The sequence below is a fragment of the Bufo gargarizans genome, chromosome 1 (genome assembly GCF_014858855.1).
Source record: "Bufo gargarizans isolate SCDJY-AF-19 chromosome 1, ASM1485885v1, whole genome shotgun sequence".
NCBI classification, from domain to species: domain Eukaryota; kingdom Metazoa; phylum Chordata; class Amphibia; order Anura; family Bufonidae; genus Bufo; species Bufo gargarizans.
Genome location: NC_058080.1, coordinates 615,571,231 through 615,643,319, shown reverse-complemented (window position 1 = coordinate 615,643,319; position 72,089 = coordinate 615,571,231). Strand labels below are relative to the sequence as shown.

Here is a 72,089-nt window from a genome sequence, read left to right as displayed (position 1 = left end):
CAATTCGAAGAACCAGAGAGGCGGGGAGCAGGTAAGTATAACTTTTCAGTTTCAGGGGCCATGCTGCAGCAGGATATTGGGGACAATTACTGGGAAAAAGTGTTCATAGAAGCGCTTATATCTTATATCTGGCCAGTATAATCGTGCAGCTGATCAGTCGATAAACAAGGAATTGCTCATTTGTCGGCTGATTTGCATTATTTATCAGGATGAAAGATGTCCGATTATCTGCAGCACGACTGTGGCAGCGATCACTCCTCCCCAATCACTTTGCACTGGCTTGTGTAATAGGCAGATGAGCGCCAATCAACATTTTTTTATTTGCGGCCCCTTGAAATAGAACGATGTGACAATGCGGCCCCCAGACCAAAAAAGGTTGTGCACCCCTGCTCTAATGCAACCTCACACCATCAGATATGCAGAGCTGTGAACTGTTCGCTAATAACACGGTCCCTCTACTCTTGAGTCCGCAGAACATGGTGTCCATGGTTCCCAAAGAGAAGTTCAGATTTTGATTTATCTGACTGTAGAACAGTTTTCAATTTTGCTTCAGTCCATTTTAAATGTACTTTGACCCAGAGAAGATGGTGGTGTTTCTGGTTCGTGTTGACATATGGCTTCTTCTTTGCATGAAACAGCTGCATTTGTGGATAACATCTATTACTATTTGGCTGCCGATTTGGTTAATTCCGAGAGCGTGCGCTGAAAAGGCGCTATATAAATACTAGTTATTATTATTATTGCACAGCGAACTGTGTTCACAGATAATTTCTGCAAGTGTTAATGCAGTGCTGCCTGAGGGGTCATAGATAATGAGCATTAGGGTCCATCCATACAACGGTAGGTCATCCGTGCCCTTATTGCAGACCGCAAACACAAACCCATTGACTTGAATGGGTACACAATCCTTAAGATACGGCATGGTGCGGAGCAGAAACACATATCAGAACTACCCATGCAAGTGCTTCCTGGGCTTTTTGTTCCGTGCCTCTGCACCGCAAAAAATGGGACATGTCCTATCTTTTTCCATATATTCAAGTGAACGGATCTGTGCCACAATACGGGATTCACACAGCCAGTGCCTGTGCATTGCGGACCGCAATTTGCAGTCCACATCACAGGCAGGGGGCACGCACGGTCCCATGCCCAGGTCAGTCTTGTCCCTTGCGCACATAAATTTTTCTAGATTCTCTGAATCTTTTGATCATATTATGTACTGTAGATGTTGGGATAGTCAAAGTCTTAGTGATTTTACGTTGGGGAACATTTTTCTGAAATGTTTAGACACGGTTTTTGTAGATCGGTGAACCTATGCTCATATTTGCTTCTGAGAGACTCTGCCTCTCTAACATTTTTTAACTAGTCATGTGACCTGGTTGCAAATTGATCCTCCAGCAGTTTTTTATTAGCACCACTTACTTTTCCAACCTTTTGTTTCCACTGTCCCAACTTTTTTGAGATATGTTGCTGCTAGTGATGAGCGAAGCAAGCTTAGGATGTTACATCCGAGGTCACTTCATTCATAACTTTGGAGTAATATCCGAAGCTCGCTTCGCGCATCTCTAGTTGCTGCCATCAAGTTTGATATTTTTTCCATAAAATTGTAAAATGTCTCACTTTTAACATAGGATATTAATTCTATTTTGAATAAAATATGGGGCTATGAGATTTGCAAATCACTGCATACTGTTTTTATTTACATATTACACAGTATCTCAACTTTTTTGGATTTGTACTTGCCAATAAAAAAAATATAATATTGGGTCCTCACTGGAAGCAGGAATGGAGCATTCAAGTAGAGTTATCACTTATCACACTTTGCCAAACAATATCATACTGCACATTTTTAGACAAGGAGTAGGTGACATCTCGAAACCATGCTCTTATTGCATGCAAGGAGGAGGGCCGACTGGAGAGCCACGGTAAAGGAAAAAACACCTTGTAGGGTACATGAAGATGTCAGAGGTAGAGGATTAAGACATAGTGTACTCAGACGTGAACTTTCCGTTTTGGATATTAATCTAACTGTTCCTTTCACATAAGTCGTTAAACAGTGGTTTACAAGACTGTAGGGAGAAATCTGCATAGGTCAATCCCATTCTGCATCTAAAAAACAAACCAGTTAATCCTCATTTAATTGCAGTGGGTGGAAGCAGTGCTAGAAATTCTTACATTCCTGTTTAATCAGATTAGGTGAGTGTTTCTTCGCTATGGACATGCAATACCTTTATACTAAAAGTGTCAATCCAGGGGAATAATTTTATTTTAAAAACAGGGTTTGAATGGGTTAAAAAGACACAATAATCAATACCTCAATGATCCCTTGCCTCTGCTGTGGCCAGTGATTGACTAAGTGGGTAGTCCAAGCTAATTTCTGTGTGTCGAGCTTGGGACCAGGAAGTAAAGAGCAGTGGGAGACACAGCAGTATAAGAATGACAGTGGCAAGGGAACAGCAAGGGTATTTTTTTTATTTTTTAAACCTATTCTGACTCCATTTTTACACAAAATAATTCCACTAGAAAACCCCTTTAAGGCCTCTTTCACACGGGTGTTGCGGGTGACGTGCGGGAAATGATGCGGGTGCGTTGTGGGAAAATGCGTGATTTTTCCCCGCGAATGCAAAGAGTTTTAATGCGTTTTGCATGCACAGAAAAGAAAAATCTGCATGTTTGGTACCCAGTCCCGAACCCGGACTTCTTTACAAAAGAAAATTTTTAATTCACTATATCACCAAATATTACATTTTAGTTCATCAGCTGTCTGATCATTTTTAGTGATTTTAACGTCATTCACTCAATTTTCTAATTATCTAGTATTTATTTTTCATTTAATATCCACTTGTTTTAGTCCAAAACCTTGTCCCTTTAACAGGCCTCCTATCAACATTATTTAATATCATCCATCTAATATTCAATACGTTTTAGCCGAGAATCATGTTCCCCCAATAGAATTCCTATGTTCAGTAAGTATACACTGCTAGTTCGCATCGCGCATAGCCAGTGTAGCACCAATGCACTGAACCTTTAAACCGGTCCGGCCGGACACTCCCCTACCCTGACGCAACTCTAGCGTCCTGTTACCTAGACAGGCGTGACGTCTCCCAACACGTGACCGGCGGCTTCTGCATGTGACCGCCCATCGCACCAAGTGGCCTGCAACTCGTTCCCAGACGCCTGCGGTCTCCTACTGACGGCGGTCACATGGTACAGTCATGTGACCGCATCAGAAGACACAATCAAGGTCCTGCACTTCCACTGATTATATCTGCACTATAATAAATATTAGAAATCGCATCATTGTGTAAGATCCCTCTTTGGTTAGGGACACTAAAGGCACATATTAGAAATAAGTTCATTAAGCAGCTGAGTTTTTTAACCTCCGTCCATTTAGCTCTGATAGCTCAATCAGTACCGCCCACTGACCCGCCTCTACCCCGCCCCCTGTGTTCTTTTGGCGTTTTTTTTACTGTATTTAAATGTATGTATTTTTATTTGCATGTATGCAAGACAATTGTACCTGAAGAAGGGGTTAAACCCCGAAACGCGTTGTACCACTTGCCTAAATAAACAAGAATCTTCTATATTACTCTAACTACTGGGTGATTTTGCGCCGTGGGATACCTTTTCCTCTACTTGAATCACTGGCTCTCTGCGGGATTCCAGGCATCCCTGAACAGAAGCATCCATCCCGGGCTGCATATCATCCGTCGCAAGGAGTACTTGGCAATTCGCTATATGTCCTCATTAGAGTTGTGCCTAAACTAGCACAACTCCATCAGGTGAGCCTCCCCAGTGGAGATACGTATCTTATTCATCTTTTAACGTTATTACCCTATGGTGCGCCATTCTTTTTTGTTCTATAGTGAACGACGCCTGTTTCTGATACTTCTTTACAAAAGTTCAGGTTTGGGATTGATGTGTAGATTTTATTATTTTCCCTTATAACATGGTTATAAGGGAAAATAATAGCATTCTTAATACAGAATACTTAGTAAAATAGGGTTGTAAGGGTTAAAAAAATAAAATAAAAAATTAAACTCACCTCATCCACTTGTTTGCGCAGCCCGGCTTCTTTTCTTTCTTCTTCTTTGATGACCTGGGAGAAAAAGGACCTTTGGTGACATCACTGCGCTCATCACATGGTGATGTCACCAAAGGTCCTTTTCCTCCCAGGTCATCAAAGAAGAAGAAAGAAGACGAGCCGGGCTGCACGAACAAGAGGATAAGGTGAGTGTAATTATTTAATTTTTTTAACCCCTCCAACCCTAATTTACTCAGAATTCGGTATTAAGAATGCTATTATTTTCCCCTATAACCATGTTGTAAGGGAAAATAATAATGATCGGGTCCCCATCATCTCCTAGCAACCATGCGTGAAAATCGCTTGCGGATGCTTGCAATTTTCACGCAGCTCCATTCACTTCTATGCGGCCTGTGTTGCATGAAAAACGCACAAAATAGAGCATGCTGCGATTTTCACACAATGCACAAGTGATGCGTGAAAATAACAGCTCATGTGCACAGCCCCATAGAAATGAATAGGTTCGGATTCAGTGCGGGTGCAATGCGTTCACCTCACGCATTGCACCCGCGTGGAAAACTCGCTTGTGTGAAAGAGGCCTAACTGTTTAATTTATTATATATTGTATCAGTACTGAACTACAGTACATGAATCTGTGTATTGTACATAAAAAAAGGAAGATCGCCTGTTCCCTTTATATAATAATAAAAAATTAAAAAAATTGAGGAAAACATTTCAATGAACCAGTTTTACTGCCTGCCCATGTATTACACCAGAAATGACTTGTATCTAAGCAACAGTCTATCTTAGTACTTCGTGTTAATAGATTAAAGTGCATACAACCTCTGCTTTAGTATGCCATTGTGCTAATCATTTCAATGCTATTGTTACCATGGAAAGGTAATTTCTCTTGATCTTTATTGTAATGGACTTGATATACTGTAGTACGCATTCTGCATCTACTCTTGTTTTACTTAGGACCAACTGATATCTCAAAAGACATTTGTAAGATGGCAATTAAAAGTTCATAAAGTGAGATTAACCGGGTCCAGGATCAAAGGTTTTGTTCTGCACATCAGGTGATGCTTTCATTAGGATGAGAATTTAAGTGGGTCTTCATCTTCATTGAGGATAGAGAACCGTCGACCTTGCTCTCAAGCTCTTACAACATCTCAGATGTTAAGTTTCACTGCAAAATCAATTTAAAGGGGTTGTCCCATGAAAAATATTCGACAGTTTTCAAATCAGCACCTGGATCTGAATACTCTTGTAATTGCATGTAATTAAAAATTTTGCATAGCCACTGAGTTATTCAATAAAATCTATCTGTATAGCACCACCTGCTGTTTGTTTGTTTTTCTTATTTCTTTGACCTGCTCACTGAGAAGGCTGCACATGCTCAGTTTCATCCTCCAATTGCCTCCTGAGCTGTGATAGGGAGAGCTGAGACACGCCCCCTGAGCTACAGCAGAAAAGACCCTCCCCTTGAGCTGTCAGCTTGATATAAATCTAGCAGAGCAATGAATGTGGAGATCTCTGGATCCATGAGTGGTACATGGCTGGTTCTAGCTTTCTTAGAAAGAGATTGTCATGGAATGTATGATGTCTGATTTTCATTTTTTACATTATTCATGGAATAACTCCTTTAAGATCAGGCATAGTTTTTTTCTTCATATATTGTTGAAAGAGGGGCACAGCTTGTTGTAGAGTCATCTAAAATGTAATCAAAAGCAATGCAGAGTTTATCAGTTACAAGCTATACTGTGGCCCCCAATACAGTTCTCAATCATTGAGCTTACAGGACAAGTTTAATAGGCTAACATGGTAGTAGAGGCTCTGATATTTCCATTTCTTTCCTCCCAGGCTCCCTCTAAAATGACGCCATAAAAATTCTTACCAAGAAATACTAAATCCGATGCTGGATCCTCACTAGAATCTATGTAAAAAGTGAAAGGGTCCAGCTTCTGATAAAACCATATCCTTTATTCGATGCGGTAAAATCCATACAAAACAAGTCAGATACAAAATCGCCGGGTTTTGGATCTCAAGTTAACGATCCTTACTCATGATACCAATCCTTACTCATATATTATGAGTAAGGATCGTTAACTTGAGATCCAAAACCTGGCGATTTTGTATCTGTCTTGTTTTGTATGGATTTTACCGCATTGAATAAAAGATATTGTTTTATCAGAAGCTGGACCCTTCCACTTTTTACACAGTTTAGACTGGCTTTGTCCTGGCCACATCTGTGCCTCTGATACCATACGCAGGTGAGCGCTGCAATTTGACTTTCTATATCACTAGAATCTATACATAACACCAGAAGTTAAATAGCACCAGATTGGATATTAAATGGATTCCTTGTATGAATTATTCAAATAAAAAAATGGACACACATTGGCCCAGATTTACTAATGTGTCTGCACCTAGAATCTATATAAAAAGTGGTGAAAAATGGCACAAATAGGGTTATTCCAATTTTTTTCCCAGCTCCCTTGAAAAGGTGTAGGACTTGGTGGGAAGGGATGTGGCTTCACGAAAAAGGGAGTGTGGCCTAAGATGCATTGATTTGTGACAAAATTGCACAACATTTCTGGCTTAACAGTTTGTCTCAAAGTAAGTGAACCGATAGAGTCAGAGAATAGGGTCTATCCCTGCACCATATATTTTATCCAGTCTGAGCCCCTGTGATAAATCTGGTGCATGACCAGACAGCCTGTCTATAGGACTAGTAAATCTGTCCCATTCTAAATTCACAGTGATCACTTCTCAGAAAATCCTACCAAAAGGTAGAAGGGAACTGTATCGCCACACTATGCTTCAGTTTTTAGGTGTCAGAACATTGCCTGTTATATCTTCACTTCAGTGGGCAAGGAATGAACAAGCTGTACCAGATGATATCAACACATTGTACAGAACAGGACAGAGTATTAGGGTACAGCACACATGGGTATGCTGTGCAGTTTCTGCAGCAGATCTGGGATAAATCTGCACCGTATGATATGTGTGGATTCTGGTGCAGACACTTTATGCATCGTGTGGATGACACTCCATTACACAGTAAATTCTGCAGATTTTCCCCACTAAAATCCGCAGCACTTACTCTAAGTGTGGCTGTACCCTATGCATACTGCCACAAGGTCCAGTCATGCTGCAGTTAGGAACTGCAGCATCTCATATGCCAATAGCCCCTTAATGTATAATGCCGTATATGTATGGAATTATGCGCCCGCAATTGTATGGAGTGGGCTGCTGTGGTGAGCCTGCTCCGTACACGGCCGGTGCCGGCATCTTGAGGTAAGGCAGAAGAATGCAGCTCCTTCTGTCTTCCGATTGGAGCCCCAACAGTAAAATTGCGGGACTCCGATTGGTTACCATGACAGCCTGAGGCCTGCTGAGGCTTCCCAGGGCTATCATAGTAACTTCCCTGCTAAACTGTACACGAGGCACAGCTCAACAGGGAGAATCCTATTAACCCTAATAGATCTCTAGGCTCATAGTTATTAAATAAAATTAGGAAAAAAGTTAAAAGAAAAAACAAAATATTAAAAGTTTAAATCCCCCCTTTCCTAATTTTACATATAACAATATATAAACAATCTAAAAAAAAAAAAATACTAGGTAAAATGTCTGAAATTGTCAAATATAAAAAACTAATTCCTGTGCAGCCGTAAAGGAAAAAATGAACAACACACGATTCTCCATTTTTTTTTATCACCTTCTCCCCTCCATAAAATTGAATAACAGTGATCAAAAATAGTTGTACATACCACAAAAATAGTACCAATAAAAATTACAATTCATTCCTCAAAAAAACAAGCCATCATACAGCTCTGTAGACTGAAATGTAAAAAAGTTATGGCTGTCAGACTTCTCCATTTGGCTTCTTACAGCGAAGTGCGCATGCGCCGGCACTTCGCTCAACCGCTGTACGCGCGGAATCTTACAGCAGGAGGAGGGTGGAGGGAGGGAGAGCGAGAGGCGGCACAGAGGGTTAGGAGGCAGCGCAGAAGTCTGGAAAGGCAGCGCTGGGCACGAACGGCGGCTTGGATCCCTTGACATCCCCTTGGGCACCTTATTTCTTTGAATGACAGGTTAGCAAAAGCAGTTTTTTTAGCAAAATAAGGCTACAGATCACATTTAGAAGCCCACATTAGGAATCGTGATGAGGCCCTGAACATCAGCATATGTTTAGCTGACAGGGGTGAAACCTGGTGACAGAATCCCTTTAAGCCTCATTCACACGTCAGTGTTTCACAGATGTGTGCTGTACGTGTTCTCCATGGACAGCAGACGTCCCCATTAATTTTAATGTGTGTATTCACACATCAGTGTTTTTAGCACAAAAGCATTCTCTATTTTATCCGTGTTCATGGATCCATCATGTCCATTATAGTCTACGGGTCCGTGAAAACCACGGATGCAATACAGATGCCATCCGTGTTGCATCCATGTTTCAGGGATCATTAAGAAGAGATGCTTTGAAAATTATTTTTCAGCTGTTCAGTGTCAGTGAAAAACGGATGCAACACGGACCCAACATGGATCCTTCACGGACAGCTTCACGGATGTATCACTGACCACCTGCACACGGATTTGAGCATGAATGTGTGAATGAGGCTTTAATTCGTCACAAATCGCTATATTAAAACCCCATTAAGCCTATCAATCAATGGCAGGGGCGTAGCTATAGGGGTGCAGAGGTAGCAGTCGCTACCGGACCCAGGAGCCTGAAGGGGCCCAAAAACCCTTGTGCCACATAAGACACTGGCATTATAGAAAGTGCATGCTGGTCTATTTACACCTCTGGCTGGAGGGAAGGGGTTAGGTCAAGAATTTGGCATGAGGGGGTGCCCTTTCAATGTTTGCCTCTGGCAGCAGGATGGCTATGTGCTACCCTGCCCCTTGCCAACAAGCACTAAGGAATGGGGCCCCTAGCTGAACTCTTGCACCAGGGCCCGTGAGCCTTTAGCTACGCCCCTGATCAATGGAAATCCTTTTTAACAGCCGCTTAGACAGTAGTGCACCCATCTAACAACCGTTAAAAATGGTAGTTCGTAATAGTGCAATATTGTCTTTTGGGTTTAAAAAAATATATATATAAAAAATATATATATAAAAAAATCACTCACCTCAACCACTCCTCTCTTGATTGAAAAATACCTGCCGAAAGACCAGTGATGCCACCGCGCACTCCCAGCCATGTCATTGTCACCACGTGGGTCCTTCAGCAGATATTTTTCATTCAAGAGAGGAGCGGACTTGCTGTGCGTGAGCAAGTGAATGAGGTAAGTATTTTTTTCCCCCGTTCTTTCTAAGAAAACTCCAGCCGCCATTTTAGGAAGAACGATTTGTTACCACGAAGCAGGAGGAAATTCAGCTTAATTTAGTATCACATTTTTCCTTAAATTCAGACTGAATTCCATTTCGGATGCTTAGCTTCGCTCAACACTAGTGGGGAGGAAAAATCTAAAACGAAAAAGAAAAAAAAGAAAGTAGATTTGTGATACAGGCCTGGACCTTTCAAAGTTGTGATGACTACACCTGATGTAAGTGTGGTTGACCGCACGTGGAAGACGTCCTGTTGCTTGTGGCTGCTGACTGCATGGGGTATACAGCTGTCGCTTGTGGTATATGTTTAACATATTTTACCATTTGTTACTCTGAATGCTAAAAAACCAGGAAATTCACAACAGTGCAGACAACAGTCCGTAAAAGATTGTGGACAAAAAAAAAAACACATCCTAAATGGATGATTATGCAGTAACCGCACGCGTTCCCTAACCACATCATGACCATGTCGTGTGGTTGTACCCTTGGAGATAAATATGGATTAGGTCAGGCTACACAGAGTCATTCTGTAGAGTTACTAACATAACCGCTGCAGAAAATTGTTTGAACACCTCTCATAGCTGGCCTAGATTTGCCACAAAATGCGCCAAATTCATTAAGAGGCCTCTTAATGAATTTGGTGCATCTTACTCCAACAGACTTTTCCCTACGTTAGGCATATGAAATGCCAGTCTTAGGCAATATCACCAAGTTTATTGCTCTGGCATATGAGTCTGTAGATAAAGTAGGTAAGCTCTCAAGAGCCAAAGTTTATTTAGACATCCCTGCTAAAAACACTGAGTGCGCATCCAAAGAAAAAAAAATGTCCAAACATGTAAGTGTGTACATTTTTCCCTTGGGTGAGCATCCTACGCCTTTAGCATAGCTAAAAAAATGTATTACCTTTAAAATCATGCAGTGATTAACACTCTATATGAAAACTTTGCCTACAGCATGTGGGCGTTTATTCGGCATCGTCGTGAAAACCCTGCCAAAAACCACTGACAGAAGTTTACATCTGTCAAGGGGTGGAACATATTAGGCAGCAAGAGCAAGTGAACAGCGTGTTCTTGAAGTTGAGGTGTTAGGATGCTTTCACATGTGCTGAAATGGGTCAAAAACACAGGGGAAGTATATAAAGGTTCTACTCTTTTTCTTTTTTTGTCACTCCTAGTTTTGTCTTCAAAAACTGCATCAAAATATATAGTTTCACTGCTATTATTATCTTGCCTACTTTACTTGTTTATTTACTTATTATTTATTTTGCTTACTACAATAATATAATAAAAGTTACCTTGTGCCACGTCTGAAGTCCATTGGGTCACCAATTAATCAACAGGACGACAAGGGGAACCTACATTCTACAGGCGATCTCTGAGAGGGGGGGGGGGGTTGGATATCAAGTGTCTTGAGTTTATCTTGCGCCCCCCCCCCCCCCCCGGTGAAGTGAGTAAACACAAATGTGTGTATATAGTTTACTAAATAATATAGTGAATGTACTCACTTTGTTCATTGCTTTTACTCGCAAGTGTAAGAACACTTTTTATTTCTAATTGGCTATACACCATTGGGTCTCCTTTATTTTTAGGAAGGCACTGTAAGCCTCTATAAGTCTTATTCATTTCCTTTCAATACCTGGCGCTCCGCCAGTTTTCCTTTATTTTCCATGTATCCCCTTTTGCTTACTATGTATTTCCAACCTTTAAGAATTTGCAACCAAAACAATTTTTAAGAAAAGTGCATAAGCATATGGATCAGAGTAAGTTTGACATAGACTAAATTGTGATGACTGGATAAGAGCATCTCCAAAACAGCAAGTCTTATGAGATATTCCTAGTATGTAGTAGTACCTACCACAAGGGGTCCGTGGAAGAACAACAGGTGAACCAGCGACAGGACCATGGCCACCTAAGGCTCACTGATGAACGGCTGGTCTAGTGTAGATCATAGACAGAACGTAGAATGTGGGTAGGGTGGTAGATACCCACAAAATGTTAGGGATACTTGGCTTTTGGGTGAAATTTATGGAAAACCTAAAACGTTCACACTACAGGGATATTATATCATGAAAAATAGGGCATTTAAGTAGAAGCATGCAATGGTGATTTCCTAATCTCAAACAATTTATTGAAACAAAAGCAAACACCAGTGGTGGGTATCCCCCCCTCAAAAAATGTTAATGTCTCAAAAAGATATTACATAGGCCATGTGATAACACCAGACCACTGTTACCTCTTTATTCATGTATGTATTTGCCATTGTTGTGACTGATTTTTAATATTTATTACTGTGATATTAAATTAATAAAGATATTGTTACCCAGCATCTGGATATATTTCTGTGGGGGATTTTGTATTTTCGGTGTATCCGATTGTGTTTCGCTCCACACCACTCCACCAACGGCCATTGGTTGGTGGTTTAAACCTTTTTTTTGGTTTGTACATTGAAGCGCTGCAGAATATGATGTTGCTGTACAAAGATCATTATTATTGCCTGGTCTTATTCCACAGAGCAGCTACAGTAGAACAAAGGGCAGAAAAAGCTAATGCTATAATAGAAAGGTGTCAGGTCACACCGTGCGTCACAATTTGCTGTGCATGTGGCTGCCTAGATGCAGACCCACCAGAGTGCTCATGCTAACCTCTGTCCACAACTAAAAGACTACAATTGGCACAAGAGCATCAGAACTAGATCATAGAGCAATGAGAGAAGGCGGGCTTGTCTGATGAATCACATTTTCCGTTTACATCACTTGGATGGCTGGGTATAGGTGTTACTTATCTGGGAAACAGATGATATCAGAATGCACTCTGAGAAGAAGGCAAGCCGGCAGAGTAGGTGTGGTGCTCAGGGCAATGTTGTGCCGAGAAACCTCGGATTCTGGCATTTATGTAGAGGTTAATTGGACATACACAACCTACCTGGGGCTAGGCAATATTGTCTAAAGTCTTGATATATGCCAGTTTAGGATTGTCCAGGATTTTACCATCAATGGCCTATTCTCATTTACTACAGTGGGAGCAGTGCTGCAGTAACTAGCTCTATCTCTGTGGCATCCGAGCTACTGCAGAACAGCTGATCAGCAGGGGTGCAGGGCTGAAGACCCCTGCTATCAGATACAGTGGTCCCTCAAGATACAATATTAATTGGTTCCAGAAGGACCATTGTATGTTGAAACCATTGTAAGTTGACTAATCGGTTCCAAAGCCCCAAAATGTCATCCAAGAGAAGAGAAAATGGAGATTTAAGAAAAATAAGCAGATAACTAAGAGAGAAAAAACAAGTCCTTACATATAAGGGTCCATTCACACATCCGTAGTGTATTGGGGATCCGCAGTAATACACCAAGCCGGCAGCCCCATAGAACGGCCTATTCTTGTCCGCAATTGCAGCCAAGAATAGAACATGTTCTATTTTTTTTGGGAAGCCGCAGACTGGAAGATCGGGGCTGCGCTCCGGAAATGTGGATGCGGACAGCACACTGTGTGCTGTCCGCATCTCTTCCGACCCCATAGAGAATGAATGGGTCCGGACTCGTTCCGCAACATTGTGGAACGGATCCGGACCCATTCTACGGACGTGTGAATGGACCGTTACAGTCAGGAATAGCTGCTAACTAGCAACTATTCCAGCTATTTTACCAGAGAAGTGTCCTCGATTGGTTGGATCAGAGTCTGAAACATTGTATGTGGAGTCTTGTTTCAACTTACGATGGGTCAGAAAAGACCATTGTAGGTTGAAAATATTGTATCCTGAGGCCATTGTATCTTGAGGGATCACTGTACTGATAACAGATTCTAAAGGTCCCTGTACAAGGGTCAACATATGAGCAAATTGCTGGGAAGGAAGCATTCTTTCCCTACAATCGCATGCTCATCAGTGAAGGAGACAGCTGCTATTAAACGCAGTGGTCTCCTCCATAGTATGGGGAGGAGTGATCTCTAATGCCATCTCTCGTCCCCATACTGACTCATTGTTTGCCAGCAGCAGATCGTTATTACACAGCACTGCTGCCAATAAACAATCATTTTTGTCTATGCACAATCGATTTACCCGATCAACAAGCGTTTTGGGAGTTCATCGGGTAATCAGCAGTACATTTACACTGCCAGATAATCTATACGTTACTATGAACACTTGTTAGCAATTATCTTTGGGATTCATGTAAAGTCTCTTAAGAACAGGATATCTATAGTAAAATCCTGGATAACACTCGATTTTAATCTCAAATGTTCTTGTTTTTTTTCTGCTCTTCAGCAATCCCATAGATGCTGCTTCAGTAGGACAGTTGAAACAGGACCCTCAATCTTTGGATCAGTGGGGGCCCCAGCTGTTGAAATGCCCCACATTCAGATAGTTATCCCCTACTGTCTCTATAGAAATCACTTTAAAGAGGACCTTTCATGGGTTTGTAGAAAGGGAGATAAATATCTTTACCTGCAGGTTACCCCCTGCTGATGCTGCCACCCTGCCTGTTTTTTTAAAATAGCGGTCCTGCGCCCCGTTATGGCCCCCTGCAAATTTTGCGCTCAGGAACCTCAAGAATGATTTACAATGACTGTGCAGACGCTTATCGTTGGTAACATTCTAGTGCGCCTGGTAGCCTGTGTAACATGACCTGCTATAGGTGGGGCTCGCAGCCTCCTCCCATTGTATTAGTGATCTTACTTTGGAGGTATGTGGGAGGTTGGCTGTGAGTCGGACCTTGGCACCTATCGGACAGTATTCACACACTATATAGTAGGTTAGCGGTAGGTCATGCACTACACTGAGATACCTTTGCGGGGTGCGCGGGTTTCGATATGTTCCTGACAGGAATATATTGGCTAAAATCTAATTTTTTAACATCAGTGTGAGGGTTTAGCCTTGTATTGTCCGTTGCATATTAGTGTGGTGCAGCACTTGCAGTGATCTAAACTGCTGACAGCATTAGGTTACTAGGTTAGGCTAGTAACTGAGGAGAGCAGTACAAACATCTTTTGTGGTGCTTGTCTCAGCAGTAGTATGAAGTTTTATTCTGCTCCTGCAAGGACCAGCGTGGGGCTACATAGCCCCTCCTCTCTGCCCTGGAGCACCAACCAGGAGACCAGTACGTGTCAATCAGAGTAGAGGGGCGGGGCTGTTACAGTTAATCCCCGTCTTGGACATTTGAAACAGCAGAATAAAAACTTCTCATTCACACTACTACTGATGAGAAAAGCCCAGCAAAAGGTATGTTTGTGCAGTCCTCCCAGCCCCTACCTAGTGCTGACTGCAATCTAGCAAGTTCAGAACTGCACACAGTCCTTTTAAAGCCACAGGATTTTTTTCATTTTTGCGCTATTGCATTTAGACAACTAAAAAATTTTCTGTTGATATAGTCGTATGAGGGCTTGTGTTTTTTGCGGGATGAATTGTAGTTTCATTGACATCATTTTTGGGTACATATAAGTTACTGATTAATAATGGAAAAAAAACAGCAAGTCCTCCATTCTTTTTCTACTTTAAATTAAAAACGTTCACTGTACAGCATAACTAGCATGTTACTTTTAATATATGGGTCAATATGATTACAGCCATATCATAATATATAGTTTTTTTTTGTTAGTTTTTTACTTCTTTTACACAATGATAGCACCTCTCATGAATGAAACGTTTTTAATGACGCAATACTCCAAGAGACAACATATTGTGTTGATGTAGCTGTATATCAGCTTGTTTTGTGCAGGATGAAAAGTTTAAATATCTTTATTATTGTATTTACAGCACCATAAGATGCACTTTTCCCCCCAAAAGTGTGTGTGTGTGTGTGTGTGTGGGGGGGGGGAATGGCAGTGCCTGTTATGAAGTGAATACTAACGAGCGCTTCTATTATGAAAACCCTCACTTGTACACAGTAGGACCGGGGAGTGGTAAATAGAGCGTTCCTGGTGCTGCACTCACGGCTCCCTGGTCTTCTGCCGGCACTACACACCGTGCTGTCACCTAACGTCAGATCACACTATGACCTGACGCTGTTCGGCATCAGTTGACAGTGCAGCATGGCACTGGCATAAGACCAGAGAGCAGTGAGTGTATAAAGGGCATTTTGGATCTGCCAGTGGCGGAACTGTCCGGAGTGGGTGATGAACACAGCATTATCATACATGTTTGTATGCGTCTTGTTTTTTTAAATAATGTTTTATTCTTTTAATACATTTTAACCTTTGTTAATTTTTGTTAGCCTCACTCAGGTACATTACACTGTTATTGCTTGATCGCTTTTATAATGCATTGGTATACCTCGCATACCAATACATTACATAGCCTGTCACCGTAACAGTGATGGTTTTTGATTGAGGCATAGGCTAATATACATACCACCATGGAGGCATGGGAGCCTGTTAGGGGTAGCATGGGGGGGAAGGGGGGGTGTCCAGATCGCACCAGGAGAGCCTCTCTACTTGCGCAGCTACTTGGAGCACCAGTGCAAGCGCGATATTGATAGGGCCAGGGGAAAATGTCCAGCCCTGTCAATCAAGCAGGAGGGAAGAGTGTCCTGAGCAGCGGGGACAGCCCGTCACTGCTTAAAAACTCAGAAAAACGAATAGCTTGACTCATGTCTAATCCTTAGTGTGCTAACTGCCTCACAGACTTCAGAAATAGGGGGGCACCTGATGGATTTTAGGGCCTTGATTTTTTTTTTTTTTTACACCCCTCAAGGAATTTAGGAGAGTAATGAGCATTATGATATTTTCTAGAAATTAATGTGTTTTGGATAGGAAAAAAAAAAGAAAATGGCATTTTTCCACAGATGTGGTACCCATCTTGTGCCACTGTAAAAAGTCAGCTCTCTATTATGCTACGTTTCCTGATTTTGGGGCCTAATTTGGTTTAGGAAACTACACCCCTCAAACAAAAAAAATGTATTTAGCTGTGCTAAGGGTAACGGTATAAGGTGGTGAAATTACAGGGTACGTACATCTAAAAGTAATAAAGCCATGGATGGGGTTTTTCAGGGCAGTTTTCACAGTGATAAGTGGTGTCCTCTCTGATACCCTTTATGGTACACACTGCATCTCTTTGGATCCTACCCTTCCTTGAGATTAGGCTACTTTCACACTTGCATTGTTAATTACGGTATTGAGATCCGGCAGAGGATCTCAATACTGGAATTAAATGGATCCGCTTTGATTTTGCACATCAGGATGAATCCGTTCCTTTAGGATGCGGTTGAGTGAAATGAAAACGGGTCACTAAATACATTTGAAGTCAATGTGTGACGGATCCGTTTTTTTTAGGCTCCTAAAAAAAAAAAAAAAAAAAAAAAAAAAAAATAATAATATCACCACCATTGATAGACCTGTTTTTTTGACCAGACAAAAAAAACGCAGCTTATGTGTGCGGTCACAAAACAGAATGCTGACGGAACAGAAGACATCCTGAACGGATCTCTTTCCTTTCAAAATGCATGAGGACTAAATGGAAACTTTTTTTTCCAGTATTGAGATCAATAAAAACAACGCAAGTGTGAAAATCTCCTTTGGAAAAATGAACTGGGAAAATGTTGCACTGGTACAATATGGATATCCTCACTTGTAGCAGCTCTTGGGCCCTAACTTTCCTGTTTTACTTCATCAGCACTTCTTGAAAATTAAGGAACGTTCCGGTCGGCCTACAGACTAAACTAACACATGAGAGTAAGGGTTCCTGACAGCATGAGAGCCAAACCAAAAGTATACAAAAAAAAAAATGCACTTTTCACTTTGCTGGGACTGTATTACACTGTGGCTTTTCTGCACGAAAATTACTGTGAAAAAAACACAAGTAACCCGCATTGTGTGCAGGTAGCCTAAAGGGCCTTTTGCAAGGACATTACCAATAATTGCCTGATCAGCACTGTATTTATATGCATCACTGACCTTCGCTGTATGGTGACAAGCAAATGCTACAGCGATCACTTGCTACCAGATACATTCTGTATTCCTGGGCAGCACATCGCCTTTTAAACAGCCTGCAGAGGAGCAATGATCTTTTACACAGGACAATTATTAGGAACCAGCATTTATACAAATGCTCATCCCCGATAATCTGCCCTTTTATCAGTAAGTGTAAAAGAACCCTGACATTGCCATCTGTAAAATGTGCAGCTTTTTGCGCTACACCTTTCTGTTTCCCACATGGCACTGTGCGGCTTCAGCACTTGTTCTAAAAGATCCATCCCTCCCATATACATTTTGTAGGCCAGGATGAAGTCTGGCACAGGGATAGTCGTACGTTGTACATGGACAATGGAGCCTAGGGAAACTACAGTACCTGTGGAAGTTAGGAACCTAAACAGTGGTATGCTGCTCTACAAGTCATTGACAAAGAGGAGGTAACTCTGGTCCAGTAGTGGGTTCACTAAAGCCCACACTATTTCCCAATAACTCCTCGGATAGGGGCACATTTTGGGGATTTTATCGAAGTGTTCTTCCCTTCATAAGCCTGGACCCTGTGGATGTACCATGAAATACTCTCGCACAGCTTATACATTTTACTGCTTAATGCTATACCTTGCTCACTTGGTGGGGAGGTATTGGAGAAATTTCAACCTCCCTTTAAAATGTATAAAGGTATGCTATAGATTTTCTGGGGTGCACACCTCAGTACATTTGGTGCTAAGCGGTCAAAGGACTGTCCCAATTTTAACCCCTTCCCGACCGCAATCTATATATATACACGTGATAGCTGCACATACCCCGTGCAGCTACCACGTATATAAACGTTCTGGCAGCTCTTTAATCCAAGCGCTGCAAAGCGCTTAGATTAAAGCTTCTGCCCCTGCCCTGTAAGCTGTCACGGACAGCATACAGTGCAGTAATGCCGGCAAGGGACCAATCAGAGTGGCCCCTTGCTGGCAATCGATCCGATTGGTTAGTCTGTGCAGACTAACCAATCTGATCGCGGCAGTGAAAAAATGCCGGTTTCCGGCTCTGATCTGCGCTCTGCAGATCAGAGCCTGAAAGCAGATAGTGTTCCTCATGCCCCCTGATCTGTGCCCCTCCAAGCCCTTGGTGCCCCTCTCCTGCCTCCTGCGCTCATCTGCCCTGATACGGTCCGCCACCTCCCCATGAATTCATTTTGTAGCCGCCCCTCCTACCCCAGCCTCCCTTAATATTGTAGGCAGTACCCCCCGATTCCCCCCCCCTTTCCAGCGCTGCCCCCAATCCCCCTTCTGTGTGTGATGGCGGCGGCTCCATTACTGAGCCGCCGCCATCAGCAGAGAGTGTCAGCTCTATGCTGACACTCTCATGTAACCCCATAGATACCGCGGTTGCAGCATCCATGGGGTTAACAGAGAGAGGGAGCTCCCTCTCTCCACCATCGGCGCTGCAGCGCTGTGATTGCAGCACCCGATGCTTGCCATGGCAAAGGCGTCCAGTGCTGCCACCTACAGGCAATCTGGAAGTATTATACATTGGAATGCAAGAGCATTGCAAACTATAGTACAACTATCAGCCCCACTGGATCTTCAAGATCCAAGAGGGAACGGATAAAAAAAAAAAAAAAAAAAAAATAAGTGAAAAGTAAAAATAAATAAAGATGTAAATTAAAAAAAGAAATTGCCTTTTCCTATAAAAAAAAAGAAAAAAAAAAAATACACATTAGGTGTCACCGCATCCGTAACAACGTCTCTATAAATATATCACATGATAGACCCCGTCCGATAAACACCATAAAAATAAAATAAATAAAAAAACTGTGCCAAAAAAGCTATTTTTGTCACCTTACATCACAAAAAGTGCAACAGCAAGCGATCAAAAAGGCTTATGACCCCCAAAATAGTACCAAACAGTCACCTCGTCCCGCAAAAAGTGATACCCTATTTAACACAATCGTCCAAAAAAATAAAAAAGCTATGACTCTCAGACTATACAGACACTAAAACATCATTTTTTGGGTTTCAGAAATGCTATTATTGTGTAAAACTTAAATAAATAAGAAAAAGTATACATATTAGGTATTGCCACGTCCGTAACTATCTTCTCTATAAAACTATCACATGACCTAACTCCTCAGATGAACGCTGTAAAAATAAATAAATAAAAACTGTTCCAAAACAGCCAATTTTTGGGTCACCTTGCCCCATAAAGTGTAATAATGGATGATCAAAAAATCCTATGTACCCAAAAATGGTACCAATAAAAACCTCAACACTTTCTGCAAAAAACGAGCCCCTGCACAAGACGATCGGCAGAAAAATAAAAAACATATGGCGTTCAGAAAACCAATCCAGCACAATCTGCCTTCCAAAAACCGTATGGCATTACTTTCATTCTGCGCCCTGGCGTGCGCCCATACAGCAGTTTACGACCACATGTGGGGTGTTTATGTAAACTGCTGAATCAGGGTAATAAATATTGAGTTTTGTTTGGCTGTTAACTCTCAATGTGTTAAAGAAAAAAATATTATAAAATGGAAAATCTGCCAAAAAAGTGAAATTTTGAAATTTCATCTCCATTTTCCTTTAATTCTTGTGGAACGTCTAAAGGGTTAACAAAGTTTGTAAAATCAGTTTTGAGTAACTTGAGGGGTGTAGTTTCTACAATGTGGTCATTTATGGGGGTATCCACTATGTAGGCCCCACAAAGTGACTTCAGACCTGAACTGGCCCTTAAAAAGTGGGTTTTGGAAAGTTTCTTAAAAATTGCAAGAATTGCTTCTAAACTTCTAAGCCTTCTAACGTCCTAAAAAAATAAAATTACATTTCGAAAATGATGCCAACATAAAGTAGACATAGGGGGAATGTTAAGTAATAAATATTTTATTAGGTATGACTTTGTTTTAGAAGCAGAGAAATAGAAATTTGGAAAATTGTGAATTTTTCCCAATTTTTGGTAAATTTGGGATTTTTTTAATAAATAAAGGTGAAATATATTGACTCATATATATGACTATCATGAAGTACAATGTGTCACAAGAAAACAATCTCAGAATGGCGTGGATAAGTAAAAGTGTTCCAAAGCTATTACCACAAACTGACGCATGTCAGATTTGTACATTTTGACCTGGACACTGGGGCATCAATGACCCTTGGTCATGAAAGGGTTAAATATATACGGTCTCAGGTAATTTTGGGATAGAATGTATGCACTATCACTGAAATTCTAAATTTTTGGGATATCAATCGTGCCTAGGTTATAGCCATGCAGTAAACTTGAGTGCGGTACAAAACCTCTCCACTTCAATACTGCCGCCTTACTCTTTTATCAAGACCCCAAAACAGTAATCTCCAATACAACAGCTGGTGGGGTCCGGCTCAGGGGTTGGGCATTCAGTTTCTGGGCATATAAATGAATTAGTTTGGGCCACTATTAAATTTATAAACTCTTCAGACAAAAAAATAAATAAAATATATATATATATATATATATATATATATATATATATATATATATATATATATATATATATATATATATATATATATATATATATTAGAAAAAAAGAGTTCAGTGGCAGCACCGTCAATGCGAAATGTGGGTGCAACTGGCCCACACACACACACCCCCCCACAGGTTTCGGTGATGTAAAAAAAATGAAAAAAAAACTTTAATCTTTTAGGTAGAGGGAAGAAAAAAAATATAAAAATATAATATGGTTGCATAAGTGTGCACACCCTTAAACTAATACTTTGTTGAAGCACCTTTTGATTTTATTACAGCACTCAGTCTTTTTGGATGAGTCTTTCAGCATGGCACATTTTGACTTGGCAAGATTTGCCCACTCTTCTTTGCAAAAACACTCCTGCGAGGGCATCTCCTGTACACAGCCCTCTTCAGATCACCCCACAGATTTCCAATCGGATTCAGGTCTGGGCTCTGGCTGGGCCATTGCAAAACTTTAATCTTCTTCTGGTGAAGCCATTCCTTTGTTGATTTGGATGTATGCTTTGGGTCGTTGTCATGCTGAAAGATGAAGTTCCTCTTCCATGTTCAGCTTTCTAGCAGAAGCCTGAAGGTTTTGTGCCAATATTGACTGGTATTTGGAACTGTTCATAATTCCCTCTCTTAACTAAGGCCCCAGTTCCAGCTAAAGAAAAACAGCCCCTTGGCATGATGCTGCCACCACCATGCTTTACTTGGGTATGGTGTTCTTTTGGTGATGTGCAGTGTTGTTTTTGGGCCAAAAATATATTTTGGAATTATGGCCAAAAAGTTCAACCTTGGTTTCATCAGACCAGAACACCTTTTCCCACATGCTTTTGGGAGACTTCAGATGTGTTTTTGCAAAATGTAGCCCGGCTTGGAGGTTTTTCTTCGTAAGAAAAGGCTTTCGTCTTGCCACTCTACCCCATAGCCCAGACATATGAAGAATACGGGAGATTGTTGTCACATGTACCACACAGCCAGTACTTGCCAGATATTCCTGCAGCTCCTTTAATGTTGCTGTAGGCCTCTTGGTAGCCTCCCAGACCAGTTTTCTTCTCGTCTTTTCATCAATTTTGGAGGGACGTCCAGTTCTTGGTAATGTCACTGTTGTGCCATATTTTCTCCACTTGATGAGGACTGTCTTCACTGTGTTCCATGGTATATCTAATGCCTTGGAAATTCTATTGTACCCTTCTTCCGACTGATACCTTTCAACAATGAGATCCCTCTGATGCTTTGGAAGCTCTCTGTGGACCATGGCTATTGCTGTGGGATGCGACTAAAAAAATCAGAGGCACTTTAAATAAAGGATGGCAGGTGTATGCTGACTCCTATTTAACATGATTTGGAATGTGATTGCTTAATTCTGAACACAGCTACATCCCCAGTTATAAGAGGGTGTGCACACTTATGCAACCACATTATTATTTTTTTCCCTCCACCTAAAAGATTTCAGTTTTTCAATTATGTTGTACAGTTTATAGGTCGCATTAAAAAGGTGGAAAAGTTCTAAAATAAAAGGCTGTTTAAGCTGCTGTCTTGGGGGAGGGTCTCTCAGCACTGGATGAAGAGGAGAAGACAATAAGGGCAAATGCCTCCTCAACCGAATATACTGTTTGGATGATTGCTAAATTTTATAAGGGAGTGTAAAGTGTGTTAATTTTATTTATTCACAGGAATATGGATAAATTGGATTTAAAAAGGAAAAGCTACTGTGGCAGATGAGAGGTTAATCAGAGGCAGGAGGTTCCCGCCAACCCTCACCCCTATGACAATTATGGCAATATTTTTATTATTTTTTTAAAGGTCATTTTTTTTTAAGTAGTAAAACATCGTAAGGGTACTTTCACACTAGCGTTATTCTTTTCTGGTATTGAGTTCCATCACAGGAGCTCAATACCGGGAAAAAACTGATCAGTTTTATCCTAATGCATTCAGAATGGAGAGCACTCCGTTCAGTATGCATCAGTTCAGCCCCTCTTCCGTTTTTTGGCCGGAGAAAATACTGCAGCACATGTCGTAATGCCGGATCTGGCATTGCGGTCTGCGCATACCTTTAAAAATGAGAAAAATAAATAAAATATCGGATCCGTTTTTTTTTTATGACAACCGGAAAGACAGAGCCGGTATTGCAATGCATTTGTAAGACGGATCCGCATCTGGATACGTCTCAAGAAAACATCCTTTTTTGTCCGGATTGACGGAACTGCCTGCCGGAATCCTCTGCCGCAAGTGTGAAATTATCCTAAAAACTATATAAATTTGGTGTTACTGTAACCATATTGACACAAAGAATAAGGTCATCGTGCTATTTTTTATTTTATTTTTATTTCATCCCCAAAAAAAAATTCTAATACAAGATATGGTAAACTGAATGGTGTTAATAAAAAGCACAGGACCACAAAAAAAAAAAAAAAAAAAAAAGCCCTCAAATAGTTATAGTAATGGGGAAAAAAAAACATTGCTTTTGGAAGGTGGGGAGAAGAGATTTTAAATTTTATTTTTTTCCCTGGTTCTGAAGGGTGTTAAATTCAATATGATAAGACATGTAAACAAAACCATAATATCTCAGGCTAAGGGCGCATTGACACAACCGGAAAACACGTCCACAATTTGCAGATCGTACATGGCCGCAAATATAATAGAAAATACCTATTCTCTGCAATTGCGGACAAGAATAGGACATGAATCTTTTTTTGTGGGGCTGAGGAACAGAGCCACGGTGTGCTGTCTGCATCTTTTGTGGCCCCACTGAAATGAATGGGTCTGCAAAATTGTGGAACAGATGCGGATTCATTCATACAGCAGTCTGAGTGAGCCCTCAGGCCTTATGCACACAAATGTAGTTTGGGTCTGCATCCGAGCTGCATATTGTGACCCAGTAACTTCAACGAGGCCGCAAAAGATGAAAAGCACACACACACAGTCAGGTCCATAAATATTGGGACATCGACACAATTCTAACATTTTTGGCTCTGTACACCACCACAATGGATTTGAAATGAAACAAACAAGATGTGCTTTAACTGCAGACTGTCAGCTTTAATTTGAGGGTATTTACATCCAAATCAGGTGAACAGGGTAGGAATTACAACAGTTTGCATATGTGCCTACTACTTGTTAAGGGACCAAAAGTAATGGGACATAATAATCAAACTTTCACTTTTTACTGCTTGGTTGCAAATCCTTTGCAGTCAATTACAGCCTGAAGTCTGGAACGCATAGACATCACCAGACGCTGGGTTTCATCCCTGGTGATGCTGTGCCAGGCCTCTACTGCAACTGTCTTCAGTTCCTGCTTGTTCTTGGGGCATTTTCCCTTGTTTTGTCTTCAGCAAGTGAAATGCATGCTCAATCGGATTCAGGTCAGATAATTGACTTGGCCATTGCATAACATTCCACTTCTTCCCCTTAAAAAAACTCTTTGGTTGCTTTTGCAGTATGCTTTGGGTCATTGTCCATCTGAACTGTGAAGCGCAGTCCAATGAGTTCTGAAGCATTTGGCTGAATATGAGCAGATAATATTGCCCGAAACACTTATTCTATCATCCAGCTGCTTTTGTCAGCAGTCACATCATCAATAAATAGAAGAGAAACAGTTCTATTGGCAGCAATACATGCCCACGCCATGACACTACCACCACAGTGCTTCACTGATGAGGTGGTGTGCTTAGGATCATGAGCAGTTCCTTTCCTTCTCCATACTCTTCTCTTCCCATCACTCTGGTACAAGTTGATCTTGGTCTCATCCGTCCATAGGATGTTGTTCCAGAACTGTGAAGGCTTTTTTAGAGGTCGTTTGGCAAACTAATCTGGCCTTCCTGTTTTTGAGGCTCACCAATGGTTTACATCTTGTGGTGAACCCTCTGTATTCAGTCTGGTGAATTCTTCTCTTGATTGTTGACTTTGACACACATACACCTACCTCCTGGAGAGTGTTCTTGATCTGGCCAACTGTTGTGAAGGGTGTTTTCTTCATCAGGGAAATAATTATTCAGTCATCCACCACAGTTGTTTTTCGTGGTCTTCCGGGTTTTTTGGTGTTGCCGAGCTCAGTGATGCGTGCCTTCTTTTTTGCTATCTCTCTGATGTTTTATTTTTTTTTTTCGGCCTAATGATGGCTTGTTTCACTGATCGTGACAGCTCTTTGGATCTCATCTTGAGAGTTGACAGCAAATGGTTCCAAATGCAAATAGCACGCTTGAAATTAACTCTGGACTTTTTATCTGCTCGTTGCAATTGGGATAAAGAGGGAATAACACACACCTGGCCATGGAACAGCTGAGAAGCCAATTGTCCCATTACTTTTGGTCTCTTAACAAGTGGGAGGCACATATGCAAACTGTTATAATTCCTACACCGTTCACCCGATTTGGATGTAAATACCCTCAAATTAAGGCTGCCAGTCCACAGGTAAAGCACATCTTGTTTGTTTCTTTCCAAATACATTGTGGTGGTGTATAGAGCCAAAATGTTACAATTATGTTGATGTCTCAATATTTATGGACCTGACTGTGTGTGTGTGAGTGAGTATATATTAGAAAAGTGTCTCACTTCAGTAAATGGCATCTATTATGTAGTAAGTGTTAATACAAGGCACTTACTAATATATTGCGATTGTCCATATTGCTTCCTTTGCTGGCTGGCTACATGTTTCCATCATATTATACACTGCTAGTTTCCATTGGTTACGACCACCCTACACAATCTAGCAGCGGTGGCCGTGCTTTCATACTAAAGCGCACTCTTGTGGTCTCAGCCACCAGAGAGGCCGGCCCACCGCTGCTGGATTCCAGGGTGGTCATAACCTCTGGCCCCGAGCAGTGTATAATGTGATGTAAAATTGAATCCAGCCAGAAAAGCAAGCAATATGGACCATCACAGTACATTAGTAATGCCTTGTATAAACACTTACTACATAATAGATGCCATTTACCGAAATCAGACAAACTCTAAACTCTCTAGCTATTATTTTCTTGCCCTTCCTGTCACAGCATTAGGTAGAAATATGTACTAAAAGGTGCACATTCTCTTTACTAAATTGAATGAATCTTACATGAGTATGTATAAAAAAAAAACAAAAAAAAAAACAAAAAAAACAATCCAAAGTCAGTTCAGTATTTTTTTCAAGCAATCCACATGTTCATTGAATAGTTTTTATTGTAAGACATTTGCAGGGCCAATATAAAGGTTATTCCGGAACAATAAAGTGCTGTTAATCACCTGAATCTTGTTTGTGCGCTCTACACTCCTTATGACCACATCAAGCCCTTCTTAATATAGGGGGAAAAAATAGGAGGGTATAACGGGTGAATGTGACAAACCAACAACTTTATGGACTGCAAATCTAAAGTTATGAAAACTTCTTCAAAAAAGGCCTGAAGCCCATGAAAAAGCCATGCCAAGGCGTGCGGGAAAGGCTTACTTGAAAACAGAAAGGATATTAATGCTAATTAGATATATCTCAAGCCCTGGCAAACTGACTTCCTACCCTTTTCTGAACACTCTCCCTATGTATTATGCAGCATGCCACATGGGCAACCATCTCTGCATTTCCTGCACATTTAATTTAAAGGGACTCCCACCGCCCAAAAAAAGTACCCATCATGTCCTTAAAAATGCAATCCATTGGTAATTTTTAAACACATGGTGGTTGAACTAGCTTTTTCTCATCAGTCTTACTAGCTATCCTTCTCTATTTCGTCACTAGCTTAAAATCACCGCTTTCGTAAATCGTCAGCGAGACCGCGGACAAAAATAATATGGTCATTTCAGCCTATTTTATACAGGATCACGCCTAGAGCGAGGAGCCTAAAAAAACTGGTACGATAATGTCCCTTTAAAAGCAAAATACTAGGTGAAAGCAATAAAGGAATACCAGGCCTTCTGCACAAGCATGTTAAGTGTTAAATTTAATTCTAAGGACTTAACAAGGCAGAATATTCTCAACCTATAGAGATCGCCAGTCACATCAGATAAAGAAAAAGCAATATTGAAAGATGTTTTTGCCGTCAGAAATATAGCAAGAAATCCAATAAAAATAGCCATGCTGCTTAGTGCAGAGTAGAAATTTCAACCAACTGCGAATCGGGTTTTAATTGGGCTGGCAAAATGCTGCATAGAAGTATGCCAATACACACAACAGTCATGTCTAAGCCAGTGCATAGAGGAGATAAAGCACTTATGGTAATTGCAAACATTAACATGTTCATAAAGCTTTTACAACTTAGCAAATGGTCCATAGAAAGAGAGATACCCATCCACGCACTGGAAGTGAAAGGTCTGGCGATTACAAGAGCAGAAAAAAGAAAAAGCACACACCTTAGACATGTATAAAAGGAAAAAAAATAAAATGAAAAAATCCACTAAATCAGCATGGCCAAAGGATGAAAAAAAGCCACAGAAAAGAAACCAAATGGTAACAGAATCTGGCAGATTTTACAGGTCAAGGTGCTGAAGTTTCAAATTGTGGAGGACAAAAAAAAATAAAAAATATTTCATTTATCAAATTTTCATACAGGTCAACCAATCCTTTCACCGCTGATGGAACGAGATTAGACACATTCAGACATTACCAGCCGATGCATAACTGATGTTTCCCCATTAACTGTACTTTTGTAAGAAACCAACAGTCCGAGCACCCCCCCCCCCCCCCCCTCCAGTTGTACTCCCAGAAGTCCCACAGAAGCGTCATCTATGAAGCAGCACAAAGCATTCCAGCTTCTCAGGGATTTGCTTTCTGTATTGTAGATTGTGTTTGACAATCACGCGTGCCGCCAGACACTGCAGGGTGGTATGATTGATGGGCTGGATCAAGTTCTTGGCCATTTCCTTCTCGTCCAGCAAGTCACAGGCAGTTTGGTTGTGCACGTTCGTAGAGTCAAAGTGTGCCCCGGACTTTACAAGCAGATTCATGATATCCGGATGATTGTTGAGTGCTGCGATGTGTAGGGGGCTGTTCTCTTCGGAGTCTCTGACGTTAACGTCGGCGCCACATTCCAACAAAATGGCGGTCACCTGAAGAGAGGGAAATTTGCAAACAGGGTAGCGGCCAACACAAGTGGTGTTTTTGTCTACAGCCAGGTGCAGAGGGCTAAAGCTGTTTTTTCCTTTGGGATGCAGCTTAAGGAACCTATAGATATTCTGTTTTTTCAAGTGCTCTTGCTCTGCGCTGCAGGGTACCTTCTCCAGCAAACAGATCAAGTGCAAAATAATAGAAAGGGCCTTGTTTAACTGGATTTGGTCAGGCGGCGTGGTTACAGGTCTGACTGCTCTGTCTATCTCTAAAACGCTTTTGCACAGAACACCCATAAGGTCGTCAAAAGTTACTGTAGTGTCAAACAAGCCTTTGGCTCTGTCCTGAAGCATGAAGGAAAACAGCTCAGCAAAAGATAGCAAACTACTAGCGGTCATGGGACTTAAAGGATCCAAGTTGTTCTGCTGCATCTCCAAGGCATACTTCCATAAATTAATGCAACGCTTGAAATTCCCAGAGTCTGCATAAACTGCACCTCGGTACCGGATATAATAGGAGGTATCTGGATGTGATGGACCCAAGATTCGCTCCCTTATCAAAAGCGCTTGCATCCTCATCTCATCAGGGTCAGCAATAAGGTTGTCCAATTCTTCAGCAGTATTAACCTCCTTAGCATAGTCATAAGCCATTATTAGTGCCTGCGGCACAGGCTTACTGATGACATTAGTCCTATCACTGTACCTCATATCCATAGCTCTCTTCCAATACTTTAAGGCACCAAGAAGGTCCCGCTTTTTGTCAACAAATGTAGCTCCAAGGAGCTCAAGAGCATTGATGCGCTCAGTTTTACTGGTCTGTGGGTGTAGGGTAAGAAAATCAACAATATTTGTGTGGCCGGTCACGCTGGCGGAAAGCAGTGGCGTCATTCCATACCCATCTTTTTCCATCCGAGCTCCGTATTTCAGAAGCATTTTCATTATTTCCAAGCTTCCTGATTCAGCACAATCATGCAAGGCGGTATTTCCTGAAAAGAGAAATACCAGAGTTAAAATGAAAAGTCATACGGCATGGAAAAAACAGAAGAGAAAGTAAAAACACTGCAGACAATTACAGACTAAGGGTGCATTCACACGATTGGATGCATTTTGCAGGCCGCAAAAAATACGGATGACATCCTTTGTTGCATTGTTCTTTTGTTTTTTGCAGATCCATTGCTAAAATGCCTGTTCTGGTCTGTAAAACGGACAAGAATAGGACATGTTCTGTCTTTTTGGCAACACTGCGAAACAGACAGACATACAGATGCGGACAACCGAACCTACGGTGTGCTGTCTGCATTTTTGCGGCACCATTGAAGTGAATGGATGCGGATAGGATGTGGACCTTAAAAATTAATTCAGTGGCTTCCTAGTGCCAGCGACAACTTTGAGGCACTTCCAAGTAGGGTTGAGCGGTATACCGGAGTTCACGATACACCACGGTATTAAAAAAACTGTGATATGGCAATATCGCCGTTTCCTAATTACCGCGGTATTTTGTGATGTCATGGAAGCGGTCATGTGTGCTGACCGCTTCTAAATCTGCATCCGCCCGTCCCTGCACCTTGCATAGCGCTAAATACAAACACATTACTTTCTCTCACTCCTGGCTCCTTCATGCTCCGCCTCCCTTATTCAAGTCTCCAGACTCCACCCACCCGTGCCGGTTCTATGTGGAGAACTCTGTGTGAGTACTGGTGTCTCTGGAGACTTTTCCTGCAGCTGCCTCGCTAGTGTGTGCTCGAATGACAAAATTACAAACGTATTACTTCCCACAGCGGGCCGCCCCGGCTCTTCCCTCCTCCTTGCTCCCATATTCAAATCTCCGCCCATCGAAATCTGATGTCAGAATCAGAGCACACAAGCGAAGCAGCCGCGGGAAAAGTATATTGTAAAGCATTATTGTATGTAGGGCTGCAGCTAACGATTATTTGAATAATCGATTAGTTGCCGATTAATTTCTACGATTAATCGATTAATCGGGAAAAACGACAAAATTACAAAACAGAGAGGTTTATATGATCTTACTTGAAAAATTATGTTCAAAGGCCATATTAAAACAAATTGTGGACGACACCATTATGGGGGATCTGTGGACGACACCATTATGGGGGATCTGTGGACGACACCATTATGGGGGATCTGTGGACGGCGTAGTTATGGAGAGGGGGATCTGTGGACGGCGTAGTTATGGAGAGGGGGATCTGTGGACGGCGTAGTTATGGAGAGGGGGATCTGTGGACGGCGTAGTTATGGAGAGGGGGATCTGTGGACGGCGTAGTTATGGAGAGGGGGATCTGTGGACGGCGTAGTTATGGAGAGGGGGATCTGTGGACGGCGTAGTTATGGAGAGGGGGATCTGTGGACGGCGTAGTTATGGAGAGGGGGATCTGTGGACGGCGTAGTTATGGAGAGGGGGATCTGTGGACGGCGTAGTTATGGAGAGGGGGATCTGTGGACGGCGTAGTTATGGAGAGGGGGATCTGTGGACGGCGTAGTTATGGAGAGGGGGATCTGTGGACGGCGTAGTTATGGAGAGGGGGATCTGTGGACGGCGTAGTTATGGAGAGGGGGATCTGTGGACGGCGTAGTTATGGAGAGGGGGATCTGTGGACGGCGTAGTTATGGAGAGGGGGATCTGTGGACGGCGTAGTTATGGAGAGGGGGATCTGTGGACGGCGTAGTTATGGAGAGGGGGATCTGTGGACGGCGTAGTTATGGAGAGGGGGATCTGTGGACGGCGTAGTTATGGAGAGGGGGATCTGTGGACGGCGTAGTTATGGAGAGGGGGATCTGTGGACGGCGTAGTTATGGAGAGGGGGATCTGTGGACGGCGTAGTTATGGAGAGGGGGATCTGTGGACGGCGTAGTTATGGAGAGGGGGATCTGTGGACGGCGTAGTTATGGAGAGGGGGATCTGTGGACGGCGTAGTTATGGAGAGGGGGATCTGTGGACGGCGTAGTTATGGAGAGGGGGATCTGTGGACGGCGTAGTTATGGAGAGGGGGATCTGTGGACGGCGTAGTTATGGAGAGGGGGATCTGTGGACGGCGTAGTTATGGAGAGGGGGATATGTGTACTGTTATGGGCATAACAGTGCACAGATCCCTTTCCTCATAACAGTGCACAGACCCCCCTTCCCATAGCAGTGCCATACACAGACCCCCCCTCCTCCCCATAGCAGTGCCATAGACAGATCCTCCCCCCTCCCCATAGCAGTGCTATACACAGACCCCCCTTCCCATAGCAGTGCCATAGACAGATCCCCCCTCCCCCTTCCCCCTAACAGCCCCGGCCCCGATGCTTGCATCTTTATTTTACCTTTTTACAATGACGCTCCCGCTCCTGTAACAGCCAGGCAGAGCGGACGGCGGCGTAACGTCACTCAATCACGTGACGCGCCTGCTCCGCCCACTTCATGAATGAAGGAGGCGGAGCAGGCGTGTCACGTGAGTGACGTTACGCCGCCGTCCGCTCTGCCTGGCTGTTACAGGAGCGGGATGCAGCGCCCGCCCGCCCGCCCGAATAGCAACGAATCGGCGATTATTCGATAACTGGATTCGTCGACAACGAATCCAGTTATCGAATATAATCGATTACATCGATTAATCGTTGCAGCCCTAATTGTATGTATGGTGGCCTGTAGCCACAAGACTATTATAACGTCTCCTTGTGGCTGCCCCCATACAGCATAACGTCTCCGTGTGGCTGCCCCCATACAGCATAACGTCTCCTTGTGGCTGCCCCAATACAGCATAACGTCTCCGTGTGGCTGCCCCCATACAGCATAACGTCTCCGTGTGGCTGCCCCCATACAGCATAACGTCTCCGTGTGGCTGCCCCCATACAGCATAACGTCTCCTTGTGGCTGCCCCAATACAGCATAACGTCTCCTTGTGGCTGCCCCCATACAGCATAACGTCTCCGTGTGGCTGCCCCCATACAGCATAACGTCTCCGTGTGGCTGCCCCCATACAGCATAACGTCTCCTTGTGTTTTTTTCTTTTAAACGGGTATTTATCGCAATATATATTATCGTGATAAAAAATGTTATCGTGAATATTTTTGATATCGCCCAACCCTACTTCCAAGACATTCCCATTAGAGACCTGGGGTGGACCCTATCTGGGGCAGTGCCTATATGATATAGTGCTTTTATAGACATTATCTTGACTATATGCTTATTTGTTTAAAAAAATAAAATGATAAAATCTCTATTGGTGTGGGAATCTGTGGCGGTTAGTCTCAACAGTTAGGACAAGCAAATCCTGACTGCCCATTTCAGAAGTCTATTGTATTAGACATTTATCACTAGCCTTTCAATATTTTATTGAAAGCAAAACGTCCACATATAGGTTTATAAAGCTCCAAGATCTGTACTAATGAGTTTTATATCAGATAAGTGGAATACAAAGAGTTAAAATCTCTGCACAAACAACTAAAGATCATATAATTAGGCAGATACTAATTTTAACATTTCTGCTGATTTCTTTGTTAACCTTGCGCCTCCATGTTTCACGCTGTAATGCTGAAAATAAATGAGAACTAAGCAGGAGAATCCTAATTAACTGTGCAGAGGGAATAGGACGCTTAATGCAGTCAGGACTGTACGGTCAGCGACTCACGGGAACGCGTCCCCAAAAATGGTTTCCAACAGTTAAAACCAGATAGAAATACATATCTTTTTTTTTTATCAATTTGTTTTTCCCTTTACCAATTGCAGATTGACCCTGGGTTCAGACCTGAGCGTTTTACAGCGCGTTCCTACGCGCTGTAAGACGCACAACAGGCAAGAACCAATGATTCCCTATGGGAATGGTTCTCACCTTGGCGTTTTACAGCGCGTACGATCGCGCTGTAAAACGCCCGACGCTCAAACAAGTGCTTGAGCTTTTTTTTGGGCGTTTGTCGAGCGTTCCCGCACATAGATATTCGGGAACGCGCGACAATGTGTGCACGCCTGTCTCTGTATGCGCGATTGTAAACGCCCGTACAATCGCGCATACAGAGCGCTCGTTTCAGAACGCTCAGGTCTGAACCCAGGGTTAGGCTACTTTCACACTTGCGTTTGATCGGATCCGTTCTGAACGGATCCGATCATATTAATGCAGACGGAGGCTCCGTTCAATCCGTCTGCGAAAGTAGCCCGAGCGGATCCGTTCAGACTTTCAATGTAAAGTCAATGGGGGACGGATCCGCTTGAAGATTGAGCCATATGGTGTCATCTTCAAGCGGATCCGTTCCCATTGACTTACATTGTAAGTCTGGACGGATCCACTCGCCTCCGCACGGCCAGGCAGACAGCTGAACGCTGCAAGCAGCGTTCAGCTGTCCGCCTGGCCGTGCGGAGGCGAGCGGAGCGGAGGCTGAACGCCGCCAGACTGATGCAGTCTGAGCGGATCTGCATCCATTCAGACTGCATCAGGGCTGGACGGAAGCGTTCTGCTCCACTCGTGAGCTCCTTCAAACGGAGCTCACGAGCGGACAGCAGAACGCTAGTGTGAAAGTAGCCTTATTCTGTTTCCTGAACATGGTTGTAAGGGCAGCCATCTTGCCTGAGCTGTCCTTAAAGGAAATTGGCCACCCAAAATTTTATCTGCCAGTTAAAATCAGATCGCAATACACATAGTTTTTTCTAATTCTTTTTTTTATTTCCTGAACATTATTATGGGGGGCGGCCATCTTGCCCGAGCTGTTCTTAACAGCATTAAAAATAAAAAATAAAGCTTTACGGCAGCCACATGGGCCGTAGACAGTGGTCAGGAGGGGACCTCAGAGGTCATTGTACGATCAACTATTGTGAATGGTGGATCCTGTCTCATCTGTCATTCTAATCCTGCCTGTAATGGTATCACCTCTGTGTACAGATAGGCAGATAACTGCAGTAAAGTGATCGGATCAAGAAGTGGCGCAAATTATTTGGCTTAGTGGTCAGTGGGAAAACTGTAGGATTTTATGGTTTCATTGCTTAAAGGGACACCGACAGGCCCAATTAGCATATTGAGTTATATATATCACAGTACAGGTCATATAAAGTGTATTAGAATCATGTAAGTATCCCCCCTGCCCACCTTATAAATACGGAAATATAAAGTTTTATTACCTGCTTGTCCGGTCTCCAATCTGCCCAAGGGGCGGCGTTTCATCTGAAAATGCGCCCAGCCAGCCGCTCCCAACTGCCGTTCTGAAGCCCCGCCCAGCTCATCAATATTCACTTCGCTGGGCAGCGGCTACAACTCTCCAGGTCACGATCCTGCGCATGGGCAATCGAATCCTCCTGGCATCGTTCGTGTGTAATCTTCTGCGCCTGCGCCCCGCCGTGGTTAGATCGCGCCTGCGTACACACCCTGCCTGCGTCCCCGAGCCTCTGCCGCATGCGCCTGAAGCGCTGCTGCTATGAACAGTGTCTGGCGCATGCGCATGAGGCAGAGGCTCGGGGACGCAGGCAGGGTGTGTACGCAGGCGCGATCTAACCACGGCGGGGCGCAGGTGCAGAAGATTACACACGAACGATGCCAGGAGGATTCGATTGCCCATGCGCAGGATCGTGAATATTGATGAGCTGGGCGGGGCTTCAGAACGGCAGTTGGGAGCGGCTGGCTGGGCGCATTTTCAGATGAAACGCCGCCCCTTGGGCAGATTGGAGACCGGACAAGCAGGTTATAAAACTTTATATTTCCGTATTTATAAGGTGGGCAGGGGGGATACTTACATGATTCTAATACACTTTATATGACCTGTACTGTGATATATATAACTCAATATGCTAATTGGGCCTGTCAGTGTCCCTTTAAATATAGATATTGACATGGAAAATTAAAAATATCAAAAATTCTTTGAAAATATGTTAAACGTGATTTAAACAATAGGTCATTTTCTGATTACTTCAAATAAATTGATTATAGCGGCTCACCCACTTGTAATTACGGATATGGAAAATGGTGCTCTGTCGAATGGATTCACCCCGTCAATAGCAATAGGTAGAATTATATTTATATTCAGGACAGGCACTCCTCACTTGTGAATCACTCAGAACAAATGTAATCTTTTATATAAACGTTTATTATGCAACCATTACTTTCTTCTACATATTAATTAGTAAAAAAAATAAGTAAAAATAAAATAAGAATAAAAGTAAAAGAATATAAAATGAAATGAGGAAATATTATTGACTCAATACAGATATTAGATACATATAAAGCACGCTTGTATAGGATTAGGACAATATATATATATATATATATATATATAATATTTTAGGGCTGCACGATATGGGAATTTTGTGCCTCTGTACTCACTTTCACTATGAATGCGCGGCAGCGAGCTGGCCGGCCGTCACATGACTGACGTCACTTAGTCACGCTCCTGCTTCCTGAATTAAGTGGGAGGAGCTAAGTGACATCAGTCATGCGACGGCCGGCCAGCTCGCTGCCGTGCATTCATAGTGAGAGTGAGTACAGAGGCTGGCCATTTTATCAAGAGGAGAGAGCTTGTTACACACAAAGCCAGTTATGTGCGCAGATTAGGACACATGAGGGGACATATATATATATATATATATTCATTTCCCAGTAGAGTTGGTACAGATATGGATGATAAAATGAAGGTATTTTATATAAACAGCTCAAGATCACGATTGTGTTTTCTCTAGTCACCCAAGTCTTCTTTTGACAATTCCACTGTTTATCCATATAGTTTATGATATATTCAATAGGTGAGTGTTCAATGTCCACTGTGTCATTTTCTGATGACACATTTACTTTAAAGTATCATAGTTATACCCTACCCATAGGATAGGGGATAACCAACTGATGGCTGGGGTCTGCTCCCCACAGATCCTGAGAATGGGGGTCCCGTAGTCTATATAGAAAGGCAGACCAACAATTGCCCTGCTGCTCCATTCATTCTCTATGGGACTGCCGGAGAAAGTGCAGTGCTCTGCCGTTTCCACCAGTCCCATAGAGAATAAATGGAGGGGTATGGCACATGCTTGGCCTCCTGCTCCATCGGGACAGGGTACCCCCATTTTCAGGGGTTTTATATGGGGCCTAAGTGATCTAAACTGTGATCTTGTGGATTCTCATGGAATCTGATGAAAAAATAACCAGGGGCACAGAGGTGCAGTACAGGCCCAACCAAAGCCATAGGATGCAAAATATGCATCCACAGTAAGGGCATGTGCATCTTAATCCTTACAGGCGTCTTATGGTTATCCTCAATTAGGGTCCATTCACACGTCCGCATGAATGGGTCCACATCCGTTCCGCAATTTTGCAGAATGGGTGCGGACCCATTCATTTTCAATGGGGCCAGAAAAGATGCAGACAGCACACTATGTGCTGTCCCGCATCAACACTTCCGCCCCAAAAAAAATAGAACATGTCCTATTCTTGTCCGCAATTGCAGACAAGAATAGGCATTTTCTATGAGAGTGCCGGCCATGTACGTTCCGTGTTTTAAGGATCTGCAATTTGTGGACCGCAAAACACTTGCGGGCTTGCTAATGTAGCCTCATATAGCGTGTGATCGTAGCACAATGCAATGTCCTTTTCAGTTGGATGCAAGACACCACTACGGACAGTTTAGCAAGAGGGGGATGGAAGAAAATAACATGACTGCAGGATTAATGGGCTGTCAATAAATGTCAGCAGGATGGCGGTGGGTTTCAATATGCTCAGTATTATGGCTCTCAGGGGAGATTAGCCGCCACCAGAGAAGTCTGGCACTAGCTTACTTATTCTTCTATTGCCACAACTCGGCCACCTTTGGTTACAAACTCTAAAAAGTTAAGAGTCAAAATTGGTGGCAAAAAAAATAATAAAAAATTTAAAAAGTTGTCCAATTATATGAAAATGTAATTTCCAGGCCCCCAAACAGTGTAGGCTAAAAACATACAGTAACACGTCCATCCCCGAGTGAAGTCTTTATTAGAAGTTGCACAAGCTTTCCATGTTCTTTGCACTCACACCCAGAGAAGGAATGTGCCTGTACTTAAGCCAGAACCCAATGTACAGTACCCCGTCTACTGAAAATAGTAATCTTGCCAAGCTTTACAGTCCATCACACGTCACTTCACAAGTGTCTAGGAACAAATAGTGGTCTACTAGAGATGAGCCAATTTCAGATTTTGAAATTCGTTCACACTTAGGTTTGTTGGTAAAGGGTGAATTGAGTTATGGATTCCGTTAGGGTGAACCATGGATTCCGTTACCATGGACCATAACGCTATTCTATGACGGAATGCCTTTAGAGGCATTCCATCATAATAGAAGTCTATGGGTTGCAAAATGGATCTGTCCGTTTTTTTTGTTATGCAGGGGAGTAGTCTCCTGTATAACAGAAACGGGACGGTGTTTGTTGTGCTTTCAAAATAACTCAACACACAGCCATTAATGTCTAAACCGCTGGCAACAAAAAGGGAATACACCCCTAAGTGAAAATGGACAAATTGAGCCCAATTAGCCATTTTCCCACCCGGTGTCATGTGACTCATTAGTGTTACAAGGTCTCAAGTGGGAATGGTGAGCAGGTGTGTTACATTTGGTTTTTATCACCCTCACACTCTATCATACTGGTCACTGGAAGTTCAACATAGCACCTCATGGCAAACAACTCTCAGGATCTGAAGAAAATAATTGTTGCTCTACATATAGATGGCCTAGGCCAGGCATGGCCAAATTGAGGCTCTCCAGCTGTTGCAAAACTACAACTCCCAACATGCTTAGACTGCCTACCAGGGGTGTATCTATCACAAGGCAAACAAGGCATTTGCCTAGGGCGGCACTTGCCAATCAGGCGGCAAAATGCCTTGTTTGCTTAGTGATAGTTACACAATATGCTAAATATTTTTTTTGCCCCTTGTCTTATCCGATCCGATCCTTCACTATGCGAGCGGCATCGCCGGCGCTGCATAGTGAAGGAGTTGAAAGACTTACTTCCTCCTTCTCCTGACTTCCTCCCGACCTCCCCTGCCTTTTGCGTCCGCACGTTGCCGTTGTGACGTCACACGGAGGTGGAGTCACGGGCCGGCAACGCTAGGGTGAACCAAAAACTGTAAGTACTTAAATTACAGTAATTCACAAAACATGAATTACTTGTTGTTTTATGGGGTAAGGGGGGTTGGGACCCGTTGGGTGGTTAGAGGGGGGAGAATTAGGGAGGGGTTAATACTGTACTATCCCTAGCTCTAACAGGAAAGGGTGGAGCCTGAAGAGGAAGGGGTGGGGTTTACAGAGAAAGGGGTTTGGTCTTGACAGGAAGGGGTGGGTCAAATTGATATTAGGGGGTGCCCTAGTTTAGTCTCGTCTAGGGCAGCACAAAACCAAGATACACCACTGCTGCCTACAGCTATCAGCCTGCAGCAGGGCATGGTGGGAGTTGTAGTTTTACAACAGCTGGAGAGCCGCAGGTTGGCCATGCCTGGCCTAGGCAATAAGGAGATTGCCAACACCCTGAAACTGAGCTGCAGCACGGTGGCCAAGACCATACAGCGGTTTAACAAGACAGGCTCAACTCAGAACAGGCCTCGCCATGGTCAACCAAAGAAGTTGAGTGCACATGCTCAGCGTCCTGTTCAGAGGTTGTCTTTTCAAAATAGACATATGAGTGCTGCCAGCATTGCTGCAGGTTAAAGGGGTGGAGGGCCAGCTTGTCAGTGCTCAGACCATACGCTGCACACTGCATGGCTGTCGTCCCAGAAAGAAGCCTCTTCTAATGATGATGCACAAGAAAGACCGCAAACAGTTTGCTGAAGACAAGCAGACTAAGGACATAGACTACTGGAACCATGTCCTGTGGTCTGATGAGACCAAGATAAACTTATTTGGGTCAGATGGTGTCAAGCATGTGTGGTGGAAACCAGGTGAGGAGTACAAAGACCAGTGTGTCTTGTCTACAGTCAAGCATGGTGGGAGTGTCATGGTTTGGGGCTGCATGAGTGCTGCAAGATGTGGAGGGCTACAGTTCATTGAGGGAACCATTAATGCCAACATGTACTGTGACATACTGAAGCAAAGCATGCCCCCCTCTCTTCGAAAACTGTGCCGCAGGGCAGTATTCTGAGGGTACACCAAATGTACACCGATTACTTTACCTTGTATCAAAGTGTCAGATCTTCTGTGCTGTCCCATGAAAAGATATAATAAAATATTTACAAAAATGTGAGGGGTGTACTCACTTTTGTGAGATACTGTATGTGTGCATGAAGATGTGTTAGATGGCAGCACAGATTATGAAATAGTATACATTACACGTGCCGCCATCTGGAGAGAAATAAATAACTGGAAGGGTCAGTAGATACCTTTTCAGTAGTTATTTTAAGATGGCTGTTACCATGCAAGGAAGACCTCCATGTCAGGTAACAAAACCCAAAAAAAGAAAGAGCTGATCCCTGCTGGATTCCTTTCAAACTTCCAGAGTCTTCCAGCCTCTGGACGACACTCCACTATCCGAGTGTGCACTACAGAGCGATACGGATTGTGTCAGGACCAGTTACGTTGAATCAGCTTTGTCTGCTATCGTGTTCAGTGCTACCCGTTTTTTCCAGAAACTAAGCCGCTGGCTGCAAACTCCTCTTTCACACGAGCGAGTTTTCTGTCCGGATGAGATGTGTGGAGCAAGCGCACAGCATCCATACTGAATCTAAATGGGTCAGTGTACATGAGTAACATTTTTCACTGATCTCTAGTGCAGCGTGTTCTCTATTGTGCATTTTTCCACACAGCCCTGGCTCGATAGAAGTGAATGGGGCTTGAGTAAAAGACAGAAGGCAACTGCTGGTTGCTGGGAGATGTAGATTGTTATTCTGCAGTTTTCCTTCACGGGCAGTTTCATTTCATGCAAACAGGATGGAAAAAAAAAAAAAAAAAAAAAAAGCAGCACACACTGAACGCAATTGCAGGGAAAAAAAGGAAGGAGTTTTCCCCGAACAGATCGTGACACAACTTACACCGTGAAAGTGATTGAGTAGTGTTTAGTTTGTCGTTCTTGCAATCGCTGATGCAGATACCAAATAGTCGTTCCTCGTGCAGAATGACACTAGTGTGAACAGGTATGGTTTACAGCGCAGGCGATTCCACAGTGGGTGTAAAATCGTGACGTTACTTATGTTAACTATGGCTCAACTGAAGACAAAATGAAGACTGCTTACCTAAGGGAAGGCGATCTTTTTTTTTGGGGGGAGGGGGGGGGGGGGGTAAAGAAGGTGGAACAACGGGCCTTATACACCTTTTTAACACCTTGACGAGTTTAACAATCCTGTTCTCCCCCCCCCCAAACTGCACCCACACAGTTATCTTTTAGTGTAAATGCAATCGTTTGCCTGACAAACTAATACATGATCGCACATTTATACACCATATTCTGCACATCTAAAAGGGTTCTCGTTCGAACGTTAATGGGTCGTTTGTCGTGTAAAGGGGTCTCTACATGATAAAAGGTTATCTTGGCTTCTGTGTAGAGACCCTGAATTTAACTCCAGACTAATGCTAGACAGCTGAACCCGGAGCTTGTCCGCAGGCCGACAACATCTGATCAGGATTAAAAATCCGTGCCCTGGTGTAGGAAGCAATGGCGTGCTGCCGAGCTGTAGTCACGGCCTGGAGACCTCTCCTGCCTTACATGGCAATCAAAAAACCAACAAAAGCAGGAAGGCCACCATCACAGGCTCTGTTCACTCCACATGTTTGCATGTTAGTTTTTATCCCAAATATTAAAAAGAAATAAAATAACCCAATCTGCTGCCAGTATCCGCATGGACACTATTCTTCAGCAGGCCGTCTTCATTCTTGCCTATGTTATGACCGGAGAATAAATCAGACAACATACAATGGTATAAACATAGCCTGTGCGTATTGGATCCAACTGACATACAAATACGGGTGCAAAATACACCTGTGAATGTGGCTTTTGCAGTCGATTGCTTGTTAGCGATAATCTGCTGATGTAAAAGTGCCGCCGATTACCTGATGAACGAACGATATGCTCGCTCATTGGGTAATATGAAAAATCTTACCGTCACCTACTTCATCGTGTTGTCTAAAACAGCCTCTGCTGCCAGCAAACAAGGATTCTGTATGGGGACGAGCGTTGGCATTGATAACTGCTCCCCATACTGTGGAGGAGATCACTGCATGTAATAGGAGCGGTTTCCTTCACTGACGAGTAGGCGCTTGCCAGGAAGGAAAACTTCCCTCCCGACAATGATCTGCTCCATTGGGCCATGTAAAGCGGCCTTTATACTAGACATCTTCATGCTGCTCCAAGACCCTTAGTTACAATGCCTGAAACTGCTCTGCACATGCTCAGTGGCAAGTGAGTAATTTATAGGACTCCATAACAGGATATCCCATCACCTAGTATAACAAAACTTACAACAGCAGCAGAAGTACTTAAAAGGCATGTATTAGGGATGTCCCAATACAATTTTTTTAGACAGAGTACGAGTACCTATTCTTTTATTTAAGTACTCACTGATATCAATTATAACAGTTTTATGTCGTTTTGCAACAGCTGGAGGCAAACTGGTTGGGAAACCACTGGCATATAATGAGGGAAATGGGCATATAACAGTGTTTCCCTACCAGCGTGCCTCCAGCGTTTGCAAAACTACACCTCCTAGCATACCCAAACAGCCAAAGGCTGTCCGGGCATGCTGGAAGGTATAGTTTTACAACAGCTTGAGGCACACTGGTTGGGAATCACTATTATATGCCCCCCCCCCACCTCATTTTATATTCACAGTTTGAACATGAAATGGAGAGCAATTAACTGAACTCCATTTCATGCAACATACCCACCAGCCAGGCCTGCTGTAATCCTTCCCATGCGATGCACCAGAGTACTGGGAGGAAGTGGTTTTAACTTCCTCCCAGTGCTAGGCAACCGCATGGGACTTGAGAGCCGCCGCACAGAAGTCCCGCCCCCACGCCAATCAGCTGGGACACGATCATCTGGAGACAGCTGAGAGGTAAGGCGCAAGCGCATTAGGTAGCCCCTTCTCCCCAACTCTGGTGTGAAATTTCCCTACCCCGTCGTTGTGCACCTGCGCGGCGCACCTCCTTCCAAAGCTGGGAACGTCATGTCCGGTGCGGCCCCGTCACAACAGGAAGTGATGAGGGTAGGGAAATTTCACGGAACACCACCACCGCATGGAAGCCGACACGGGACCCGCAGCCGCCGTCCCCACCACTGATCATCTGGGACACGGGACCCGCCGCTGCACGGCCATCAGGTATCGGAAACCCGTGTGAAAAGAAATATATAGAAAAAAAACTCTGTGCCTCATAGCAAGTGCAATGGCTATAGTTACACCCATGGCAGCTATACTTTTTATGCATTTCTTTTGTTCCCATTTAGCCTTGCACAATTCTCTGCATTTCCAGAACTTACAGTACAGACCAAAAGTTTGGACACACCTTCTCATTCAAAGAGTTTTCTTTAATTTCCATGACTATGAAAATTGTAGATTCACACTGAAGGAAAACTATGAATTAACACATGTGGAATTATATACTTATCAAAAAAGTATGAAACAACTGAAAATATGTCATATTCTAGGTTCTTCAAAGTAGCCACCTTTTGCTTTGATTACTGCTTTGCACACTCTAGGCATTCTCTTGATGAGCTTCAAGAGGTAGTCACCTGAAATGGTCTTCCAACAGTCTTGGAGTTCCCAAGCATGCTAAGCACTTGTTGGCCCTTTTGCCTTCACTCAGCGGTCCAGCTCACCCCAAACCATCTCGATTGGGTTCAGGTCCGGTGACTGTGGAGGCCAGGTCATCTGGCGCAGCACCCCATCACTCTCCTTCATGGTCAAATAGCCCTTACACAGCCTGGAAGTGTGTTTGGGGTCATTGTCCTGTTGAAAAATAAATGATGGGCCAACTAAACGCAAACCGAATGGAATAGCATGACGCTGCAAGATGCTGTGGTAGCCATGCTGGTTCAGTATGCCTTCAATTTTGAATAATTTCCCAACAGTGTCACCAGCAAAGCACCCCCACGCTTCACGGTGGGAACCAGGCATGTAGAGTCCATCCGTTCACCTTTTCTGCGTCGCACAAAGACACGGTGGTTGGAACCAAAGATCTCAAATTTGGACTCATCAGACCAAAGCACAGATTTCCACTGGTCTAATGTCCATTCCTTGTGTTCTTTAGCCCAAACAGGACTCTTCTGCTTGTTGCCTGTCCTTAGCAGTGGTTTCCTAGCAGATATTCTACCATGAAGGCCTGATTCACACAGTCTCCTCTTAACAGTTGTTCTAGAGATGTGTCTGCTGCTAGAACTCTGTGTAGCATTGACCTGGTCTCTACTCTGAGCTGCTGTTAACCTGCGATTTCTGAGGCTGGTGACTCGGATGAACTTATCCTCCGCAGCAGAGGTGACTCTTGGTCTTCCTTTCCTGGTGTGGTCCGCATGTGAGCCAGTTTCTCTGTAGCGCTTGATGGATTTTGTGACTGCACTTGGGGACACTTTAAAAGTTTTCCCAATTTTTCGGACTGACTGACCTTCATTTCTTAAAGTAATGATGGCCACTCGTTTTTATTTACTTAGCTGCTTTTTTCTGGCCATAATACAAATTCTAACAGTCTATTCCGTAGGACTATCAGCTGTGTATCCACCTGACTTCTCCACAACACAACTGATGGTCCAAAACCCCATTTATAAGGCAAGAAATCCCACTTATTAAACCTGACAGGGCACACCTGTGAAGTGAAAACCATTTCAGGGGACTACCTCTTGAAGTTTATCAAGAGAATGCCAAGAGTGTGCAAAGCAGTAATCAAAAGCAAAAGGTGGCTACTTTGAAGAACCTAGAATATGACATATTTTCAGTTGTTTCACACTTTTTTGTTATGTATATAATTCCACATGTGTTAATTCATAGTTTTGATGCCTTCAGTGTGAATCTACAAATTGTCAGTCATGAAAATAAAGAAAACTCTTTGAATAAGAAGGTGTGTCCAAACTTTGTCTATTTCTGAGGACAAATTCATAGATTTCTTCCAACTGGGCCTCATGAAAATGACTTTTGTATCCGTGTCTGATTGGCATTTTTTTCCGGTCCGCATATGAATGTCTGTTACGCAAAAAGATAGGACATGTCCTATTCTTAAGTCAGAGTCAGTTTTTTTTTGTTTTGTTTTTTAAAAGGACCACAAAATGGATATGGTCATGTGCATGAGTCCTTAGTGTAGAAACAGTGGTTTTCCAGTTATTAAATGCATAGTGCATTGGATATTTACTTACAGGAATTTAGAAAATTTTAGAAATTGTATTGCAATAAATATGGTTTTATGAGTTGTACCTATGAAACTGGCTGACCTGTTACATGTGCACTTGGCAGCTGAAGACATCTGTGTTGGTCCCATGTTCATATGTGCCCGCATTGCTGAGAAAAATTATGTTTAAATATATGCAAATTAGCCTCTAGGAGCAATGGGGGAGTTACCATTACACCTAGAGGCTCTGCTCTCTCTGCAAATGCTGCACCCTCTGCACTTTTGACAGGGCCAGGCTTTAAGATGGTTTTCCCTGCCTGGCTCTGTCAATCAATGTTTAGGGGGCACAACAGTTGCACAGAACTCAGTCTCTAGGTGTAACGGCAAGACCCCTGTTGCTCCTAGGTGCAGTAAAACCATCCTCTCTACTGGTGGTCTGTCTGCTCCTAACAGCTAAGTCAGAGAGGCCTAAATGGTGGGCAATTAGTCCAAACGACTCTAGTGCTGCTCCCAGTCCAATGACTCGCTCCCTCTCAAAGTCTGTCAACTGAGCAAAATGTCTACAAGTGCATCGTAGAGGCATATCTAGCAGTCAACGCTCTCTCGCCATGAGGTACACTACCCAAAAGTAGCCTCTGAGAGACACTTTTACACCCTCTTGTGGCAAGACCCAGTGCCTAACCAAAACACACCTGTAATAATTTGCTTATCTGCCTTAGACATAACAGTGTGTTGAGTTTTGCAGACATTTCTATCTGGGCGTGTTATTTTTTTGGGGGTCAAGGAGTAGTTTTCAAGAATTGTTGGTAACTTTCCAGATCACTATTTATATATAATTTTTTTTTTTTTTTTTTTTTAAATGCAGATTTTGCACGAGTTACTAAGCACCACTTCTTGGTCTGTACAGATCACTATCATCATCACAGGCAGGATTACACTGACCGATAACACCTCTATATACAGTTCTAGACTACTGTGTCTACAGCCAATGGTGGCTGCTGTAAAGCACCTCTCAGGAAATAAACATTTTTTTAAATTCTAAAACTAGAAAATAAGATATTAGAAAAAAGGATGTGTCACCATCTAGTTGAGAGCTCGTGCACATGACCATTTTTTTTCCCAGACTGGATGTGGAGCCATAAAAAAACAAGGACAGTACAGTATGCAAAATAGTAGTGCATATCCTATACTTGCCCATTTTGTGGACAAGAACAGGCATTCTGACCATGGGGCCGGCAGAAATTGCAGGATGCACACAGCCGGTATCTGTTTTTGTGGCTCCGTGGACCGCAAAATACATGTGGTCGCGAGTCCTTAAAAGGGGTTGTCCGGGATCAAACTTTTTTTTTTTTAAACTGCTTACTCACTGTTAGTAGCCAAATCTATCTTACTAAGATGTTTTTAGGTAGCTTTTGCACTGCTGCATGGCTCCTACAGTCCCCAGCAGACTGTGTACATACATGTTTTTATGTGCCATCACTTCCTGCTGCAGTGCATTGTGGCTCCCAGTGCAGATCAGCAGCTCCTGGTTTCTACAGTGCAAGATCACCACCCTGCACCCGCCCCCCTCATACATATTCAGACTCCTCCATAGATCCACCCCCCTCTTACATATTCCTCCCCCATAAACTCCTCCTTGCTCTGTTTCTTGCACATGTCATGTGCTCAGTGTTTGCAGACAGTGAACTAACACACAGGGGGCAGCTCCATCTTTCCACAATGGTAGATCATTTTTAGTTTTATGTGTACATTCATCATTACAATAACCAATTATTAGTAATATATATTAGCATTGCTAATGTTTTACAATTTCCCTAGTTTTGCTCTGCTACACAGTAAGGCTATTTTCACACTCACGTTTGGTGAGGCTCCATCATGGATGGATCCGCACCGATAATACAAACTGCTGCATCCGCTCAGAATGGATCAGTTTGTATTATCTTTACCTTAGCCAATATAGATCCACCTTGAACACCATTAAAAGTCAATGGGAGATGGATCCATTTTCTATTGTGCCAGATTGTGTCATAAAAAAACGATCTGTCCCCATTGACTTAGGGCTCTTTCACACTGGCGTTTTTGCTTTCCGTCCTAGAGTTCCGTCCTCTGGGCTCTAGGATGGAAAGATACTGATCAGGATTATCCTAATGCATTCTGAATGGAGATAAATCCCTTCAGGATGTCTCTGTTCAGTATGTGACGTTGACAAAACCGTATCATGCTGCGGATTTGTCTCCGTCCAAAAATCCGGAAGACATGCCGTAACGCCGGATCCGGAATTAATGTCCATTTAAAGGGAACCTGTCACCTGGATTTTGTGTATAGAGTTGAGGACATGGGCTGCTAGGTGGCCGCTAGCACATCTGCAATACCCAGTCCCCATAGCTCTATGTGCTTTTATTGTGTAAAAAAAAACGATTTGATACATATGCAAATTACCCTGAGATGATCGCAGCAGCAGGGGTGCAATGGTAGAGAGAGGGAGCTCCCTCCTTCTCAACCACATGGATGCCGCGGGCTGCTGCTGACCGCGGCATCCTTGGGGTTAAACACCCCAGATAGGTGCCAGCACCGATATGTGGAGTTGCAGCAGAGTGTTAGCTGTTATAGTTACAGCTAACGCTCTCTGCTGATGGCAGCGGCTCCGTTCCTGAGCCGCTGCCATGAATATCGGCACCACAAGGAGCTGATGCATCGGGGGGAAGGGGGGGGCATTTGTTATATATGGGACAATGGGGGCAGAAAGGAGTAAAGCATTTTAGGGGAGTCACTTTTATGGGAGCACTTACTTACTTTCAAGTTCCCTGAATTTTTACATTAGGCTGCAAGTGAATGTCGGCAAGGGACCACTCCGATTGGTCCCTTGCCGGCGACTGGAGGGGCGGAGCTTAGCGCAATCTTGGCCAGGAGAGTTACTGCCCCTCCTAGACTTTTGCATAATTAGGCTGTCAGTGACGTCACCGGGCTTCCTGAGCAGCGGAAGAGGAAGCTTTCCTCCTCTGCAAGGGACCCGGTACGTCACTGACTGAAAGGAATCAGTTACTTCCTGCCATAATATATACACACACACACACACACACACTCCCCTTAAAAGGCTTCTGTCAGCAGATGTGTACCTATGACACTGGCTGACCTGTTACATGTGCACTTGGCAGCTGAAGACATCTGTGTTGGTCCCATGTTCATATGTGCCCTCATTGCTGAGAAAAGGAGCAGTGGGGGCGTTGCGGTTACACCTCGAGGCTCTGCTCTCTCTGCAACGGCCACACCCTCTGCACTTTAAATGACAGAGCCAGGTGTGGTAACATATATACTGTCTGACCCTGTCACAGTGCAGAGGACATTGCAGTTGCAGAGACTTGTAGTTTCACAGCTGCTGATCCCTGGTCTAATGAAACATCTTAAAAGGGTAACTAAACCTTTATATGAAACAAAAAAAAAAACACACACAAAACAACAACAACAACAACACAAACACACACACAAAGGGGAGAAACCGCTGCTTTGAGCACTATGCACCATCAGCTTGGCTCTCCAAGCACTGGGTTTATGGATCCATAGTTGATTACAGAACACAAACTGTTCCATGGACGGCGACGTAGATAAGAGCAGGGACTAAGGCTCGTCTAAAAGGCGACTTTTAAAACAAGCACATGGATTCTGACACTTCTGAAATAGGTGTTAATATTTTACCCTACTTCATGGGAGGAGTTGGGCAAGTAGCCAACAGCCAGCAACCCATGCGTGACAGGAATGCAGGACTTCACACCGTCACAGGGACAAGTTCTGCCTCTATGCCAAGACTCATCGACCTGGAAGAAGTCTGCAATATTCTATTTATAAAGGTCTATATTAGTGTAAGCATACCAGACTGGTTATGCACATTCTTCACCCAGTCATCAGTATGAGATCGGTGGCGGCACGACACCCCTACCGATCAGCAGTGTAACAGTGGCCGAGTACAACACACGTGGTGCTGCTTTTGTTGGAAAACAGAAGAAGTTTTTCCAGTCCTGGACAACTCCTTTAAAGTCTAAAATTTAAAGTTATATTGAATCTTTTCTCACAAAACTATCCATCTACTCAGCATCTTCGGGCCTGGTAATAAGCTGCTGGGAAAGACACATTAGCACCATCCTGTACATGCAACACTTCTCCTCTACATCTGGTACAAGTCAAAGCCTTCTAGTTTTGGTGTACTTGGCATTCCATTTAGGTCAGGTCCATCCAAGCAACGCTGGGGTCCTGGAGTCTAGGGACGGTTGTTGCATGCTCCCACTCATTCTCTATGGAATTTACTGTAATCTGCAGGGGCACTCCCACCGATCAGATTATTACCATCCACATTCTTCTGGTGGGCAACCCTTTAACCCTACTGGTTTACCTCTACGGGTGCTAGAGACGGTAATACCCCAACACCTATGTGACTCCACATACTGGAATGAAACCACTACTAATCATTGCACTTTTAACGAACACAATTACACCTAGACCACGCAGAATCTGTCTGCAGAATCTCTACGCCAAAAACCTCCCCGTGGCCATGTGGTAACCACCTCCTAGTGTTTTCAATGGGAGTCAGCGGTGCCACTCACATGGCCATGGTTTATTTCCATGTGGTTTTCCAAAATGGGCCAAGAAAGGATATCTACTTCTTAGCAGGGTGTGTACCCGCAGGTTATCCCAACTAAATGTGGCTAAAACCTCCCCATTCAAAAGGCAATACCCAGTAGAAACCTTCTGATGAAGATTATTTTTCCATCAGAGAAATCCCCAGTGTGAACACACTCTTAGGTCTCATGCACACGGCCGTGTTCTGCGGCCGAGAGCAGACCGTGGAAACCCGTCCGGGATTCCTCCTGACAGCATGAGCGCACGGCGTCATTGGTTGCTAGTGTATTACTGTACAGCAGCGGCTGCATGAAGCGCACGGCGTCATAGCAACCAATGACGCCGTGCGCTCATGCTGTCAGGAGGAATCCCGGCCAGGTTTCCACGGTCCCCTCTCGGCCGCGGAACACGGCCGTGTGCATGAGGCCTTATGAATCTGATGCTACTATTATGTACTATATGAATGACAAACATGTGTAAGGTTCTTTCACATTAGTGTTTTCAATTCTGCTATTGAGATCAGTCATAGGATCTCATTAGCGGAAGAAAACGCTTCAGTTTTGTCTCCATTCATTGGAAATGGGGACAAAACTGAACTGAACAGCAAAATGCATTCTGTTCTGTTAGGTTGCGCTCCCATAGTGGACAGAATAATGCTGCAAGCAGCGTTTTTCTGTCCACTATGTGATGCGGAGCAAAATGGATTTGTCCTAGCACACAATGCAAGTCAATGGGGACGGACCCGTTTTCTCTGACAATAGAAATTGGATCCGTCCTCCATTGACTTTCAATGGTGTTTATGACAGAACCATCATGGCTATAGAAGATATAATACAACCGGATCCGTTCATGACGGATGCATGCAGTTGTATTATTGTAACAGAAGCGTTTTTGCAGATCCATAACTCATCCGCAAAAGACGCTAGGGAGAACATACAAACTCTATGCACATGTTTCCTTGGTCGGATTCAAACCTAGGACCCCAGCGCTACAAGTGCAAACCACCTAACAATATTGGATTTTTCATTAAACAAACATCAAGTGGAAAAACGCAAGCACATAAAATGCACATGCAGTTTTTATCTTTTATAATTGTAGTATTCTTTCCAGCAAGGAACCACTGCCACTAGGTCAGGTATTAAAGAAGCAAACCATGGATGATCGTGTCAGCTGCATAATACATTGTGGGATATCCTTGTGCAGGACCCTGGGATTCAAGAGGGTCAATACAGACGCATAGTTGTACCCATAGATGCACATTGAGCTCTTTTTCTATCTAATCTGCCGTTTTCCCCATACAGTTGAAAGAAAAAGTATGTGAACCCTTTGGAATAATATGGATTTCTGCACAAATTGGTCATAAAATGTGATCTGATCTTCATCTAAGTCACAACAATAGACAATCACAGTCTGCTTAAACTAATAACACACAAAGAATTAAATGTTACCATGTTTTTATTGAACACACCATGTAAACATTCACAGTGCAGGTGGAAAAAGTATGTGAACCCCTAGACTAATGACATCTCCAAGAGCTAATTGGAGTGAGGTGTCAGCCAACTGGAGTCCAATCAATGAGATGAGATTGGAGGTGTTGGTTACAGCTGCCCTGCCCTATAACAAACACACACCAGTTCTGGGTTTGCTTCTCACAAGAAGCATTGCCTGATGTGAATGATGCCTCGCACAAAAGAGCTCTCAGAAGACCTACGATTAAGAATTGTTGACTTGCATAAAGCTGGAAAGGGTTATAAAAGTATCTCCAAAAGCCTTGCTGTTCATCAGTCCACGGTAAGACATATTGTCTATAAATGGAGAAAGTTCAGCACTGCTGCTACTCTCCCTAGGAGTGGCCATCCTGTAAAGATGACTGCAAGAGCACAGCGCAGACTGCTCAATGAGATGAAGAAGAATTCTAGAGTGTCAGCTAAAGACTTACAAAAGTCTCTGGCATATGCTAACATCCCGGTTAGGGAATCTACGGTATGTAAAACACTAAACAAGAATGGATTTCATGGGAGGATACCACAGAGGAAGCCACTGCTGTCCAAAAAAAAAAAAACAAAAAAAAAAAACACATTGCTGCACGTTAACAGTTTGCACAAGAGCACCTGGATGTTCCACAGCAGTACTGGCAAAGTATTCTGTGGACAGATGAAACCAAAGTTGAGTTGTTTGGAAGAAACACACAACACTATGTGTGGAGAAAAAGAGGCACAGCACACCAACATCAAAACCTCCTCCCAACTGTGAAGTATGGAGGTGGGGGCATCATGGTTTGGGGCTGCTTTGCTGTATCAGGGCCAGGACAGATTGCTAATATCGAAGGAAAAAAAAAATTCCCAAGTTTATTAAGACATTTTGCAGGAGAACTTAAGGCCATCTGTCCACCAGCTGACGCTCAACAGAAGATGGATGTTGCAACAGGACAACGACCCAAAGCATAGAAGTAAATCAACAGAATGGCTTAAACAGAAGAAAATACGCCTTCTGGAGTGGCCCAGTCAGAGTCCTGACCTCAACCTGATTGAGATGCTGTGGCATGACCTCAAGAAAGCGATTCACACCAGACATCCCAAGAATATTGCTGAACTGAAACAGTTCTGTAAAGATGAATGGTCAAGAATTACTCCTGACCGTTGTGCACGTCTGATCTGCAACTACAGGCAACGTTTGGTTGAAGGTATTGCTGCCAAAGGAGGTTCAACCAGTTATTAAATCCAAGGGTTCACAAACTTTTTCCACCTGCACTGTGAATGTTTACATGGTGTGTTCAATAAAAACATGGTAACATTTCATTCTTTGTGTGTTATTAGTTTAAGCAGACTGTGATTGTCTATTGTTGGGACATAGATGAAGATCAGATCACATTTTACGACCAATTTGTGCAGAAATCCATAACATTCCAAAAGGGTTCACATACTTTTTCTTGCAACTGTATATGTTTTTTTTTTCTATAACTGGATCGACCAGTTTTCAGAGTTCAAGTTTGGTCGTTCTACTGAAAACGTAAGGCCTGAAACTGACACCTACACCATATATAGGAAAGACAGCACTTAATCTGTGTATAGATCTTTAAAGAAGAAAACTCCTCGATGCCATACATGTGGATGCAGGATAGTGACCCACTCACCTAAACATCAAATATTAGAATAAGGCCTTATTTACACATCAGTGTTTGGTCAGTGATTGTGAGCCAAAACCAGGATTGGAGCCTCCACAGACATAAGGAAAAAATCTGCTCCTGTTCTGCGTTTAGAGCCGCACCAGGTTTTGGCTCACAATCACTGATGAGCACTGACTTTGTGAATGAGGCCTAAGAGAACCATATCCCCATACACACTGCACGGCTGTTACGTAACATTTACCTTTCACACTCTTCCTATTAACATCAGCTCCTTTTTCGAGTAGGAATTGAGCAATCTCTTTGTGACCTTTGTAGCAGGAGATCATCAGACATGTGTGACCATGACGGTTGGCCACTTCCAAGTCAGCTTTGTGCTCTACCAAATACTTCACAATCTCCAGATGCCCATCAAAGCAGGCGGCTCTTAAAGGAGTAGAATTAGTAAGGGTTGTGTTGTTCACAGAAGCACCGTGGTCCAGAAGCGACTGCACAACTTTCAGGTGACCCGCTGCAGACGCTGCCCAGAGAGGGGGTGCACCTTCTATGGTCTCCCCATCAAAATTGACAGATCCCCCAATTTCCACAGAGGCACTGCACTGATCCAGCAGGTAATCCACCATATCCAGGTGGCCATATCGAGCCGCCATTAAAAGTGGTGTGGCCCCATTGGTTTTCTCTGCCATTAGCATCACAACTTCATCTTTGGCCTTGTTTTCCAGCAGCTTGGAAAGAAGGCGCAGCTTGCCATCACGAGCAGCATTAAAAACTGCCGTCTTGAGATCCATGGTTGCTCTACTGTGAAAGACGTGTCTGTGTTAAAAAGAGACCAAATCTGTTTCAATGACAGCCAGAATTTTCCAGAAAAGGCACACAAGAAAAATGAAGATGATTCAGTCCTATGTCTCAGGAGAAGCATAAATAAGGACTTACATATGCATAAAGCTGAAAAAGAGAGAAAAGAAAACAATATTAGTACACTTAGTAGAGCGCTATTAACATCCCTTATAGACAGCCACCAGGTACTAAGTAATACACAGTACTTATATCATAGCAGTGCAGTAACTGGTAAGGGGATCAGTCATGCTACAAAAAGGCGCCTATGTGACCTGATGACAAGTGCTAAATGCTGTTCTGGCACTTCGACCTGTCTCCCCAAAAATTAGCCCATGTTCCGTACACAGGCCCATGTGTGGGATCTTCTTGATATACCGTGGAAAACGATGAAGCCCCAGTAATGAAGGAAAAGGAGCATGGTCAGGGGAAGCCTACCACAAAGTTCTTCTTGATGTTTCTGTAGAATCAAGGTTGTGTCACAGACGTAGATCCATGAAGATGGTCCTTCTATTAGCCTCACCGATTAACTCACGTTAGAGGAACTATTCATTCAGAAAAGCTACACAGGTGGAGTATACAGAAGTTGTGGGGTGTGCATATAAGAACCCCTTCTTTTAGTCAGTAATGATGTTGACCTGCCGTGTGGACCTACCTGTTATGCCACTTGAAAACTGCAGCTAAAACCGCAAAAATACTTGACACGCTCCAGATGTTGAAATCCACACGGCAGCTCAATATCTGCACATTTCATCTCATACACTTTGCTGGTTCTATACTACGCTGCGGTTTTTCCCTACGGGAATCTGTGCAGAAAAACGTGTGTAATCCAGAACATGTGTGGTGGCCTCAGGCTTGGTTCATGACTATGTTATTTTTATCGTTCTGCTCCATTATAATAGCTGAACAACAAAAATAACAGAAGCTCCAGATCCACTTCATGACGGGCCCCAGGAGCATCTGAACGACCACGACCCCCTTTACTTACAAGCCCAGACACACACGAGTGAGTTCAATGTGAGAAACTTGCTGCGTGTCGGTGTGAGTTCCTGTTCTGACCTCTGACAGGATAACACAGCATTATGGTTTAGAAGTCTGTGTTGCTGTGAGACCTGGAATCATTTGTACTACTCTGACAGCATTATGTCAGTGTAAGGCTCCATTCACATGTCCGTAACGTGTTTTGCGGATCCACAAAAGACAGACAGCGACAGTGTGCGTTCCGCATTTTGCCGACACTAATAGAATATGCCTATTTTTTTTGCGGACATTAATAGGACATGTTCTATTTTTTTCGGGAACGGAAATGTGGACCCGGAAGTGCGGATCCGAATCTCCAGAGGCGGGCTGCACATGGTGCGGCCCCATAGAAATGAAGGGGTCCGCAATTCCGTTCCGCAAAATGCGGAACAAAATTGCAGACGTGTGAATGGAGCCTAATCCAGTAGATTCCAGGTTTCACAGAGACACGCGGCCTTATAATAAATCATTCTAATGCTGCGCTATCCTGTCAGAGGAGCAGAGGTCAGAACAGGAACTCACACCGACACACGCAGCGAGTTTCTCACATTGAACTCCGTCGTGCGTCTGGCCTAATGGAGTCCTCCAATCTGGGAATTCTGGTGTGAATGCATTGTAAGAGCCAGAGGACATCTTGTCAGTAAAGTTGTCATGCAGTGGTAAACCATTTCCTAAATATTCTGCAAGCTAATCTATATTTCAGTTCCTCAGATTACACAGCTCTACCCGTAGCGATTCAGCGTGGTATATGCATTCATTTTCAAGGATATATGAAACCGTAGAACACTAAATATATAATTATAGGTAAAAACACATGATGTCAACCTCTGCCTCTCAGTCAGCGCTTATCGAGATCCAGCAGATTACTTAGAAAGGGTTGTTGAAGTTTCAATAAAACCAAACAAGAAAACAAAACAAAACAAAAAAAAATTCCCATTTTAAAATGGCCACACCACTTGTCACTGGTCCCACAGGATGACATCTCAGGTAGTCATCGCTGTGGACACTGGATTTTGGGTAATGTGATGAAAAGTGCAAAAGTACCAAAGAACTAAGGCTACTTTAACACTCGCATTTTGGTCATGGATCTGCAAAAACGGATCCGTTTCAATAATACAATTGCATCCGTTCTAAACGTATTATCTGTAACATAGCCAAGACGGATCCATCATGAACTCCATTGTAAGTTAATGGGGGACGGATCCGTTTTCTATTGTGCCAGATTGGGTCAGAGAAAATGGATCCGTCCCCCATTGACTTACATTGTCTGTCAGGACAGATTCATTTGACTCAGTTTCATCAGACGGACAAGCAGCGTTTTGGTGTCCACCTCCAGAGCAGAATGGTGACTACAAAATCAGTATAAATTTGGCCTTTATACCTTTGCTCTTTTTATGATACACACCCGATTTTGGCTTAAAAAATAATGCATTGAAAAACTCAGCAAAAGACCTGTGTGTAATGTTAAGCAAACTTGTGTTTTAAGTACAGAGTACAAGGTTCGGGTTCTGGATTCCGCTACCACGGACCATAACAGAATTCTATGCGTATAAGAGGCATCTGTCATAACAGAAGTCTATGCTGGCCATATGGCCCAAAATCTATATTGTGATATAATTTTAAGCATGTGCGATATATTTTTATTTAATAACTATTAGCCTCCTTAGGGGCTAGGAACCCTTGTCCTATTCACCCTGATAGAGTTCTATTAGGGTAAATAAGACTTCACACTCTCCCTGCTGCCCCGTGTATAGTGCACACAGCAGCAGGGAGCCGACTATGGCAGCCAGCGCTTCAGTAGCGTCCTGGCTGCCATGGTAACCAATCAGAGCCCCGCGATTACACTACTGGGGCTCAGATCAGAAGCTGCCATCCTGGGGCCACTCCCACAAATGATTTAACCTGAGGGGTTAATTGCGGTGGATCACGGCAGGCAGTAATAGAGGCCAGCACATGCAGGCTACGTTTGTATTCAGGCATATCAACTATAATCATTGGTGGTGCAGCGGCCACAGCCCCTCCTCCTCTCGGTTCTCATTGGTGGCGCAGTGGCCACAGCCCCTCCTCCTCCTACTCTGTTCTCATTGGTGGCGCAGTGGCCACAGCCCCTCCTCCTCCTACTCTGTTCTCATTGGTGGCGCAGTGGCCACAGCCCCTCCTCCTCCTACTCTGTTCTCATTGGTGGCGCAGTGGCCACAGCCCCTCCTCCTCCTACTCTGTTCTCATTGGTGGCGCAGTGGCCACAGCCCCTCCTCCTCCTACTCTGTTCTCATTGGTGGCGCAGTGGCCACAGCCCCTCCCCCTCCTACTCTGTTCTCATTGGTGGCGCAGTGGCCACAGCCCCTCCCCCTCCTACTCTGTTCTCATTGGTGGCGCAGTGGCCACAGCCCCTCCTCCTCCTACTCTGTTCTCATTTGTGGCACAGTGGCCACAGTCCCTCCTTCTCCTACTCTGTTCTCATTGGTGGTCAGCGGCAGCCGCACACAGTGGGAGGTAGGGCGGTATCGTCTATATCACCCACCCCTACTGGCCATAGACTTTTATTATGACAGATGCCTCTTAGGTTCCCGTGGTACGTGCCGTCATAGAATTCTGTTATGGTCCGTGGTAGCGGAATCCATAACCTGAACCTTGTACGCTGTACTTAAAACACAAGTTCGCTCAACACTAGTGATGAGCTTTATACTGCACATGACTGCTGCAACCAATCACTGGTCTCAGCGGTCTCATGCTAGACGACAGAGACCTGTGATTGGCTGCAGCGCTCACATGTGGTATACAATATGTCACCGCTGCAGACAGAACAATACATCATAGCTGAAGCCCGGCGGAGAAGTGACAACTGATCGGTGGGGCGCCTTTTAAGAAGGCAAGTTAACTTTTTTTTTTTGCATTTTAACTTGCGCCTCACCGACAATCGTTTTAACTAGTTTCATGGGTTCTCTATAAAAACACAACCTGCTGGGGTTCCCCGAGACCCATATTTGAAACAAAAAGTAAACATGTCCCCAAGTGTGATGTCCCCTCTAAATTTTTAAAGGGGAGGGTAAAAAAACAGGCTATAACATTCCTTACTTGACAGTACAGAAAACACATCTGCCCTCTAGCAGGCGTACAGTAAGTCACTGCCCTCCCACAGAGGTAAGTTCTCCTAAGGCAGGACAGGAAGACGAGAGGAATGAAAGCCATGGACGTTGACCCGCACACAAAGCCAGAGTAACGTACGAGCACAAGGCAGGAAGAGCATGAGGAAGCCACCAACAGGAAGAGCAGCCACACACAATATGGAAGGTCACGTAAGCAAGTGTCGCATCAGGAGCCCGCACACAGAGTGACACACACATACAAGTAGTCGCTATGTAGACGGACGGAACTGAGGTATCTGTCACCACATGGACTGAGGATATTGAGTCTTTACCACGGCCATGGTCACAGCTGTCTGTCCCTGGTCTCCTTCCGGGACGTTATGTGCCCTGTAGAAGCTGCCGCCGCCGCAGCCTAGCTGCCGGTGTGACTGGACAGGCGGGGCTCCCCTCAGTCTGATAGGGACTCCACCTAACCTGCTACCGCTCGTTAGTCATCAACAAGACGGCGCTTAGCCAATTACAACTAAGGGGCGGGGCAGAGAGATGACAAACGTGTTCTAGACCCTTCGCATCGTGACGTCGTGACGTCCGAAGTTTGGTTGAACGAACCACGGCGTCCAGTGGCGGGGCGGAGGGAAAGGACAATAGTACGGGGAGGGAGGTGTGGAGTGGGCGTGACTTATGGCGAGTGACGTAACGGAGAGGCAGTGAGACAATAGTGCAGGAATGTGGGGACGGGGAATGGGAGAAACTTCTAGTAATAAATAAGTAACGTTCCTCCGCCCTAGTCTGCCCGATACTGTACTCACCACAGGCGGGAGCCAGCGTGGTTACGTCATACATCTGCTTACTGTCTGGAGGGCGCCTTTACAAATGCCCCCGGCCCTTTGACGTGACTAAAAGTTGAGTATCTTTTCTAAGCGCTCCAAGAAGTGTAAAGAACTGAGCAGCTGGGATTCCCTTCTGTGGTGGAGGGCAGCTGGCAGTACAGGCCTTCTGAGTGATGCCTACCGGGCACTGGTCACAGGTTGTCCAGAGTTACAAAAACATGGCTGCTTTCTTCCAATAACAGCACAAGTATTGCAGCACTGCTCCATTGACTCCAATGGAGATGAGCTGCAATACCAGACACTCAGACAGGAGTGGTGCTGTTTTTGGGAGCACGTAACCATGTTTTTTTCTAATCCTGGACAACCCCTTTAATATGATGCCCGAATAAATGGGGAACCATGTGGCACTCGGCTCTCCACTTTGGTGAAAAAGTGGGGGGCTTTGCGCTATGAGATCATTCACACGGCCTTATCCATTTTTGGATTATGCCCCAAAAAAGTGGATCCATGAAAAACAAATGGGTTGTGTGTGCTGCCCGAGTATGATCTGCAAAAACCGACCAGAATGGGAGCTGCACTTCTTAGACTGGGCACATGACTCTGTTACAATGTAAATACCCCCAACATAGTAATAAACCCTGCCCATACAACTGGAGTCTGTCGTGGCAATGGGTGTAGAAGCACTGCACCAACCAACCAACCAACCGGTTTCACTTCTGGGCTAGACCTAAGGGAGATGCTGGCAGTCCCCTGGTGATTCACCCTTGTAGAGGGATCTGGCTGCAGGGGAACCACCAGGCTGCTACCTCTTGGAATAGGCCTGGTGTAGTTGGCAGCTGAGCCACGTGAGTCAGAGACACCGGTGCGAAGCACCAGGGGTCAGGCAATACTTGTAGTAAATAAACACGTAGAGTACATGTACATCCGTGAAACAGTCCAAAGGTCAGGCAGGTGGCATAGGGTCCATTCACACGTCCGCAATTTTGTTCCGCATTTTGCATAACGGAATTGCGGACCCATTCATATCTATAGGGCCACACAATGTGCCTTTGCCCTCCTAGGAGCTCAGGGTAGTGGCATCCAAGAACCACCATTGTAGCAGTATCCCCCTCCCCTTATGCCCTCTCTTCTATGGATAGCATACTTACAAGAATTTCTTCAATAAGAGAGGAGCATCAATATTCTCAGCAGGTTCCTAAGATCTCTCGTCTGGCCTAAAGCCCATCCAATCCACCAAATAAAAAGTCTTGCCTCTGACTTTCTTCATATCCATAATATTCTTGACTTCAAATTCATCCTCAAGACCGTCAGGAACAGATGTGAAAACACAAAATTTGGAATAGCAGTTCAGCACAAGAGGTTTGAGGAGGGACATATGGAGGGAGTTCGGAATATGGAAAGATGGAGGCAACCGGAGCTTGTAACAGACTGGGTTAATCAGGCTGAGACCTTGATTAGGTGCTACATATAGGTGTGTATGCTCCTTTTCTCATTGGTTGCTGGATGCACATAGAGGTAACTAGGAGCAGCACACTATATGTGCATGGTCTGCTCTCCTGAATGTAGATGCCGAACGGCATAGATAGGTTTAGCGTAGGACCTGGCTGACTGAGACCACCTTGGCGCAGGTAGGCGGGTACAGGTGTGTTTTGATCAAAATATATTTGCTGAGAGTCTCAGATTGTATTTTTAGAGTGAGGGCTTAGTCCATATATTTTATGTTTGCATTTATTATTTTAGTGTATTCGTTTCTGTGATTGAGACCTTGAAAAGGTCCTTGAAAAGGTCCCAGAAACCAAGGAGAGAACTTACATGATGGAACCTTCAGACGAATATGTCTAGATGACAACCAGACTCTATCTCCTGTAGAAAATTGTGGAGGGACTGATCGTCTCTTGTCTGCAGATCTGTTCATGGATGACTGCCATCACAGAAGTGACAGACTGGTGAAATGAGAGGGTCTATTGCTCAGTGCGGGTAGCATAGCGCAGTTAGCAAGCTCCATGTAAGACAAGGCTAAATGTGGTAAGTATCTGTGGGACATTGGAGTGGTGAAGGCATTTACTTTTCCTTCAAAGTATGATAATAAATGCATTTCTTTTCTTTCAAAGTATGATAATAAATGCACAGATGAAGGTTCAAAGAGCTGCTGTCATCATGGTCAACCCTAGTAAACCAGGTATACTGCCCGGTAGGCTTGATCATGCTGAGTGTGAGGACTCCTATCTTATAGCAATCCAGTGTGTGTTTATTGAGAAATTCCTGCTTTTATTTTGATGCTAAGCCTATCAGAGCACCTCTTTACCTGTGCCCTTCTGTGTTAGTCACTTTCTCTCTCCCATTCATTTAAAGGACCAGGAATCATTACAGTTCCAATGTCTATCTCTGAAATCTTGCGCAGCAAAACTTCAATAGGAACAGTTCAGTTCTACGGCGCGAGAAAGCCTAATGAGATCTACTGCGGATGCAGCGATTGACCTCTCAGCAAGCACATGTGTGATATTTCAGGACAATGCAATGGAACAGTGATGGTCCCTTGCTCCGTCAATCACTGAGAGAGAGGAAGTGACTAAGGCAGAAAGGTGGAGGTGAAGCTGTGCTCCAATGGGCTAGGCCTGCCCCTCAGTGCTCCGAGCACCTCATTAGCATAAACATCTAAGTAGGAATTTTTAAATAAAGGCACATCGAATTCCTGTAGGAGAGGGGTCCTTGCATTTAGCATGATCAACCCTACCAGGGAGTATCCCTGGTTTACTAGGGCTGGTCATGATGACTGATGCTCTATAAAAATATTCACAGTGGCGTGCTACAGAGTACTGTTGTTCCAGAACTACGGACAGCCCTTATGTTTCTTTCCAGTTCATACAAACTCCTAATAAAATAAATTACGATGACGTCCTAATGGGAAAATGTAAGGCATTTTATATTTATTCAAAGAAGAAGGTATGAAAATGAAGTACAGTTCTGCTTCAGTGCACGCCGTTCTGCTTCCATACATAAACCTTTTTTCATTGTCAGTTTTATCGACCTTTTCTTTGAGGACATTTTGATTTTGCCGTTGTCATAGCTACATTTTCTGCTCTCCGTGTAATTGTATATTTGAAGCACTATTTCTTGCTTAAAAGATTTTCCTGCTGCTTAATAAATAAAGAGTAGACATCCAGCAGCCTACACAAAACTCTTTGCAGAGTGAGTGCCACAAATGATTTATGTCATTAGTCCACTATAAGATTGATCTAAATTCAGGTCACGACAGCTGGTTGACACAAATTATGAGCACAACCTACTAAATGAAGTTACAATATTTATTGACCCCGAGACGACCATTGTAAACTGAGCATGTGGTAACTGCAATTTGGTTAACATATCTATAGGAATGTCCGAAGCTTGGCCTTGAGCATCAAATCAATAAATGGTTTATGGTGTGGGTCCCACCTCTTGGAACAGACACCAAGGGTCTTCCCTGATCTTTATTCTGCAAGCCAAGGTCGCTAATGGCAGCTGCATCCAAAAGGAGGATGAATAGAGAAAGTTTTCACCTACGTGAACTTTTCTCTCAATTGAAGTCTATAGCAATAAAAGAAACAGCCAACCAAAATGTTGTATATGCCCTTTTTTACACTGTGTAGCAAGAATAAGGGACAAATAGAAGGGACTAGCAACACACAATGATAAATGTACACAGGGCGTGTTTGTAGTCTCTGACCATGGAATGGCTTAGCTAATGAAGACTAATATCACAATCAGTTTGCTCACCTCTCTGCCTTATGCTTCACGCGTCAGTCTGTGCCTGAGCAATTAGGTCCTTTTGATTCCTAAGTCTTCAGTGGTATGCTTGTTCCTGCTCCATTTTAGGATCGACTAGGCTTGTGTTTTCGACCCTACACTCACCTCTGATCACTGCTCATGACCAAACTCTGGCTCCCTCAACTCATTCTCTGACCGACCACAATTCCTGCCTTCTGCCTTGATCACCTCATCCTGTGATCAGGTCATTCTCAGGCCATCTGTTTCTACCAGAGCCTACCCCAAGGGTAGCAACATGGGGATTCCCTTTGGGAAAGTTCACTCCCCCTTGTGGGATTTAAGAGTGAAGAACGCACAACCCCTTAAGCTATGCTCCCTGGATTAGCCATATACAAGATGTGTTAGAGAACCATTGAATCTAATCACTAGTTGGCTGCCATTTCAGCTTGCTCAGGCCATGGGCCCCACTGATGCCCCTCTTGAAAACCTCTGTACTTGTTCATCTACCTATACCTACACAATATGATGGTAACCCCTAAACAATGCAAATGATTTCTTCAGCATTACACTATTTATTTTCTGGCTACGTTCTGGCTTGCCACTTCAGATCAAGCAAAGATCACTTACATAACTTTTTAGTAATTCGACAAATCTGTGAGCAGAGCCTCTCTTCTTTTGAGAACAAAAAAAAGCTGGTGATTTAATCTGTTCCTGTTGATTTTAATTCAGGTTTATAAAGACCCTGGATGAGCTTCCTCAGCTGGCTCATGGCTCCTTCAACTACTTCACGGTACCCCTATGATGGGCCAACATGCCATTTAATCTCTCACTTTGGAAAGGTTTGGCAGGTCGTATCAAAGACAGATTGGCAGGCCTTCTTCCTGGCTGAACTTATCTTACTAACGAATTTGGTCAACATAAGGCTTTGTGAAAGACTGTAAGAGACTGACCAGGCATGCCAGAATCCTAAGCTTGCTCTCACATTTCAAAGTCCTTGTACTGGTCTCTCAAGACGAACCCATGCAAGTTGAAATAATCAAGTTCACAGATTGAAAATGACAATGCATTGAGCTAACTTTCTTTGCTTGTATTGCAGGGGCAAGGAACATTTTGTGTCAGACTGTCCTGTCAAGCCTGGAAACTTCAGTCCCTAGGGCAAGTAGCCGATGCTACCATAGGCAAAGTGTCCTTCTCTTGCAAAATTACCTTTTCCAGTGTCCCTAGCTATCCCAGGACCCTGATTTTCCATACAAGCTTTCTTGGACTCCAGTGTCTCTGGCTCTTTTATTCTTCAGTCCTTGGTCCTTGGTGCAATCCTTGAAAATTTAGACAGAGATTTCATGCAAATTTTTATGGAAAAGAGTGGGACTGTGTGCCTCTGTCATGGTAGGTGAGGTAAGGGAAGCAAACCAAATACAACAAAAGCAACAACACACCAGGCTAGGCCCCAAAGCTAGGGAACAGTAAAAGGTCACCACCTGACAATCCCTGAGTCTTTCCCTGACTGCTGACAACATGAGCAAATCCTAAAGGTGGAAGTGCTCATGCGCTGGAACCTAAGCCTAGCTGAAACTGTAACAAACCCTCAGCTAGGGAGCAGGAGATAAGACAGCGCTTGATGCAGGAACTAGTGTCTTCCTAAGGCCTAGCCAGAATAAATAACAAAAGGGAAGGAATAGGACTTAGCTTAAGACGGACGGTGAGCAGGAGATCCACCAAACACCAGCTGAGAACTCCAGTAACAAATATAAACTGCAAAGGCTATAGTGAGAGGATGGTATAAATAGCACCACTAAATAGCTAATGAGCAGAACCTGTGGGGAGGTGGGATCCTGCCCAAAACCACAACAAAGAGAAATAGAACAATCTGTCAGATAGACTCACGTGTAGCAAGGCTGTCAGATCTTCTCAGGCCTCTCACAGGGCAGGGCGTGACAGCCTCTGCATATGCAATGCACTGACCCACACAGGAAAAAGGCGGGAGGTACAGTGAGAATAGGAGTGGTGGCTAAGGGTTGTTGTAGTCCCTACAGTGGACGATCCTACTCCAACTCTCCCTCAGGCTGCATGGGCAGTGGATGAAGAGGCGCAACCCTTCTTCCCCTAAAGGCACACCCTGGACTGGTGGGGTCTCCTGCCTGGTGGTAGCTGGTGTCAGAATGAGCAGTAGGGTGCAAGGCAGGAGAACAGGAGCAGGCTGATAATAATTGGTTATAGAGACCACAGGCCAGGCTAGCTTGGTTATGGCAAAATAAAGGCTCTTGTTTAATGAATAGATGATAGGAGTCACAATAATATTAAGGGGATTATTTATTAAACAGAAATAAACCTTTGCGCCACGATCTGCGACTTTTCCCCACTGAAGCCTGGTCTAAAAAAATGGGCATATTTCATATTTTTCTGCCACATGTGAACGCACCTTAAAATCCCCGCAGTGTTCCAAGAATTTGTCAATTGCATCTTCTGAAACCTTAAAGGGACACTGACAGGCCCAATAAGCATAATTATCTATATATATGCATGCACAGGTCTTCTAATGTGTATTAAAAACATATAAGTCTAACTCCTGTCTACCTTATGAATACTGCAAACTGATGTTTTATAACCTGATGTAATCGATCTTCCCAGCCAGCCGCAACCGCCGTTTTGAAGCGCCGCCCAGCTCATCAATATTCACTTCACTGGGCGGCTTCTGCTGTCCCCAATGTCTTTGAGAGCAGTGCTAGCCCAATAGAAAGCTATGGGCATCGGACTAACTTTCAGCTTCTATAGCATGCGCCCGGCACCCTCACTCGCCTGGATCACATGGCGCCTGTATCCCCTCTGCTTCTTTGAGGCCGCTTCAGCTTCTCCGTTCTGCGCCTGCGCTGGGCACTCTTCTGAGCAGCGCTTCAGAGCGCTGCTCTCAAAGACATCGGGGACAGCAGAAGCCGCCCAGCGAAGTGAATATTGATGAGCTGGGCGGCGCTTCAAAACGGCGGTTGCGGCTGGCTGGGCGGAAGTGAAGCTGAAACGCCGCCCTGTGGGCAGAAAGAAGAGCGATTACATCAGTTTATAAAACATGAGTTTGCTGTATTTACAAACCGGATTCCAAAAAAGTTGGGACACTATACAAATCGTGAATAAAAACTGAATGCAATAATGTGGAGGTGCCAACTTCTAATATTTTATTCAGAATAGAACATAAATCACGGAACAAAAGTTTAAACTGAGAAAATGTATCATTTTAAGGGGAAAATATGTTGAATCAGAATTTCATGGTGTCAACAAATCCCCAAAAAGTTGGGACAAGGCCATTTTCACCACTGTGTGGCATCTCCCCTTCTTCTTACAACACTCAACAGACGTCTGGGGACCGAGGAGACCAGTTTCTCAAGTTTAGAAATAGGAATGCTCTCCCATTCTTGTCTAATACAGGCCTCTAACTGTTCAATCGTCTTGGGCCTTCTTTGTTGCACCTTCCTCTTTATGATGCGCCAAATGTTCTCTATAGGTGAAAGATCTGGACTGCAGACTGGCCATTTCAGTACCCGGATCCTTCTCCTACGCAGCCATGATCTTGTGATTGATGCAGAATGTGGTCTGGCATTATCTTGTTGAAAAATGCAGGGTCTTCCCTGAAAGAGATGACGTCTGGATGGGAGCATATGTTGTTCTAGAACCTGAAAATATTTTTCTGCATTGATGGTGCCTTTCCAGACATGCAAGCTGCCCATGCCACACGCACTCATGCAACCCCATACCATCAGAGATGCAGGCTTCTGAACTGAGCGTTGATAAAAACTTGGGTTGTCCTTGTCCTCTTTGGTCCGGATGACATGGCGTCCCAGATTTCCAAAAAGAACTTCGAATCGTGACTCGTCTGACCACAGAACAGTCTTCCATTTTGCCACACTCCATTTTAAATGATCCTTGGCCCAGTGAAAACGCCCGAGCTTGTGGATCTTGCTTAGAAATGGCTTCTTCTATGCACTGTAGAGTTTCAGCTGGCAACGGCGGATGGCACGGTGGATTGTGTTCACTGACAATGGTTTCTGGAAGTATTCCTGAGCCCATTCTGTGATTTCCTTTACAGTAGCATTCCTGTTTGTGGTGCAGTGTCGTTTAAGGGCCCGGAGATCACGGGCATCCAGTATGGTTTTACGGCTTGACCCTTACGCACAGAGATTGTTCCAGATTCTCTGAATCTTCGGATGATGTTATGCACAGTTGATGATGATAGATGCAAAGTCTTTGCAATTTTTCGCTGGGTAACACCTTTCTGATATTGCTCCACTATCTTTCTGCGCAACATTGTGGGAATTGGTGATCCTCTACCCATCTTGGCTTCTGAGAGACACTGCCACTCTGAGAAGCTCTTTTTATACCCAATCATGTTGCCAATTGACCTAATTAGTGTTAATTGGTCTTCCAGCTCTTCGTTATGCTCAAATTTACTTTTTCCAGCCTCTTATTGCTACTCATCCCAACTTTTTGGGGATTTGTTGACACCGTGAAAATTTGAATCAACGTATTTTTCCTTTAAAATGATACATTTACTCGGATTAAACGTTTGATCTGTCATCTACGTTCTATTACAAATAAAATATTGACATTTGCCATCTCCACATCATTGCATTCAGTTTTTATTCACAATTTGTTTAGTGTCCCAACTTTTTTGGAATCCGGTTTGTATAAGGCAGACAGGGGTTATACTTATATGTTTTTAATACACATTAGAAGAACTGTGCATATATATATATATATATATATATATATATATATATAAAATAATGCTTATTGGGCCTGTCAGTGTCCCTTTAATGTTTTTTTTAATCTGAATAACATCCTTGAATTCTCCTTTAGTAATATAGTAATATACATAGTTTATAAGGCTGAAAAAGGCCTTATGTTCACCCACGTCAGCTTATTATCCTGCAAAGTTGGTCCAGAGGAAAGCAAAAAATAAAACTCCATTATTTAGAAGCCAATTTTCCTCATCTTGGGGGAAAAATACCTTCCTGACTAAAACTTGGCAATCAGAATAACTCCCTGGATCAACAAACCTTCTCCATAATTCTAGTAACTATAAAAAAAAATGAAGAAACCGGACAACACATGAAATCTGCCTGCAGTGAATAATAGATTGTTACTTACCCAACAGATCCCATGCCACTGCTCTGGGTTTCCCGGCAGGGATCTGTTTACCCGGTTGCAGAATTGATGTCACGTCGACAACTTGTGACCGTTGCAGTCAGTCATTGGCCTCTTTGATGCACTGCTGAGGCCAGTAATTGGCTACAATAGTCACATGTTGACATGATGTCACACATGGTGACGTTATGCGGGATCTTTTAGGTAAGGAGCAAACTATTCATTATTTATTTATATCGCACCTCCTCCTGAAACCAGAAATACTCTTTAACTCTCAGTAAGTTCACTGTCATAGTCTCCTCTGGCAGAGAGATCCATAGTTTCACTGTTCTTACAGTATGTTGATGGAGAAATCTTCTTTCTTTTTTCCCTATGTGGCAGGGCTTGATAGGAATGCTGTGATTCTCCTGTAGGCTGCACTGGTGAATCATTGCAGTCTATGGGAGAAGAGATCAGACAATTGTATGTTCAAGTCCCCTAGGAGCACAAAAATGTAAGTGTAAAAAAAGTGAAAAAAGTTTTAAAAATAACGATATAAAAAATGGAATCACCTCCCTTTCCTCATTTTTAAAATAAAAAGAGACAAAAAAATAAAGATCATTAGTATATCTACATCTTAAAATGTCCTATCTATCAAAATATAAAAGATTTTTTCCCCTATGGTCAATGGCATAATGAAAAAAAAATAACTAATTGGCCAGTTTAATGGTTGCTTCACCTCCCGCAAAAATTTATAATCAGTGATGAAAAAGTCATACAGATGCTAAAGTAGTATCAATAAATACTACAGATCACCCTGTAAAAATAGAAAACTAAATGTGGTATTGCTGTAATTATACTGACCTGATGACATGTCAGTTTTATGGCTTAGGGTACGCCGTAAAAACGAAACACATAAAAATTTTGGAATTGCTTTTTATTCCCTATTTCACTCAATTATTAAAATTGTGCCATTAGAAAATACAACTTGTACCACAAAAAAACAAGCTGCCATATGGCTATGTGAATGGAAAAAAAAAAGGTATGTGTAACCAAAGTAGCCAGGAATACACAAACAGTGAGCCCTAACTGGAACCCCACCCGCTTTCCCTGCCTTCTTGCAGTGCAAGCCCCAGGTGGCAAGTCCACAACTGGTTGATGTTCTCTATTCTGCTAAAGTACAAGACATACACATACAGAGACAGAATAACACAGAGACGGAGTCGTATGGAAATGAGTCGGGACAGAGCGGACAATACAATATTAAACCTCAAGATGGGGTAGTCAAATAGCCAAGCCAAAGTCAGAACCAGACGACAAACACAGTACCAAAACACAAGACAGAGAGTGGTCAAAGGCAAGCTGAGGTCAGTTATAGAAGCAATCCAAACGCAGACAGAACCAGAAGCACAGCTTGGGAGTCAATGACTATCACTGGCACTACTATAAGGCCAGGAAGGGGTTTAAATAGAGAACCTAGTCCTAGGATCAGAACCTCCATTAGTCAGAACACTATCACACAGGAATAGATCAGCTGAACAATCAACCCACTGCTAGTCTCCTCCAGAACATGCCCACTGTAGGGAGAAGCAGCATTGCATCCTGTTGCTAATGACGCTGTTGCATCACCAGGGGACATGGCTTAGCAGTGTGACTCTCCCAGCGCATTCACACCGAAACTGGACATCTTGCTGCTGGAGCCCAGGCAGTTAAGTTTGTGAAAGTATGGCTCTGGGAAGGTAGGGAGCAAAAAATGAAAGCGAACGGAGGAGAAAATTGCTGTGTCAAGGAGGGGTTAATTATCTCCTTTTTCACATTTTTGCCTATCCACATTGTTTTTTCCTTTTCCTAGTACTTTTATTACCATAATGAACCATATTTTTTACTGTATAAGTAGTTTCTGATGCTAGGTTCTGATGCTGTACACATTTAGGACAGTGCAGCACCAGCCCGGAGAAGACCAGGGAGCGGTGAGTACAGCAAGCGCTAGCAGCGCTATACTCACTGACCCCCACGCTCATTAGTATTCATTTTATAACACAAACTGTCATTTTTCCCCTCTTTTTTGGGGGAGGGACTGTCTTATAAAGCGAAATACGGTATGTACCTCTCGCTATGAATATTTAGGATGCCTTTACAAATATGCTATCTGCAGTTGCATCTCAATAAATTAGAATATCATTGAACAGTTAATTTATTTCAGTAATTCAATGAAAAAAGTGAAACTCATATATTACATAGATTTATTACACACAGAGTGATCTATCCCAAGCTTTTTTTTCTTTTAATGTTGATGATTATGGCTTACAGGTAATGAAAACCCAAAAGTCAGAAAAAATCTCAGCAAATTATAATATTATATAAGACCAATAAAAAAAAATGATTTTTAACAGAAATGTTTATGCACTCAATACTTGTCCAGGGCCTTTTTTGCATTAACTTCTGCAACAATGCAGCCTGGCATGGAGGTGATCATCTGTGTCACTATTGAGGTGTTATGGAAGCCCAGGCTGCTTTGATAGCATCTTTCACTTTGTCTGCATTGTTGGGTCTGGTGTCTCTCATCTTCCTGTCTATGGGGTTTAGGTCAGACGAGTTTGCTGGCTAATCACACAGAGTTTTTTATTAAACCAGGTATTTGTACTTTTGGCAGTGGTGGCAGGTGCCAAGTCCTGCTGGAAAATGAAATCAACATCTCCATAAAGCTTGTCAGCAGAGGGAAGCATTGAGTGCTCTAAAATGTCCTGGTAGACGGCTGCACTGACTTTGGACTTAATATAACATAGTGGACCAACACCAGCAGATGACATGGCTTCCCAAACCATCACTGACTACAGAAAAGTCACACTGGACCTCAAGCAACTTGGATTGTGTGCCTCTCCACAATTCCTCCAGACTCTGGGACCTTGATTTCCAAATGAAATGCAAAATTTACTGTAATCTGAAAACAGGTCTTTAGACCACTGAGCAACAGTTCAGTCCTTTTTTTCCTTAGCCCAGGTAAGAAGCTTCTGACATTGTTCCTGGGTCAGGAGTGGATTGAGACAAGGAGTGTGACAGTTGTAGCCCATGTCCTGGATACGTCTGTGTGTGGTGGCTCTTGAAGCACTGACCAGCCATAGTCCACTCCTTGTGAATCTCCCTTAAATTCTTGACTTACCTTTTTTGACAATCCTTTCAAAAAAAAGGTCCTGTTAATCCTGTTAATGACCGGCTGCTGGACAACTGTCAAATCAGCAGTCTATCTCATGATTGTGCAGCCTTCTTAACCAGACTAAAGCCTCATGCAGACGTCCATGGAACATGGTCTGTGAGATACCAGACTGGCATTGCAGAAGCACACGGCGTCATTGGTTGCTAAGATGCCGTGCGCTCCTGCAATGCCAGTCCGGTATCTAACGGACCATGTTCCACGGACGTCTGCATGAGGCTTAAAGGGAACCTGTCACCTAGATTTTGGGTATAGAGCTGAGGACATGGGCTGCTAGATCACCGCTAGCACATCTGCAATATCCATTCCCCATAGCTCTCTGTTCTTTTATTGTGTCAAAAAAGATTTTATATATATATATATATATATATATATATATGTGTGTAAAAAAAAGCAAGTAAGAAGCCCAAGGAGCTGTTACTAACGTTTCTGAAGCCCAGCCACTCCCACAGTGAAGGAGCCCAGCATTTCCCCAAATCTCCTTCTTTCTCCCTTCTTTCTCCCCAACGTCACAAAGCTAGAGCGCCGTAATCTTGCGATGCGCGAGCTAGCGCATGCGCAGTGCCGGCATAGTGTTACTTCCCCACTTTGGGGGGGGAAAAAGTACGTCTTATGGGGTGAAAAAATGGTATTCTAATTTATTGAGATGCACCTGTAGTGTCTGTACTTTTGATTTTTGAGGGAATCGTCCCATCTCTAAACTGGTCCCTCTAGTTGGAACCTGCGCTAGTTGAGTATGTTAATTATCTTTAGGTTTTGACAAGAACCTGCCTCCTTTATGAGATCCACACATTTCTGTTTCCCAATTGATATCTGAGTAGTTGAAGTCCTCCATAGTACTACTTCATTATGATTTGCTGCTTCATATATTTCCCTTAATAGTAGATTTTCTGTGAACAGAATGTCATCCACAGATCCTCATGAACAGTGTGTCATCCACAGATCCCCCAGAACAGTGTGCCATTCACAGATTCCCCCAGAACAGTGTGTCATTCACAGATTCCCCCAGAACAGTGTGTCATCCACAGATCCCCCAGAACAGTGTGCCATCCACAGATTCCCCTAGAACAGTGTGCCATCCACAGATTCCCCTAGAACAGTGTGCCATCCACAGATTCCCCCAGAACAGTGTGCCATCCACAGATTCCCCCAGAACAGTGTGCCATCCACAGATTCCCCCAGAACAGTGTGTCCTCCACAGATCTCCCCAGAACAGTGCATCGTCCACATATCTCCCTAGAACAGTGTGTCCTCCAAAGATCTCCCCATAACAGTGTATCATCCACAGATCCCCCCAGAACAGTGTGTCATCCACAGATCCTGCATAACAGTGTGTCATCCACAGATCCTGCATAACAGTGTATCATCCACAGATCCCCCATAACAGTGTATCATCCACAGATCCCACAGAACAGTGTATTATCCACAGATTCCCCCAGAACAGTGTGTTATCCACAGATCTCACAGAACAGTGTATCATCCACAGATCCCACAGAAAAGTGTATCATCCACAGAACCCCCAGAACAGTGTGTCATCTAAAGATCCCTATAACAGCGTGTCATACACAGATGTCCCCAGAACAGTGTATCAGTTAGGCCTCTTTCACACGAGTGTGATAGATTAGGTCCGGATGTGTTCAGTAAAACTTGCACCATTTTGCAAGCAAAGTCCGTCAGTTTTTTCTGCGATTGTGTTCAGTTCAGTATTTTCAGCACGGGTGCAATGCGTTCTGATGCGTTTTTTAGGCGCGTGATAAAAAACTGAAGGTTTACAAACATCTCTTAGCAATGAAGAACGCATTGCATTTCATGTGCACTTGCTTCCAGATGCAATGCATTTTTCACTGAAGCCCCATTTACTTCTATGGGGGCCAGGGCTGCAGAACTGATGCATGAAAAAAACACTAATTTACACAGACCCATTAAAATGAATGGGTCAGGATTCAGTGCGGGTGCGTCATGCATCGTACGTACCCGCGTTGAAAACTCGCTCGTGTGAAAGGGGCTACATTCACACGAAAAACTGCTAGAACCAATTGAAGTAATGGAGAACATACTATGGGCCACTATGAAGGGCATTATTACTACTGGGGCCACTATGGAGGACATAATTTCTGCTGGGGGCCACTATGGGGTACATTATTACAGCTGGGGGACATTATGGGGGACATTAATACTGCTGGGGGCTTGTTCTGCCCAGCAGGGTTAGAAAACCATTACAATCTACTTTGCCAGAGTCAGGGTATTTCATAAGTGTTCAGTGTTTTTATAGCATCTAGTGGTGTTAAATTGTATTATACTTAGTTTTTTTGTTATAAGACTACTGCAGTGTGGGTAGTGCATTGCATTGTGGGTTATTGCAAAGCATTCTGGGAAAGAGAAGCCTCCAGGACACAGTACAGGGCTGCCCTATGCATGTCTCTTTCTCAAACTCCACTATGCTTGCAAACAGGGGCGTAGCTATTGGAGGTGCAGAGGTAGCAGTCGCTACCGGGCTGTCATGCCATGCTCAGGTTATGTACGGAGGTCTGCCAGGTTAGCAGCACGAGT

General features: G+C 43.6%; 1 protein-coding gene across 1 annotated transcript; it reads right to left on the bottom strand.

The window, feature by feature from the left end:
* Positions 1 to 25,642: 25,642 nt before the first annotated feature.
* On the bottom strand, positions 25,643 to 57,094 carry FEM1C (fem-1 homolog C). The gene is made up of 5 exons (XM_044275916.1): positions 56,972 to 57,094; positions 52,633 to 52,644; positions 51,944 to 52,512; positions 27,393 to 28,727; positions 25,643 to 27,291 (listed from the first exon to the last, which is right to left on the bottom strand). The coding sequence occupies exons 2-4, from the start codon at positions 52,638 to 52,640 to the stop codon at positions 27,418 to 27,420; spliced, it is 1,887 nt and encodes a 628-aa protein (XP_044131851.1). The 5' UTR covers positions 52,641 to 52,644; positions 56,972 to 57,094; the 3' UTR covers positions 25,643 to 27,291; positions 27,393 to 27,417.
* Between the last annotated feature and the right edge of the window lie 14,995 nt (positions 57,095 to 72,089).

Bases quoted from the DNA above. Each gene is read 5' to 3' on its own strand.
- FEM1C (XM_044275916.1), bottom strand. The intron at 28,728-51,943 runs GTAAATGTTACG...TTCTCTTTTCAG, and splicing joins TAATAGGAAGAGTGTGAAAG to GAAATACCGCCTTGCATGAT.